This window comes from Pelobates fuscus, chromosome 5, assembly GCF_036172605.1.
Source record: "Pelobates fuscus isolate aPelFus1 chromosome 5, aPelFus1.pri, whole genome shotgun sequence".
Lineage (NCBI taxonomy): Eukaryota > Metazoa > Chordata > Amphibia > Anura > Pelobatidae > Pelobates > Pelobates fuscus.
In genome coordinates this window covers 54,529,520-54,601,608 of record NC_086321.1, presented here as the reverse complement: position 1 = coordinate 54,601,608, position 72,089 = coordinate 54,529,520, and positions in this window count along the sequence as shown.

Genomic DNA, 72,089 nt, shown 5'->3' with positions numbered 1-72,089 from the left:
TCATTCTACTTTAACCCACTGTTACTGCACGCTGTAAGTTTGCATGCCCAATACCTCTAACAAACCACTTCTAAGCAACTACATGAATGTTCCTGCTGCCCCTCTGGGACCAGTCACTTGTTGATACGCGACATGCATGGCCTTGCTGCCTTTCACGGCCCTGGACACAGTCCCTGTCCTATAGGCCTGATTCAAATGCCTGATTTACATGCCACATTTAAAAGCCTGATTTATAAGCCTGTTTTCTCTAAGCCTGATTTCTAAGCCTGTTTTCTAAGCCTGATTTATATGACTGTCTTCTAAGCCTGTTTTATAAGTTTTTCATGCATATTGAATAACAAAAAAAAAGTGCATTGTCTATTTACCCCTACTGTAACTAATGTCTTGAAACCTGCATATGGAATGCCGTTGGGGTACCATATGTATGCCTGTGACTAATATACGCACTACAAAAATAAAGAATTAAAAAAAAAAAAAAAAAATGTACATGTATATGTATGATGTATGTTTGTTAATACATCGGATGGCCTATATTCATTCTTAAAGGGACACTATAGTCACCCAGACCACTTCAGCTCAATGAAGTGGTCTGGGTGCCAGGTCCCCCAGGTTTTAACCCTTCAGATGTAAACATAGCAGTTTCAGAGAAACTGCTATGTTTACATTAGGGGTTAATCCAACCTCTAGTGGCTGTCTTTTTGACAGCCACCAGAGGCGATTCTGCGACACTGGATGTGAAATTCGCATCCAGCGTGCAGCAAGTCCATAGGAAAGCATTGAGAAGTGCTTTCCGATGGACTGTTTGAATGGTCGCGCGGCCGCGCATTCCGCTCCACTCGGGAGCTGACGTCGGCGGGGGAGGAGAGGTCACCAGCACCAAAGGAGCACCAGAGGTGGCATTTGCTCTTCTCAGTTGATCTATAAATATCACAACAGGTATTGCTCATATGTATAATTATTAATGGCTGCTTATTGTATAGTCTGTTTTATGTTGTATATAAATGAATATGATTAATAAAGAATATAAACAAAAAATAAATCAATTTGTTTGTGTGTGCTGCTAAACAAACACAGGGCCTTTTCCCATGTGAGAGATTTTCCAGTAAAGCTATGTGCATGGGCGGTCCTCAAAGGGCATTGAATTGAAATGTCCATGGCACTGGTGATGACATCCCGCCCTCTCGCTGACAACACTACATCCTATTTGGTTGCTCTGCCTTTAAATGCCCAGGTCAAATTTTTGTCACAGTACAGTCTTGACAGTTATGGAATCTGAAAATGCTTTCACATTGATGTTGGTGGTAATAATGTGACTCTTTTACATCAGGCTTTTTTCTACAGAAATAAAAGAATCAGAAAAAAAAACACAAAACAATGACTCTTTCTGATAGGGTAGATGTTAGGCTCTAAGAATTGTACAGGGTCTGTAACCCTTAAGCTGCCATGGATATATGCCGTAACACATCCTTAATCTTTGTGACAATTAATGAGGACCAGACATTATGAAGTTTCAGAAAAGTAATAATGGCTTTTTAATGCGGGTTCAGCGTATATATGAAACAAACACCGTTTTCATAGAAGCGTATCCAACAGAAGACAAAATCAACCAATCATAGACGTTCACTGCAAAAAGTATAATTTCTCATATAACATTACGTATTACAGGAAATCTACTGCGCATGTCTAGCACGTCTTCTCTAAACTATGCGAAGGTTATCTTCCCTGTGTCAGCTTGCGCTGTGAAATAAGGTGATCATCGATTGCAGCCAAGAGAGAAAATTCTTGCTTTTAAGCCCTGCAGACGTGGAAAGACCTAACTAGGGCAAAAAAGGCTTTTTAAACCTTTATTTACCTGCATCTACGACAAGTCCCCTTTTCTCTGGTACTACAGGTGAGAGTTGGGCGAGGTATCTCCAGATGTACTAATTACACCTGTGGGCCTTTTATTAATTCTTCACCTCGATTTCCTCACCATTTCTCACCAAAAGAGCCATCAAGGGAAGCTTGCTAAGATATCTGTTGCCACAGAATAATATATGTTATTAAATCCATGTCTCAGCATGCAATACATCTATACGTTACTGTCTATATTTATAGCTCTGTATGTCTAGGGGAATATTCACTAAGCATTGCATAGCTAAATAATTCAGTCTCCATCAGTAGATGAGCTAAAGGGACAAAGCTGAAGATGATCTAGTAAATTAAAACTGATTGGGCACCTATATGATTGAGTTTGGAATGTACAATGTATGAACTGCCAGATGAGAAATGAACACATGGACTTGTCATCCACAAATGTGTGAACATAAATATACACATTGTGCTAAGAAATTCTCCTGTAAATGGATGGATATTTTTTTCCGAGCCTCTGCTGTGGACTGCGCACCTATTAATGCGCTCACATAATAATGTCCAGCTGTGGCTGCTTCCCTCCAAGAAATGCATGTGCACGTGTTCATCACAGATTGCAAGGAACGTGTCTCGATGTGCGAATCCTGTCTGTAATTGTTCAAGAAAAATGTTGATATTCATCATACATGACATGTAGCTTGTAGATAGACCCGCATCCATTAAGTAATATTGACCTCATTTCGTCTGACCTTTTCAATCACTGTGACCTTCCAGAGAAGTCAATTTCTTACACAAAGTCACCAAATGAGTGGAGTTTCTGCAAAGATAGTCCGAGTGCAATTAATACATTTAAAAAAGTTTATACAAAATCATGGAGATCACAATGTAACTTAACATTTAAAAGAATGCAAGCTAGTAAAATGAAGCCTTTTTCATTTGTAAATCCTATGCGTTTGCAAACCTTGTGTAAGAATCACTGAGTACACCTAAACATCAATTTCTGAGCAATTTATTGTAAAAAAAAAAATAGATCAAACTCTAAATTTTAAAGGATGCATCACGTGTGATAAATTGAAATCTATATTCAATACTTCAACACAACCATCTTTAACTTTAAACATTGCAGCAACGTTTAACTAATGGCAGCTCACACGTGGATACATTTAATATGAACAAGAACACAGCACCCTCCCCAGGGCCGCCACCAGAAATTTTGGGGCCCCTAACTCAGCTCAGGGTCTGGGCCCCCAGGGGCCCGCCTCCAAATACCGCCCACTGGGTCCACCTCCAAATACCGCCCACAGGAATACATACACAGACACAAACACACACACTGATACAAAAGGACACAGATACATACTAACAGACACACATACTGAAACAGACATACACGCATACAGGCATACATACTGACACACACATACTGAGACATACACACAGGCATACATAGTAAAAGACAGACAGATACTAACATACATACAGACACACATGCATGAAGACATAAAGACACATACATACAGACACCGACATACATACATACATACACACATTCATACATACAGACATACAGACACTGACATCCATACACACATACATTCATAATGGCATACAGACATACATTCACACATACAGACTGACATACATGCATACATACAGACCTACTGACAGACATACATACACACAGACATACGTTCATAATGATATGCAGACATACATCCATACTGACATACAGACATACATACACACACAGACATACATACAGACAGACAGACATACATAGACATACATGCAGTCAGAGAGACAGACATAGACATACATACATGCATGCATGCATCCAGACAGACATAAATAGACATACATACATACATACATACATACATACAGACAGCCAGGCATACACATACATACAGACAGACATACATACACAGACATACATGCATGCATACAGACAAACACACATGCATACAGACATAGACATACAGACATACAGACAGACATACAGACATACAAAGACATACATGCATAGACATACATGCATGCAGACATACATACGCAGACATACATACAGACACACAGACATACAGACACAGACAGACATACACATACATGTATACATACAGACAGACATACATACACAGACTTACAGACAGACACATACATAGACATACATACATGCATACAGACAGACATAAATACATACATACACAGACATACATACATATACATACACAGAGATACATACATACATGCATACACATACATGCATACATACATACATACAGACACATACATAGACATACACATACAGACATACATACATAGACATACATACATAGACATACATACATAGACATACAGACAGACAGACAGACACATACATACATACACAGACATACATACATACAGACATTCATACAGACACACATACAGACACAGACAGACAGACACATACATAGACATACATACATACACATACATGTATACAGACATACAGACAGACAGACATACACAGACTTACAGACAGACACATACATAGACATACATACATAGACATACATACACAGACATACATAGACATACACATACATGCATACATACATACATAGACATACACAGACAGACACATACATACACATACATGTATACAGACATACAGACATACATACATACATACACAGACTTACAGACAGACACATACATAGACATACATACAGATATACATACAGACATACATACAGATAGACATACAGACATACACAGAAAGACATACACAGAAAGACATACACAGAAAGACACACATACACAGTGCTCATTTTCTAGCCACCCTCCTGTCTCTTACCTTTGCAGGAGGGTGGCTGGGGATGATGGGAGTCGGCGCGACTCCCTCTTCACTTGCGCGCACGTGCGCTCCTCCAGCGCGGAGTGTGCTGGGAGGAAGTGACCACTTCCTCCCAGCAGCACTTGCGGCTGCATTTTTTTTAATTTTTTTTAAAGGGGCCCGGTCGCGCTATACCACGGCCACAGCGCTGACCGGGCCCCTGAAGGAGGGGGCTCATCGGGTGGCCCTAAGTAAACTTTCCTAAGGATAAAAAGTACCTTAAACATATTTTGGGGAAGATATATTGACCTTGCTTTGTGATGTTCTTTCAAACAGAGCCAGATTGCACATAAGGTGGTATAGTGGCCGCCTAGGGCCCTGGCTCAAACAGATCTCCCTGCTCTGCCCTGTGCCCTAAGCAAGAGTACACATCTGTATTACCCTTTAAACTTGAGAGAGTACTGAGAAAAGACAACAGCTCAAGTAGGCTGCCATTGGGTGATTTCCCCGCACAGACCTTAAGATGGTTTTAGCTCATCTTGTGCCATTACAAAAAGAATCAGGCCATTTGCCTTTTGCATATCAGACTGATACCACCCAAAACAGTGGTTCAAATCCAAAATAAAGGCCGTCTCTCTCTCTCTGCACGAGAGATACAGCACTGCTCGGCCATTGTTTCAACCTTGTTATGCATCATCAGTGATGTATAGCCGATACCCCTCTGGACAACGTGAGCAAGGGGTCCACGTCTGAATTACCCTTTAAACTTGGGGAGAGAAACAAAAACAAGGTGTAAGAGAATACTGAGAATGGGCAACAGCTCAAGTAGCCTACCCTTCAGTGAGCCTACTGTGCAGATCTCAAGCTGGTTTTAGCTCATCTTGTGCCATTCGTTGGAAGCGTTCAGTGTCTGGTTTAAAATGAGTGCTTTATGTATCTGAATCCTACAGAAATTACAACTATTCACAATGTTAGTCCCCCCTTTTATTTTAGAAAGTAGCCCCCTTCTGCTGACCACTAGTATGTCCCCTCTGGCTTGTTTTGTGTAATAGCCCTCATCTGCTGACCACATGGGATGATATGTCCAGTGATAGTTATCTATGACCCTACATTATTTAATTTTAGGCTCAACCCAATGCCCACAAATGATAACATGTCATTCAGTGTCTCCACCCTCTGCATGCAGACACTAGACTTTCCTCATAGAGTTGCATTGACTGCCCCTGATCTGTCTCCTTGACAGTCTAAGACAATCCTATGGGGAAGCATTGTGATTGGCTCAGACCACCACTTCTGATGATGTCAGCAAACAGCAGGCAGGCCAGGAGAGAAGCAGCAGCTGCAGACTTGAATATAAGTAATATTTTACTATATTTAGGGAGGCAAGTGGGAGCCAAGGGGGTCTAGATGATGGTTTTAATACTATAGGGTCAGGAATACATGTTTGTGTTCCTGACCCTATAGTGTTCTTTTAAAGGTTAATTTACCACACCTGTGGCTTTTTTCATTGCAATTAGTGTCTGTGTATAAATAGTCAATGAGTTTGTTATCTCTCATGTGGATGCACCGAGCAAGCTAGATACTGAGCCATGGGAAGCAGAAAAGAACTGTCAAAAGACCTACGTAACAAGGAACTTTATAAAGATGGAAAAGAATATAAAAATATTTCCAAAGCCTTGAAAATGTAATTCAGTACTTTTTAATAATTTATTAAGAAGTGGAAAATTCGGGGATCTCTTGATACAAAGCCAAGGTCAGGTAGGCCAAGAAAGATTTCAGCCACAATTGCCAGAAGGATTGTTCGGAAAAATTCACTGGTAACCTTAGGAGAAATACAGGCTGCTCTGGAAAAAGATGGTGTGGTTGCTTCAAGGAGCACAATACGATCATACTTGAACAAAAATTAGCTGTATGGTCAAGTTGCCAGAAAGAAGCCTTTACTGCACCAATGCCACAAAAAAAGCTCAGATACAATATGTCTGATAACACCTTGACACACCTCACAGTTTCTGGCACACTCTAATTTGGAGTGACAAGTCCAAAATATAGCTTTATGATCACAACCATAAGCACTATGTTTGGAGAGGGGTTAACAAGGCCTATGGTGGAAAGAATACCATCCCTACTGTGAAGCGTGGTGATGGCTCACTGATGTTTTGGGAGGGAAAAGGGGTGAGCTCTAAAGACACAGGGAATCTTGTGATAATTGATGGCAAGACGAATGCAGTGTTTTATCAGAAAATACTGGCAGACAATTTGCATTCCTCTGCACAAACTTGGACTTTCTAGTATGACAATGACCCTAAACACAAGGCCAAGCCGACCCTCCAGTGCTTACAGCAGAAAAAGGTAAAGGTTCTGGAGTGGCCATTACAGTCTACTGACCTTAATATCATCGAGCCACTCTGGGGAGATCTTAAACATGCGGTTCATGAGGCGACCAAAGATTTTACATGACCTGCAGGCATTTTGAAAAGATTAATGGGCAGCTATACCATATGCAAGAATTAGGGGCCTCATAGACAACAATTACATAAGACTGCACGCTGACATTGATGCTAAAGGGGGCAATACACAGTGTTAAGAACTAAGGGTATGCAGACTTTTATACAGGGATCATTTCATTTTTTTCTTTGTTGCCATGTTTTGTTTTATGATTGTGTCATTCTATTATAACTTACAGTTGAATGTGAATCCCATAAGAAATAAAAGAAATGTGTTTTGCCTGCTCACTCATGTTTTCTTTAAAAATGGTACATAAGGGGGCGGGGCCGGACCGCCATGCTAAACGGACGCACAATGGAGTAGCTCCCGAGACAATCAACAATTTTCGGCGATTAAAAGCTACTATCCGACTCACCCGACGTTTGGCAACTTTAGTCCAAAGCATGAAGCCACGCTGGTCCCGAGGTGAGGCTTGCTGACCGGTTTTAGTCCCTCGGAGGGGCGATCCCTGCCAACTGCATGGGGACTGCTCGGACGGGGAGAGGGGCGGACGGCCGCTGCCCAGCTACCCAGCCCACCAGCGGCAAGGCAGAAGCACGAGGCTAGGCGGATCTGGCCCCGTATCCCCCCCCCCTCTGGACTGGCGGGGGTGATCCCAGTCCCCACCCCGAGGCCCATCGGAGTGCCGCAACACCGGCACCCAAAACTCCAGCTAAGCGGCCACTGAGCACAGTGGCCGCATCCAAAATGGCGGAGCCTGTGTGACACGCACCCACGATCGAGGGCTGAACGGAGCACCCATCTCTCCTGACATGGCTCTACAGTTACGGGCTGACAGTAAATGGGCACGCTCAAGCCATAACCCCACGAGTCAAGCAACGCTGGAGCTAACTCGAGCAAACCCAAAGCCGCAAACCACGGCAGGGGAGACAGCCACAGCGCTCTGGCTCATACCACTCAGATCACCACAAGGGGGCAGACACACGAGGCCCCGACATACAGCCGGCATACTGCACCCAACGAAAGGCACGGCTGCTAGGAATGGACTCCCGCCTAAAAACAGACACCCTAGACGACAGATCAGCCAAAAGTACCACCATACTACACTGACACTTGGGGACTAAAAACAACATAACAGCCTCCAGACTCCTTGCCAAATTTAAAGTTCCCTCACGTCCTCAGAAGGGTCTCCGAATATACTACCGCTGAACACCACCTCGCAGACATGGAATCCACTTGGGGTGGAAGAGCTACAGGGCAATCTTAATATGCTAATGTTTTGTTTATTTTGTTTATCTACCTTGGCCTCCTAACTACTAACTAGTGAGATTAAGCTTAGCGCAACATGTAATCATATACTCTATGCCTAGTCAGACAAGAAGTATGTTTCACCATATTGCTAAACAGTTTAACGTGTAATTAATCAGACCGCTCTGGTCATACAATGATAATATCTGCCATGTTGCACCATATTGTCATTCCTTGAATAATCATACCTAACTTGACCATATGCCACACCAGCAGGATTACTCCAATGTTATTCAAATGTTCAAATGTTATCAACAAAAAGTGCTGCTCATCTGACATGTAATGTGGTGCTCTAAGCATAGTTTGGCAACTAGCAAGCTAAGTAAAATATAAAGTTGGATATAGGCACTAATCTGCCATTACCATGGAATTTAACCCAGTGTATAGCACCACATGTCCCAATTCTGCAGCACTTAGTTCATTTGCAGGTGCCTGTGCACGTTGTAAACGCATCGTTAAACCTAAACTTAGCCTGCATTCACACACTAGCTCTGGACACAGCGTAAAATGGTCATGACTAGATAGAAAAGCGTTGTTACAATGCGTTATGAGAACACCTAAGCAACTTAAACGACGAAAACTTATAATGTCTATCATCTAACCTATCTTTACATAAAAAAAATGTGTTAGATATACCATGTACCTCTGTTCAAGTGTTTACATTACGCTGGAGGATTGCCTTTGGGGTACCTCACCTGCGCCTGTTTAAAGCTTACACAATACAAAAATAAAGAATTAAAAAAAAAAAATGGTACATAAATTACCAATTCTCCAAAGGTAAGCAAACTTTTGAGCACATCTGTTTATACATCCACTATTTCATATTTGCTTGATCTTGGAAAAGACCCTCAGACTTCGGAATGTTTAAACACATATTTAACACATATATATTTATTAATTTTATGTTTTGGTGTGAAGTGTTAATAATATGATGATATCCTGTACAGGAGCCAGTAGACATCTTACAACATGTCTTAGACATAACAGTTCTTGCATTTTATAAGCATAGGTCATTTTTGTCTTCCAAAAGTTTAACATTTTTGATTCCCTTAGAAAGATCTCTTACAAGTAGATATTTAAACCATTTAAACCATTAAGTTCGTTTTATCTTAACACAGCCGTTGAACTCGAGCAAGCAGACTGATTGCCCTAAGTTTAAAAAGTCACAGAGGGACCCTATGCATGTATAATTTAAGACCCCTTTAGCACTTTTGGTAATCCGCAAAACTTTTAGTGACCATAAGGCTCTATTTTGGTCTCGTCGTCACTTCAAATTAAAGTGTGCCAGAAACTGTGAGGTGTGTCAAGGTGCTGTTGGCCATATTGTAACCAGGTTTTTTTGTGGCATTGGCGCAGTAAAGGCTTCTTTCTGGCAACTCAACCATGTAGCTCATTTTTGTTCAAGTATGATCGTATTGTGCTCCTTGAAGCAACCACACCATCTTTTCCCAGAGCATTCTGTATTTCTCCTGAGGTTACCTGTGGATTTTTCTTTGTATCCCGAATATTTTGAGGGCACTGGAGTTGAATTGGGGACTAGTTTCATCATGGTCCAGTTGGGAGAGTTGTGATGGAGTGAGATGGAGGCATTGATCTACTAGATATGTGGTGACATGATATGATATACCTTATCCAATACCTTGAAGAAGGCAGTTGTATCATCAAAAAACAGAAACCCAAGTTAATTCTGAAAAGACAGATACCCAAGTAAATTATTTCGGGTAAAATATTGGGGGGGGGGAGGGGGGGGAGGGCGCGGATCTAAAGCATTTAAAATGACATTTAAAACTATGAAAAAAATTCTAGTGCATATCGTAAATATGTATATGATGCAAAAACACAGAAATAAAATGAAATGCCTAAACGAAAGGCACAAATATAAAATTTAGGATAAATAAATTGTAATATTTAAGTAAAAGTAGCTGAAGTAAATCATCTATTTTTGTCATGTAAATTGTCGACAATTTGTCCACAATTTAGTGAGTAAACCTCCTGTTTTTTGTCATCGTACATGTTCTATGTTGGGTAATGCTGAATTCTACTCTGAAATAAGATTACAGTTATATGAGAAAGTGAAAGAAAACTCAGCAACTCACGTCTTTATTTAATTACTTTGAGCAAGCAATTTTTTTGCAAGTGTGTCCTAACAAGCACTATCTTACAAGAATTGGAAAAGCAAAGGAAACAGATTTAGGATGTTGTCCAAAATTATGAGGACAGATCCAAGGTCAAAATCAGTCTAATCGTGATTGTTTACACAATACATTGTCAGTCACAGCCTAAAATACTTTCATTAGGAACTGTACCTAATTGGTGATGGGATTCCCCTGTGCAGTGCTCACACTTACTAAACCATAAATTTTTACATTTTGCCATTTTTGTCTGTTTTAAAAAAAACATTTTTAGACTGAAGGAAATCAACATATTTCAGGGTTACTTTAATAAGTATCATTTCCTACTTTAAAGGAAAGTCCCGTTGTTAATGAGCATATTTTGCTAAGAGTTCTTGTAAGAGAATAAATATGTTTTTGTGGGTATGTGCTGTGCTTATGGAGGGGGTTTCTTAAAATGATAGAAAAAAAGAGATCTTTCTCGTCCACCACAATTAACATGTGAGGAAAAATAGCTGCACCACTTCATCAAGGGGTTTGAGCCCTATAATTGTACAACCAAAATAAAACTAGTGTGGTGAGAGCACAATAAAACTTTTATTAATGAATGTTAAAACATCCCATAGAGGGGTGTAAAGCTATAGTCTATAGTCTAAATATTAAAAAGAAAGATATATACACATATATATATATAAGGTAGAATGAACTTGATAACAAATCTAATTATCTCTCTGAGTAGATGGGATACAGAAGGTGTCAAAGGTTAGTAGTACATATTGAGGAAAGGTAGGTACAGATATTTCTTGGTTAAGATAGTGGATAATAAGTATCAAATATGCCACTATGCGGTGCAGGAATAACTGTTGCAACTATGTATCACATAGCTCTATAAGAAGAACTGATAGTAATATGTCCAGTGAGTTAGATATTTGCCTTAGGGTAATGGTGGTATATGCAAAACGCAGACTGATATCTGTGCATACATAGGTGGGATTACCAGCGAGGGTGCATGCAACGGTTGATCCCTAGTCTTGTTAAATATAGATTTCTAATACCTACATATTTTGCAACCGGAAAGCTTCAGAGGTATGCGCTTGACATAGAGATGATGCATTAGCCCACTGAGCTATCTCACCGGCCTTATAATGCTGAGTATCAATCATTTCAGGCTAATTCTCCATTTTTATGTTCAATATAATATGATGTTTGTGTAATGTTTTAAGTTATTTGTCCTGCACAGGGACGTTTTAGATGCGAGGCAAACAAGGCATTTGCCTTGGGCGGCATTTTCCAGGGGGCGGCAAAAAACGCCACCCCCAAATGCGGCTAACAGACATGCCGGCGGGCTGCTGGGCGGTCGGGCGGCGCTGGCGGGTGGCTGGCGAGGGAGCACTTCCTCTGAGTGGTCTGCTCAGCTCCCTCGCGCGCCGCAGAGTGAGGCTGGGAGCCGGAATATGACGTCATATTCTGGCTCCGCCTCCCAGCCTCACTCTGCGGCGCGCGAGGGAGCTGAGCAGACAGCTCAGAGGAAGTGCTCCCTCGCCAGCCGCCCGCCAGCGCCCAGCAGCCACTGGACCACCAGGGAGAAAGATGACCCCCCCCCCAGCATTCTCAAAGGTAAGGAGGCTGGGGGGGTTAAAGTAAAAAAAAAAAAAGTGTTAATGTGAGTGAGTGTGTGTGTGTCTGTTAGTGTGTGTCTGTTAGTGTGTGTGTGTCTGTTAGTGTGTGTGTGTGTGTCTGTTAGTGTGTGTGTGTGTGTGTGTGTCTGTTAGTGTGAGTGTGTGTGTCTGTTAGTGTGTGTGTCTGTCAGTGTGTGTGTCTGTTAGTGAGTGTGTGTTTGTTAGTGTATGCGTATCTGTCAGTGAATGTGTGTGTGTATTTAGAAGGCGGGGTGGGGGGAAGGGGTGGCGTGGGGGTGTGGAGGGGGGCGCCTGAGTTTTTTCCTGCCTAGGGCAGCACAAAACCAGGATACACCACTGGTCCTGCAGTTGTTTTTATTCATTAGCTCTTTTAAGTATTTTAGCCTCTTTGAAAAAAAACAAAACAATATATGAATATATTATGTTTTAGTTTTTTTTACATGAATACATAATAACAATGAATAATATGTTAGAAGTAATAATAATATGCCATGTCTGGGTAATTCTGATTGATGTTAAAAAAAAAAAAAAAAAAGAATTAACAATTTATTGGGGTAAAAGTTGGATTTCTACATTGAATGAGAGGAACTGGGGCAATAAGCTTAAAGGAACAATTTAGTGTTAGGAATACAAAACTGTATTTCTAATGCTATAGTGTCTCTCTGCCACCTCATCACCATTCATAAGACGGTTAAAAACTGTCTCTTTCCCTTACCTCTTTCGGCATGAATCAATAGTTTAATATGGGAATTTTCAAGATGTTGGATGTTGGAACATTGGAGACTTTAGAGGTGGTACAGAGATTAGTGAAGATGAGGTCAAGAGTAGCGGAATCAGATATGCCTGTATCTGCCAGAGGTGATCCTTGTGGAATAAGCCACTCTTGGACTAAATTTCAAAGGAAAATTTCTGTTCTCTTCCATTACCCAAACTCTGCGTCTTGTATGTTAAATTATTACCTAATTAAATAATTAGTAGGTATATGAAAATGATGATTAATAGAAGAGGTTATTGGAAAATTCTCTCAATATTCCAAATCATGTTTTCAGGAAACTCAGGACTTATAATGGTATGGTGCTAAAAATCAGACTAATGGCTTTTCAGGAGACCACGAGGGACAACATCCAAGTCTAAATGACAGATTTCAGGGAAATAAAGACATGTTTAGGTCTGATGTTACTATCAGCATATTTACGTATTGATTTTATAGTTTATACATGAAATAATATTAGCAGTCTTTTTGCTGTCTTATAAATAATTGTCAAATTCTCAGTATAAATGAAAAGTTTCCAGGAATCTCAAAAGTTCTTATGTCCAAGTACCCAGGGTCTCAATTGCCTTGGACAACCGGTGTGATGCACACAAAATATGATGGTTTAATACTGTATGTAGTCTAAGTACCTGACTATTTAGAAACTTCCTAAATATGTTATGATTACTATTGCAGATCTCACACTAGTATCTATATTTTGAGCATAGAAAAAAACATGTGAACTTATTTTCACAAAATGCTGCTTAAAACATAAACACGCATGCAAATACTAAGAATAGTATGACATTCGTAACATATGTAATTTACCGCCATCTGAGGGAAAGGGGAATAATCAGTTTTTTTTTTTCTAAACAATTAATAGAATAAAAATTGTAAAGCTTCCCTATCCCACTCTCTACACCCCCCTGAACACAGTACACCCTCACACCCAGTAAGACCCCCCACACAGGGCCGGCCTTAGGCAATTAGGCGCCCTGTGCGAAAAGTCTTCACGGCGCCCCCCCAGTTTCCCTCCAACCCCCACCAAGTTGCCTGTATATAGTCACACACACAGGCACAGGCAGACAGTCACACAAATAGTTACAAGCAGACAGTCAGACACGCTCAGTTACAGGCAAACAGTCACACACACACACAGTTACAGGCAGACAGTCACACATGCTCAGTTACAGGCAGACAGTCACAGAGCCAAAAACACAGTTAAAGGCAGACAGTCAAACACAGTTACAGGCACACAATCACGAACAGTGACAGGCACACAGTCACACACACAGTCACAAGCAGACAGTCACACATACTCCATTACAAGCAGACAGTCGTACACACTCAGTTACAGGCATGCACACACACACACTCAGTTAAAGTCAGTCACACACAACGGCACAGCTACAGCGACACACACAATTGGAGTCACACACAGATAGACAGTCACACACACAGGCAGGCAGTCACACACACAGGCAGGCAGGCAGTCACACAGACAGTCACACACATGCAGGCAGACACACACAAACACACACAGGCAAGCAGTCAGACAGACAGTCACACAAACAGGCAGTCAGACAGACAGTCACACAAACAGGCAGTCAGACAGACAGTCACACACACACACACACACACAGACAGGCAGTCACACACACACAAACACACACACATACTTACCTCTTTCCAGTGGATGCAGTTGGTTGTTGGGGAAGCAGGGACTCCTTCCCTCTTCCTGTGCAGCAGTTACCAGGGGCTTTGGGAAGGTATTAGCCCCCCCACCTCGTGATAAGCTCCGCCCCACTGCTTGTTAAGCCCCGCCCCCACTGCCTCAATATTTTTTTTTCTTCTATCGAATGAGTGGGGTTGCGTGATGTATTGGAAGATGTATTGGAAGGGGAGGGAGAGAGGTTAGAGATCTCTTCCCGGATTGTAGAAATCTTCTCAGTGAAGTGAGTTGCAAAGTTTGAGGCGGACAGGGTGGGCGGAGGGGGAGCAACAGGGCAAAGAAGAGCATTAAAAGTGTGAAATAGGCATTTGGGTTGGGGGGACAGTGTGCTTACGAGGGTGTTGAAGTAATTTACTTTTGTAGAGGAAAGAGCCAGAGTGTAGGAGCTCAGCATAAATTTATAGTGGAGGAAGTCAGGTGCAGAGTGAGACTTTCTCCAATGACATTCAGCAGTTCTGGAACATTTTTTTAGATATCGGGTCAGCATGGTGTGCCAGGGTTTTAATTGGGAGCACTTGCAGCGTTTACATGTAGGAAGTGCCATGATGTCTAGTTGACAGGAGAGACGGGAGTTGTAGAGTGAGGCTGCAGAGTTAGGGCAGGTGAGATTTGAGATGGGTAAAAGAAGAGTTTGGAGTTTGGTGGAGAAATGCTGGAGATCAAGGCAGTGGAGGTTTCTGTGAGATTGGAGAGTTGAGGGTGGTGAAATTTGGGTATGGGGTATGCCAATGTCAAAGGTCAGCAGATAATGGTCAGATAGAGGAAATGGAACATTGGAGAGGTGGTACAGAGATTAGTGAAGATGAGGTCAAGAGTGTTTCCTGCTAGCCACGGAGAGACGGCCGCTCTCCGGGCGACGTAACGCAGACTGGGACCCCAGTGACATCATCCCCCCCGCCCCGAGGACCGGCGGGGGTCATCCCGGTCCACAAATAAGCAGCTTCACTCACCTTGCTTTCGGGGGCTGCGGACATAGAGTGAGACCACGAAATAACTCTTACACTCAAAATGGCGGACGCACCCTCTCCACGAGGCAAGCAAAACGGGTGTGCAGTGGTGGACCTCATGACACAGCACCTCAATGAGTTCTTTGCCAAGCTATGGCAGAAATTGGAGGTATGTACACACGCAGCGGAGGGGAGTCAGAGCGGCAATCAGAGGCACAAACGTGATAGGGTTCAAGAGGCCCTGCCGGGCGCAGTCCCTGACCAAGCACTTCAGCCACACACGCTCAGCCCATCCAGGCAGCAAGCTAGCGAGATCCCTCACCCACAGCAGCCCCCACACAGACAGAAGCGCAGACTTAACAAAACCAGTCATGCTGCAGAACAGCCCCCAAGAGGCAGTGACACTTGCCGCAAGCCGCGGAGTCCACCTACCAATCTCCCAGCCCAGTTAGCGGACAGGGCCCCAATATGGCGACGGATCAAGCAGCGCTCCCCACTCAAAGCGACAACGAAGAAACCACCAAGAAGTACCTACACAAAGTCACAAATGAAACCTGTACCAAAGAAAGAGAGCCCAAGGGCTACCACAGAACTGACTAGAGCAGTCAGCAGTGTCCCAGCCAGGCTCAAAGTCCTACCTCAAGGCCCACAGCTTCACCCACAGCAGCAGGGGCGAGGTACTAACACACTACGACGGACCGCACGACGACTCACTCACTTACCAGAAGCCCCTACCATAGGCCGTCTACAACGCCTTCCCAGGCCGAAGACCGCATGGAGTCCGACTCCAAGACACCGACCACACCGCCGGAGGCCCCACATGGCGCCCGACGAAGGGACGTCCCGGCCTCTCCGAGCAACCGAGTCGGTGGACCACAGGTGAAGGCCTTCATAATGACCTGGGGCCGGCCGACGGCCGACGCCAACTCGCACCATACCGTACCCCGGTGGCACGTACTGAACGACGGTGCCAACTTCCCCACCCTGCCCAGCAGAGGTATTGGCTGAACAGGCCCCACTAACTGGCGGCCCCACCACCACCACTTTCAGCTGATGGCTGCAGTGATCTAGCCTGAATGACCCCCATGGACTCTCCTTGCTGGACTCCCACTTGTGCATATGCCTCCCATGTTGCCTACTCGTATTACTTTATGTTATTATTTTACTTTAAGCTCTGATACTACTGAAAAATCTGACGATAAAGCGACAAATGTTAAAGCGACAAATATTAAAGCGACACATATTAAAGCGACACATATTAAAGCGACGCATGTTAAAGCGACGCATGTTAAAGCGACACTTGTTAAAGCGACAAATGTTAAAGCGACAAATGTTAAAGAGACAAATTCAATACATATATTACCCTTCAGCTACTGAAACTAAACGACTGAAATGCTCACTATTACTGACTAGCCAGGACCCAGCCTAATTCTGCTAATATTATTTTCTGTTTTGCTTACCTGTCGAAGTTAAACCATAACATATAAAAAAGAGGTATGAATACTAAGGAAATGTTAGCTACCATTGTTATTGAACCCTATACTGTATTCTAAATGCACATTTCCCTCTCTCTATTCTGTATCCCAATTACCATGCATCAATAAAATACAGATTGACAAAAAAAAAAAAAAAAAGAGTGTTTCCTGCTGCATGAGTTGCTGAAGTAGACCACTGTGTGAGGCCGAAGGAGGAGGTTACAGAGTAGACGGGAGGCATCAGGGCAGGTGAGGTTGTTGATTGGGATGTTAAAGTCCCCAAGTATAAGGAAAGGAGTGCTAGAGGAGAGAAAGTGGGGTAGTCAAGAAGATAAGTGTTCAATGAATAACCTTGGATGACTGGGGGGGGGGGGGCGATAGATGATGGCAATTGTTAAAGGAGTGGGCTTAAATATGCGGACAGTGTGAACTTCATAGGGCAGGGAGAGGCAGGATAGATTGAAAGGTACATTGAGGGGAGAGAAGGATGCCTACACCGCCTCCTTTAAAGTTGAGTCTGGGAGTGCGGGAGAATTGTAGTCCACCGAAACATATAGAAGCTGGAGTAGCGGAGTCAGATATGCCTGTATCTGCCGAATAGGGGCATATAGAGGTAAGGTCATATAGAGGTACAATACCTCCAGTATCATTTGGGTCTTATCAACCCCCATATGATTTTTAATTATTAATTTTTGACTTGTTTAATGTGGCAGATGACTTGCATTGGCCAGACGCCACATAATCAACCCTCGCAGGCATTTTCAAGATTTACCTGTCAGAGCACTCTGACCTTAAGTCAACCAATCAGAGAGCTCTGATTCAAATTGTAAGTTGTTCGAAAGCTTTTTAAGGCTTTGCCTGCCCTGCAAGCTCACTCTGTGCTGAGTCGTCACAAGGTGACTATGGGCTTAGGGACCCCTAGTCACTAGAAGGAATGACTAGGGTCTTTAGGACCCCTAGTCATGGGGGGAGGGAATAATTGTTATTATTGGCTCACACTGCCAATGGGCTGGGGAGGACAATAGGTTCACCCCGATTTTATTATTTAGGGCACCATTGGGTGTGGACTGGGGGAACATGATGTTAAATTTATTTTAGGAGCCCCCACACCAGTTCACCTCCATTTAGTTGAATAGCCCACACTTGTTTAGTATGGCTGGGGACATAAAGGGACACAATTTTGCCACTAGTTAATTATCTTTTTTACTGGGGTTTTATTAAGTCCCTCTTTATTGGATTAGTGACTGGGCAGCAATAGCTACCCAGTGTCTAGTCTTTTTTTTTAACAACAGTGAGTAGCCACTGGCTGCTTGCTATTTACTAGACATGCCCCTACTCATGGCACAGCGAGTAGGGGCAGGAGGGAGAATTTAACCTTCCTTAATTACTAATACGAAGTAATTTTTACTTAGTATTAGAAAATTTGTCTAAAAGACCAAAATTACGAAAATGTTTTTTCCCCCCCGTCATTTTGGTCTTACAGTTTCTTAGTAGGTAGCTCCCTAACCTTTGTGGTATTGCCAAAAGGATACCAAAAAGGAGCTATCTACTAAACTGCTCCATAATTTACCCTTAAATATGGCAATTCCACAAGGGGTCCAAATTAGGGAGTTATCTGCTAAATGGCTGCAAGATGCAGCTGTGGCACAGATCAGAATTGTATTCGTCTGAATGAAATTCCAAAATGAAAATAAAGTCCGAATTGTGTCCGAAAACAAGTGATCAAACGGCTAAAATTCGGTTTGCACTAAAATGCATTTTTTTTCGACCGAATGTATTCAGACAAAATGGAAAGTTTGGTGGTGCCCAAGTCTAATATTGAATACATACGGGGTGTTATGTTAAAGTGAATCTGTCATGACAAATTTACTTTAAGACTCTATAATACCTCAGTCACTCATCCTCATTACAGCCTTCTGATGTAGAGTGCAACTACCATGATTCTAACCAGATCTAGCTAGGCATTATAAGAGTTGTAACAATTGAGCAATTTAAATGATGGTGTTTCCCGCTTTAGGTCATAGTTGGACCCCCATTTCCTTATGGCTGACTGAGGGTGTTAGAAGTTTAGTCCATCACCAGTTGGAAGGAAGCAAACCGCCCATCTCATTATATATGTTATCTGTCTTAGGTATTTAATATTCTGTAACTCAGGGTGTGTTTCAGCATTTCCTTTCCACGGTATGGAATTTGGCTATGGGAGGCAGAGTATGTCTTTTGATACAATATCCGCATTGTTCTTTTCTAGTGTGTAATTAAGTTTCAAAAGACGAATGACTAAGAGCAGTTGTGATAGGCTGTTAAAAACACCTCATGTTCTCTCGTATGATCTGGCTGTTTTCTATTGGAAGATGAGATTTTGATACCTGTGGGTTTACTATAGTTCAATGACACATAGTAACCTCGTGTGAAACATAAACAAAGAAGCAATCTTGGTGAGCTAAATGGTTCCACGCTGACGCTGCCAATAATGGTACGCACACTACACACATTTTGCCTAAAGGAAAAGGTAAATTGTAAAATAGTGTACCACAAAAACTACTCCTAGTGTACTTCTATGCATCTTATAAGTGCCTTAAATGTTAGTAAACAAAATAGGGTTTATTCACTAAACTGCAAACTGCGTTAAAATCTAAATGGCAAAATGTTGGCTAAGATAACCAAGCTGTGATGATAACTTAGTTGAAGATTTTTTTACATTTTATTTTGAATGATATACTTTTTAGAGGTTTATATAATTTGAAGCATTTTTAAAGTTCAGGAAAATTTACTGTTTCCTAATTAGGGAATATGAGACTCGTGGAGGGGCTGGGGGAGTATGAGACGCATGGAGGGTCTGGGGGAGTATGAGACGCATGTGGGGCTAGGGGGTATGAGACACATGGAAGGGTCGGGGTATGAGACACATGGGGGGGGTATGAGATACCTTGGGGCCTGGGGGGGTATAAGATGCATGGAGGGGCTGGGGGGGCCCAGCTCAATTTTCGTACCGGGGCCCAGTGATTTCTAATTACGCCTCTGCCTCCAAGGTGTTACATACACCTGTAAATGCTACAGTGGTATTTCCTGATGTGAAGGAATGAGGAACTGTCACTTGTCTAATTATTACATGTTAGTATTCACACTTCAGACATAACTGTATAAACCATACATCTGCATTAGTGATATTTATTTAGGTTATTGCATTTCTACATTTAAAGTGAAGACCACTCTGAGATTAGTTTTCTTGAATTGTTTTTTTTTTTTGTTATCTGTTATTTATCTATTACATTCAGAATACAGTATTGAAATATGGCAGATACGCCTTTTACTATGTATGACATAATCAATGAAATTCCAATTCATTTCCATGTGTTTTTAAGTTGATATATCCATGGCGGGTCTGTAGACAGAATTCCATTGAGCTGATGTTCAACTACAAAGAGATCATTTCAAAGGAGGTGTCTGTGAATGGAACAGCTGATTCCACTGAGTCACATAGGTTTCTCATTAACCCGTTAGTAGCCTATGGCAAATCCATTGAATAATTAAGGAAAATAACCTAGGCCTATTAACTAGATGCTGTAACAGCATATACCTACCACATCAGATGAGTTAGGCTATTTTTACACCGCACTAAATGTTAGCATTTACTTTTCTTTTAGAACATTAATGAGAGTTTTAGAAGAAAGATGAACTTCCCGATAAGAAGGGAGGATGTCTCCTATTTCAAAACCGGTTTTGTTACGTGTTTTTTTTTTTTTTTAATACTTTATGGTTTTTTTTTTTTTTTTATGCTTTATTTAAAAGACAGGAAGAGTTGCATCAAGTGTCAAGACAAAAAAATTTGTAATGTGAAATGTGTTGCTTTTTCAATGTATTAAAAAAGATATAAAAAAAAACCTAAAAATATCGTCTCCCTACTCTTCTTAAAAATGTATCAAATATCAACTTCCTGTCAATGACCTTAGCGCAGTTGTGTGTTCCATCTGTGTTTTAGAATTCTACCTCAATAAAATTATAAAAAATGATCGTATTTTTTAAAAATAGCCATCCTTTTCAGCTTCTGCTGCCGAAGGTGACAATTTGCCCGGTGTTTGAAAATGTGACATGCATTACATCATCGGATGGCAGAGTTGGGTTTGAGACATGAAAAATCAATGCATGAAATCCAAGAGTGATGAAACGAGTTCAGTTGAAGGACTTGTTACTCGGAAGGTAGATCACCCTGCAGTTCAGTTGGCAAATCACAGGCCACAGAATGTTTCAACCACTATTGCAACAGCTAAACAGTGCTGCTAAGTGTCTGAACTGAGAAATGCAGCTTTTGTATAGAGTTCTTTGTGTTATACTGCTCCATGGTCTGCCAGCTATACTCTTCATAGCACTACATTAGGAGAGGTGGGTGGTTTCATGAGCCTACCAGGATATGCAAACACTGAAACGACTGCTGTGTCTGTAGTCAAAAGAGCAGTCAGGCACATCTGTTTTGACATGCACTGAGAAAAATCTTTATCTGATTTCCAGACAGCACTCAACCTTAGTTAGAAATTGTCTGACAATCTGGAAAGGTTAATAACCACCTAACAGTCCTGGATTTGGTGGGACAGTCACAATTTGTGGCCCATGTTTTGCTTCCCCAAGTGTGTCATTGGCTGTTCCATCAGACCGGCTTTCAGTCAGCCTGCCATACATGCATAGAAGTCTATCACACCTATTTGATGGATAGAACCTACTCTTTAGCAGGCATGGGCACCCATTGTCACTGCCTGTCTTTGTTGGCCCACCTCCCCATCCTGTGTCCATTGTTGGAGGTATGCTGCCATGCCCTTTGTGATCAACCACCCTGTGATCTGCAATAATATTTCCATTTTTTGGGAAGTATGTTATGTTCCATGCAACTTAATATGCCACAACAGAAATGTAAACTCAAATTCTGTAATTAGTCCTACCATATTCTTTCAATCTAGGCGTACGATACACTACGGCACTAATGGAAACTGCCCTGACTCCATTGGTGCAACTTTCTGAACCCATAGGAAAACATGTTGGGCACATGCAATATGTACAAAGCTCTACTCAAAGTCACACACACACACACATACAGGTACACACTAACACACATTCCTGTACAAAGAGAAACAGATTGAAACACTACAATACATACATATATACACAGACATGCACAGAGACAAAATAAATACACAAAGATACATAGATACAGGGCCGGTGCATCCATAAGGCAGTGCAGGCAGCCGCCTTAAGGCGCACCGGCCTGGGGGGGCTAGATTAGAGTGGCCGGCAGGAAGGAAGCGCACATCGTTCCCTCCTGCCAGTCACTAAGTGTAGCAGGGGAGGGCTGGCAGCCTTAGGCCTGGGGGGCAAAACCAGTTAAGTGGCCCATTGCACCACCAAATCAGTTCACCACCCATGCCCACCTTTTCCTGATTTTATAACGGATATTGATGTTATGCTAATCAGTAGCTCTTTGCCATACCCGCTCCTTCACGGCTCTGACTTTCAATGTTGTCAGAGAGCAGGCTGAGAATCTCTGAGCCTGTGCTCTGACTCACTAACTAGTGCCGGACCAGTGGACCACCAGCGAATCGTTTAAATTGAATATGCTGGTGTCCCCAACTTGTGAGCTGTGTTGGCCGCCGGGCGCCTCTGTTGTCATGGCACCCTGCGTGACCGCACAGCTTGCACACCCCAACGGCTGACCCCAACGGCTGGCCCTGCTGACACACACTGACTATTTAGAAATCCCTCAATATTAATACAGACATCAGAGTAAACACCAATAAAATAAACTGTGTTAACAGAGCTGACCCCCCAAATTTATAAAGATTTGCTTACTGGATTTGTTGAAAGATTAAATCATGCCTCCTCCTCTCTCTCTCCCATATGCTGCTCTGTGGGCTGGGAGGAAGTGAAGAGTAATCACATTCTCCCAGCACAGCACCACCTGTGGCTGCATGGGGCACAGCTGGTTAATGTAATGCTTGTTCCCGTGTCTGCAAAGGGCTCCAGGCACTGCTTGCTCGGAGTGTGAGCCACTGTAAATTAGGGGCAGAGGGCACTTGCACTGCAGTAAAGACGGGTCTGGGCAGGAGGAGAGTGCTGTGCAATCAGTGCACTCCCCTCCTGTGGGTCACCAGTAGACTTGTGCACCTGCCCAGGATCAGAGCTGGTGCAAGGATTTTTGCCGCCCTAGGCAAGAGACCTATGGAGAGGTCTAATGCGCGTGCACGCATGCGCATTAGTTCTCCCCCGCCGGTGGGTGTGATTGGTCTCCCCCGCCGGATGACGTGGTGACGGAGAGGAGCGTGGGCGGACCCAGAAGCAGCGCCGAGGGACATCGGCGCTGCCTCGGGTAAGTCACTGAAGGGGTTTTGACCCCTTCAGCAACCGGGGGTGGGAGGTGGGAGGGAGAGGGGACTTGCAGTGCCAGGAAAACGATTTGTCTTCCTGGCACTGGAGAGTCCCTTTAAGCTGAAGTGGTTCTGGAGACTATAGTGTTCCTTTAATGTGAGGTAAATTAGAGATTAGTGCCACGAATAATATACTAGATTGCCTACTTACAACCAGATGAGGATGATGATGGGCTGCAGTTTGGCTCCACTGGTCTGGTGTAGAACAGGATCTCTGGAGGCTGTTTGCAACTGTGGTCACAAAATTCAATGTTCTGGGAGAATGGGAAGCAGCTCCATTTTTTGGAGCCCCTTACACAGCTCAAGGTCTGGGCCCCAGGGCCTGACGGTGAGTATGTCCATAAGGCCCACTCATAAGTCCACTTATATGTTCCACCCACCGATGAGTTCACTCACAGGGAGTGGAGTGTGTAGGGGATGTGTGATGTGTTATTGTAGAGGATCTAATGTGTATGCTTATGGTATGTAGTGTATAGGGAAACCAGTTTGTGTAGGTGATGCAGTGTCTGTGTGTAGTGGAAGCAGTGTGTATTTGTGGATAAGGGATGTATTGTGTGTTTCTGGTTGTGTGTAAGGGATGCATTGTGTGAATCTGTGTTTGTATTCATAAGGGATGCAAGGTGTGTGTCTGTAAGTGTGTGCATTGAGTGTGTGTAAGAGATGCATTGTGTTTCTGTGTGTATGTAAGAAAAGCAGTGTGTGTGTTTGCATGTGTTTGTAAGGGTTTGCATTGTGTGTTTCTGTGTATGTGTGCAAAGGATGCATTGTCTTTGTGTGTAAGGTCTGCATTGTGTGTGTGTAGTGGATGCATTGTGTGTTTCTCTGTGTGTAAGGGAAGCATGTTGTGTTTCTGTGTGTAGGGATTCATTGTGTGTTTCTGTGTATGTATAGATGCATTGTGAGTGTGTGTGCGCGTAGTGTGTAAGAGCTTCCTGTCTTGCCCCCTGTCCTATAGAGCTCTCCCCTGCCCCTTAGTGGTCTCTCCTCTCCCCCACCTTCCCCTAACGGTCTCTTCTCACACCCACCCACCCTCCCTGTGCTCTTCTCATCCCCCCCAACCCTCCGGTGTTCTTCTCACCCCTCCACCCTCCCTGTGTTCTTCTCACTCACCCCCCCCCATGTGTTCTCCTCGCTCCCCCATGTGTTCTCCTCACTCCCCCCTCCCTGTGTTCTCCTCACCCCCCACCAGCCCTGTGTTCGTCTCACCTACCCCCTCCCTGTGTTCTTCTCACCTCCCCTTCTCCTCACCCCCCCATGTTCTTCTTACCCCCCTCCCTGTGTTCTTGTTACTGCCCCACCTCCTCTCTGTGTTCTTCTTACTTCCCCCTCTCCTCCCTGTATTCTTCTTACTTTCCCCCTCCTCCCTGTATTCTTCTTACTCCCCCCTCTTCCCTGTGTTCTTCTTACTCCCCCGTTCTTCTTACTTTCCCCCACCTCCCTATGTTCTCCTTACCCCCTTCCTCCCTGTGTTCTTCTTACTCCCCCCTTGTTCTTCTTACCCCTCCTCCCTGTGTTCGTTCTTCTTACCCCCCTCCCTGTGTTCTTCTTATTCCCCCTCGTTCTTCTTACTCCCCCCCCTGTTCTTCTTACTACCCCCTGTTCTTTTTACTCCCCTCCTCCCTGTGTTCTGCCATTCTCCTCACCTCCCCTTCCCTGTAGCGTGGCCGAGCTCCTCTCCAGTCTGCGGTGCCTGGCAGGACTGATAGGAAAGTGCACACTCAGTGTGCACTTCCTGTCAGTCCGGCCGGGTACAGGAAACAGAAACTCCTGTACCGCGCAGAGTTTCTGTTTCCTGTACCCGGCCGGACTGACAGGAAGTGCACACTTAGTGTGCACTTTCCTATCAGTCCGGCCGGGTACCGCAGACCGGAGAGGAGCTCGGCCATGCTACAGGGAAGCGGAGGTGAGGAGAGAAGCAGTGCTGCAGCCGCCTGGGGCTCTTTACAGAGCGCTCAGGCAGCTGCAGCATTAGGATCGGCCCTGCAGCGGCTGGCTTTAAAATGATTTAGGGCGACCTGGGGGGCAATTGCCTCCCTGCCTCCCGTCCTAGCCCGCCCCTGCAGTGTAGCATGGCCAAACAGAGCGGACCTCAGTACAGGAGCTTCAGTTTCCTGTACCTTCCCGAACAGACAGGAAGTGCTCACTGAGAGAGCACTTCTTGTCAGTCCAGCCGGGTACAGGAAACTGAAGCTACTGTACAGCGGTCCGCTCTGCTCAACCATGCTACAAGATAGGTAGGAGGCACACCAGGGAGAGAGGGGAGCAGATCACTAAGAGGGGAGGGGGGGAGGGAGTGGGCCACTAAGAGGGGAGGGGGGAGGGAAACGGACTACTAAGGGGGGGATAGTAAAGAACACTAAGGAACAGGGAGGGGGAACACTAAGGGACAGGGGAGGGAAGGGAAAAGGAACACTAAGAGGGAGGAGTGCGAGGAACACTAAGAAGGATGCGGGGCACTAAGAGACAGATAAGGTGGGAGTGGAAAAGGAACACTAAGGGGGAAAGGGGACCACTAAAAGTGAGGGAAGGGAGGGAAGAAGAACACTAAGGGGGAGTGGACCACTAAGGTGGAAGAATGAGGAACATTAAGGGATGGGAAGGAGGGGCACTAAGGGACAGGGGAGGGAAGAGAAAATGAACACTAAGGGACAGAGGGAAGGGGGGTGATCATTAAAACAGAGGGAAGGGAGGGGAGAGGACCACTAAGGGGGTGGAGGGGCACTAGGAGACAGGTAAGGGGGTGAAGAGGAACACTAAGGAGGGGGACCATTAAGAGAAATGGAAGCAAGGGGAGATGAACACTAAGAGAGGGGGAGGAGGAGCACTAATGGGTGTGGGGAGGGAGGGGAGAGGAACACTAAGGTACAGGGAGGGCACCACTAAAGGACATGGAGGGGAGAGGAACACTAAGGGACATGGAGGGGAGAGTGGCACACAGGGGGGTCTGTGTGGGGAGGAAGACACACAGAGGGACATGAGGGGGAGAAAGACACACAGAAGGGCCAGGGGGTGGAAATACAAAGGGTATGAGGGTGAAAGAGACACAGAGGGGCTGGAGAAGAGGAACAAGACAGGGGCTGGGGGGAGATAGACAGGCTGGGGGTGAAAGTGAAACATGCAAAGGAAAGCTGGAAAGCGTAAAAGACACAAAAGGGGGTTGTAAGAGATACAATGGGGAAAAATAGGGAACAAGATACACTAAAGGGGCTACGATATTTAAAAAAGGGGATAAGAAACAAAAGGCGGGTTAAGAGGCACACAGATAAAGATGCTTTCTTGGGGTGGAGGGGGCGCCAAAATCATATTTGCCTGTGTACCCAAGATAAACAGATAAATATACAGAGAAAAAATTCCTTTTATTGGTCCACACATAAATAAACACATATAGGCAAAATTAAACTCCCCAAATATCTGTCTAGATATTTATTATCGTCTATGAGAACTTGTGGCAAACAAAATCTAACAATGTGCTATAAATGATCCCGTGCAAATAAATTACATGAACAGTAACATGGAGGTCAGGAAAACAGAGTTAGTTCTTTATAAATAATATTTCTAAGTACACCCATTGTAGGCACATCCCTAAAACCAAACTCGTTGAAGTTTATGTAAATATATGCTGGATAATCCCATTCTTTGTACTCTTTATTTCTCATATAAACAATTCTAGATGTTTCAAGACAGTTCACTTATTAAAGTAAGCTAATAATGATCCCCGTGAACCAACTTCAGGCCAAATTCAAGTACTTTCCTACCAAGATGTTAGAATTATGGGTTTATATGCAACTACAAATCCAAAGGGATAACAAGGCAATCATTTAGGGTAATAATAACATCAATAAAAAAGCTGCAACCTAACATAGCTCCTAGAGATGGAAACAGCATGTATGCGCTTTAAGAAAAAGTGTTTTAAAATAAATATATTACATAATAGTCATACATCGAAAAAACACTGCTGGAAATGAGAGTAGAGGTAAAATAGATAAAATGGTCTCAGTGTCACCAATTACCTCTGCTCCCTCGGCTACCTTGCTGCTCCAACGGAGATTTCCACAGGCTGCAGCCGGCTAAATGGGCACTTGCGCGAAAGCAGTAGGTGGACCGCAACACCTGAACTCTGATCGTGTCACGTCTCCCAGGCAATGATAGACGCCTGGAAGACGTGCATGATCGTTCCATGCCGCAGGACAAAAGCGGCTGGGACATTAGTAATAATTACATGCTCCCATGGCAACCCCAAGTAAGTGATAGCCCCATACACCATCAGTGTGCAATGGAGGATTGTCAAGTAGGTATGCCTTATGTCTGGCACCCTATTTAAACCTAGAACAGCTGAGCTTTCATTGCTCAGCTGTTCCTTGCGACTTACCTGCTATTACCTGTGTCTCCTTTTCCCCTGAATGCCTGTTTTACCTGACCTTGGACTGCCTTACTGTTGCTGCACCTTTGATGCCTGGATATTTGACCATTAGATTGCCTGACCTTGCGTCTGCTTTGCTCCTAGTGGATTTGTTTGCCTCTGATTTTTGTTCATTATTTTCTTTCTGTCAGTACTACATTTTGAGTTTCATACAATCATATGTGACATTCAGCGTCGATGGGGTAGGAATTCCTTGTCTTCAAAGCAATTCTTAGATGACACCAGGAGGTAAATAGACACTGTTTTTTCACAGTCGACCACTGGATTTTTGATGTGAGGCTGAAGTCAGTAGAAGGTAGGACCAAGGTAGACAGTAGAAAATAGGACCAAGAAGGTAGGACTAAGCTGGACCAATCTCTTTTATAATAGATAACAAATTATGCTAAGGGTGTTTATTTTAGATGTCTAAGGACTAGCATGTGGATGTCCACAGGACTCAACCCTCTCTAAAACCCTAACATCTACGTTAGGCCTACAGGACTAATTAATTTTATCCCAGGTGTAAAAGATTTTATAGCTAATCCAAACTAATGCTTGGATGGGAAAAAAACGCTGTACAGGGTAATGCAGTTATAGATTCCAAAGGTGATCACAAGGGACTTTATTGTCCTCCCTGTACCCAATTCAGATACTTTCTTCCACTTTTGAATTGCTGAGTTCACTCAGTGATTTTTTTTTATGTATAAATACAGTGAAGGGAAAAAGTACTTGATCCCCTGCTGATTTTGAAGGTTTGCCCACTGACAAAGAAATGATCAGTCTATAATTTTAATGGTAGGTGTATTTCAACAGTGAGAGACTGCATAACAAAAAAAAATCCAGAAAAACACATGTCAAAAAAAGTTATAAATTGATTTGCATGTCAATGAGTGAAATAAGTATTTGACCCCTTCGACTTGGTACTTGGTGGCAAAACCCTTGTTGGCAATCACAGAGGTCAGATGTTTCTTGTAGTTGACCACCAGGTTTGCACACATCTCAGGAAGGATTTTGGCCCACTCCTCTTTGCAGATCCTCTCCAAGTCATTAAGGTTTCGAGACTGACATTTGACAACTCGAACCTTCAGCTTCCTCCACAGATTAATTTCTGGAGACTGGCTAAACCCAATGCCCTGGCTGAGGGAAGGAGGTTCTCACCCAAGATTTGACGGTACATGGCCCCATCCATCGTCCCTTTGGTGTGGTGCAGTTGTCCTGTCCTCCTAGCAGAAAAACAACCCCAAAGCATAATGCTTCCACCTCCATATTTGACAGTGGGGATGGTGTTCTTGGGGTCATAGGCAGAATTCCTCCTTATCCAAACATGGCGAGTTGAGTTGATGCCAAAGAGCTCAAATTTGGTCTCATCTGACCACAACACTTTCACCTAGTTGTACTCTGAATCATTCAGATGTTCATTGCCAAACTTCAGACAGGCCTGTACATGTGCTTTCTTGAGCAGGGTGACCTTGCGGGCGCTGCAGGATTTCAGTCCTTCAGTGTAGTGTAGTGTGTTACCAATTGTTTTCTTGGTTACTATGGTCACAGCTGCCTTGAGATCATTAACAAGATCCTCCCGTGTAGTTCTGGGCTGATTCCTCACCATGATCAATAAAACTCCACGAGGTGAGATCTTGCATGGAGTACCAGACCGAGGGAGACTGACAATTATTTTGTGTTTCTTCCATTTGCGAATAATCACACCAACTGTTGTCACCTTCTCCCCAAGCTGCTTGGTAATGGTATTGTAGCCCATTCCACCCTTGTGTAGGTCTACAATCTTGTCCCTGACATCCTTGGACAGCTCTTTGGTCTTGGCCATGTTGGAGAGTTTGGAATCTGATTGATTGCTTCTGTGGACAGGTGTCTTTTATACAGGTAACGAGCTGAGATTAGGAGACCTCCCTTTAACCCCTTAAGGACCAAACTTCTGGAATAAAAGGGAATCATGACATGTCACACATGTCATGTGTCCTTAAGGGGTTAAGAGAGTGCTCCTAATCTCAGTCCGTTACCTGTATAAAAGACACCTGGGAGTCAGAAATCTTGCTGATTGATAGGGGATCAAATACGTATTTCACTCATTGACATGCAATTCAATTTATAACTTTTTTCTTTTATTATTATTTATTTTTGTTGTACAAAAATGTTTACAAACAGGCTTGAAAAGACACGACAGCCCAAACAAGCTTCATAATGTAATACAAGAGAATACTTAGGCATGGGATAAAGATTGATTGAACAATTTTTGTAAATAATGAACAAGATATATAGTCAGGCTAATTATTTGTGTTTAAAAGGTAGACAGAATGAAAGCTTGTAGATTGTGTTTTAGGTACGTAGATAAGCACTCAAACATGAGGGAATAATGCTTGGTATAAATGTCTAGGTAGTTGGGCAGCATTGGAACTATCATAGCAGATTACATTCTTTAGACGTGCTTAATGTAGGGTAGGAATCTTATCATGCTGGTGGGATTCAGTGTTAGTGGTGGGCAATCACATATATGCAGGTGTACAATGTGAGGTAAGTACACTGGATGCTAGATCCTCCCTTATACACAAGTATGTCCCGTCTAGGCCCTTACGATCTGTCCGTACTCCCACCTCTGATGCTCGCCTCCAAGATTTCTCGAGGGCTGCACCGTTCCTGTGGAACTCGCTTCCCTCCTCCGTTAGATGCTCACCCAGTCTCCACTCCTTCACAAAAATTGTTAAAAACCCACTTCTTCATGAAAGCGTATCAATTAAACTGTTAATAGCTCCCAACTGATTCCTCTTCTGCAACTGTCACTAGTCTAATACTATCCTTACCTTTTTGTGTCATTTTACCCCACTCCCTCTAGCATGTAAGTTCATTGAGCAGGGCCCTCAACCCCTCTGTTCCTGTGTCTGTTCGTCCACCCATTGTAAAGCGCTGCGGAATTTGACGGCGCTCTATAAATATTATAATAATAATAATAATAATTAAGAACTAAACAGAAATAAAAGTGTGTTGAGAATAACAGTGCTGAAACTAACACAATTATAATGTTGAAACCAACGAAAATGTAATGCCACTGGGACCAGGAACAGAATAGAACACAGCCTGTGAGTCTATAGCCAAAAGTGAATGTACAGTGGTACTGGAATGTATGGCCCCAAAACTGTATGAGCTTTGAGGCGTAGGGCGTGCAGGGGGCCTGGGTCAGTAAGAAGGTATCTCAGCCTATCCCCATGGGCCAGTATTGTGTGTCCAGTGTTTGCAAAAGACTCTGGAACTCCACGGATCCGCCCCACCGGCCCAAGACTCTGGCACAGTTTGTGGGGATCTTTATGGGATGATAATATTAAACAGTCGAGAATTGCCCACTATTTCAATTCTCTTAGATCTTAGAGATTGTTATCATGTAAGTGAAATGTATTCCATACAAATAAAATCACAATTTGTTATAAAAGTAGATACAATTTATTGTGACAAATAAAATCATAATAATATTAGGCAGCATGCATGATAATAATCATTAAATTTCTAGTATAACATAAGTATGCAATACAGTGGAATGGCTATACACGTTCCAATGGCTAACAGCATCAACTGTCAAGACTCTAGATTTATGAGAGTACTTCACAGACAGAAAGTAAAACTTCACACAGTCCAGCGAAAAGCCATAAAACCTTGGCTAATAGTTAACTGAGTAACCATTTCAATGCTGGCTAGATCCTCCTAGGCATATAATATCCTATTCTTATGTAATTTTCAATCAAAATAACATTTAAACCAGCTCATTAATCATTTCCTGGAACCATCCAATAAGAATAATCTACCAGATTCTATAAACCGAATTTTAATTTGCCTAAAAAGATATCTTATCTTATTTAGAGCAAATCAATACACCTGGATAAAAACAGCCGTATGCTAACACGTGATAATATCACACTAATATATAATTATTCTTAATTCCACCTGCAGAATAGAATGTTTATAACTATATATTCTTTAGTTAACTAAGATTTCTAAATATTGAAATCTGACCGTTATTTATCCAGTCATATATCATGCTATTAGATTTTTCGTTAATTTAGATTAATTAAATAAAACCAGCATAATTACCAGTTAAGTAGATATTCTCATCAGATGAGTAGTCCCAGGAACTTGAATGCGTGTATGATTGGTTGTATGGAGGTATGTAAGTAATAGTAAAAAAGTAAGTGTCAAGGAGTGTTTCTTGAGTTGGTCCAAGAGAGTTTGAGTTAGTTCCAGAGTGAATACCTGTCATGGATCTCTCTACATTTCCGAATCTGACAGCCCAATTCCAACTCCAACTTCTCTCTTCCATTTGTCCTAACTTTTAAAGGACCAGACTCTCTGTACGTCATTAGTTGATAAGGCCAATAGGAAACTGAAGGTGTGGTCAACCTGCAGATTGCAATTTAGGTATTTGGTCCATAGAGGGCAGTTTCGCCTCACTAAACCTTCCTATCCAGGAAAGAGTTAACTTTTCCTGATGATGATTTTGACGTCATTTGGCTTATCTAGAATGACTACCATAACTTAAATTTTGCTGTCAGTTCCAAGTGTTTGCCTTAGTCTTTGTGGCAACGACTTTGATCGTAATTTCTAAAACTGACAGTTCTAAACTCAATTTTACCTCTTACTTATAATGGGACCTAGTAAAATTTAGAAAATAAAATTAATTACTTAATCTTCTCTGTCACTAATTTCTGTGTTTAAAATTATTTCTATTCCATTAACATTTAAACAGAGCATTCCATACCCCTGCTTCATTGCTTATCACTTGGCTTGTTTATATAATGCATTCCTTAGCTCAGGCTCAGTGATTAGTTACAGAAAGGATAGAAATTATGTGTCTCTGTTATCCTGAACATAGCAAAATGGAGTCTGCTCTGTTCTGAGTGACTCTGACAATATACACTTTTAATTTCTATTTTAGCACAAAATGTCTGCCGATATAAATATCCTGACAAGTTCGGCAGTTCAATATCACCAGTCCGGTCACCCTTCGTGGTCTGAACAGGGTCTCGGGTATTACTCATGGATTGCTGGCATCTCCACTGGGAGTAGGTCATCCGTGGATGTGCTTTGTGCTGGGGGATTCTCCCCCGTGTGGTCTGAGGCCCAGGTAAGTAGTGGCGCATCTCAATGCAGCATGTCCGGTTCCGAGGCATCTTGTTCGTCCTCCACCACCTACCCGCCTATAGCATTGCGGATTAATGCTGGTCTTTTCATGACCACAGTGTCTGGGAGGGATGCAATGTCGGCTTTCTATGTGGCTCCAAAAGGCTTGGCAGGTAGCGTCAAATTTTTCCATGAAGGTTTCCCACCACTGTAGGCCCTTTGAGTCAGCTTGGTTGTGCAGAGGCACCAGCGTGGGGGGCATCTCACACATTTGCCAGCTCCGTAGGATTGTGGTATAGTTAGATCACAGGCTGCCCCAGCGGGGTCCGGTCTACATTCATAACTAAATATGAGGACAAAGCTTATTGCTGATCTTGAGGCTCCAAAAAATCCAGAATTCAATAACTGGAATGATACATTTCTGCTGTTATGTGAATTTTGTCTTTGAAGATCTGCGTGTGAACTCAGTGCAGGAAAGAATAATTTTAAAATCTGCATATTTTTATATACAACATGAATTCAGCATTTCTGCCAGACAAACCAGTGAGTTCCAATCACGATGTAAGGCTACATGTCCAAAGATACACGTTAACCACTAGAAGAGTTTGGTGCTATAGAGCAACCTTCCTCTACACACTTACGTATTGAAGCTTTAAAGACTCCTCTATACAAAAAAATGAATTGGCTTAACCATTATTAAATTATAAGGAGTGTTTTATGGTTTACAAGGCAGTAATCCCCATTCTACAGGTAGCAGATGTGTCTGTTAGTTTTATATATGGATGGAAATATATTGCACACATTACACCATAAATACAGCCCCATCAGAAGATAGACAATAGAGCTTTGCCAGTGCTAAATGCTAAGTTTCTTTAATAAATGAAATCCCTGTGTCATGCTTTTACGCTTTGAACATTTAAACAAAATAAAAAAGGTTCAAGATCCCTATTTTACAACTTCCTGACACTGATACATTGGAGTGCTGCTAATATCAATAGGATGGGTTTGTGAAATGCAATCAGTTCTGTTCCTCTTGGCTGGGCACACTGTAAAACTAACTTATCTACTGCGCTTCAAATTACTCCATTTCTCAGACACACACAAAAAAGGATATCACCACTTACAGCTTTAATCAGACATATATTTATTAATTTCCAAGAAACAGAAGGTTAAGTGAGCAGAGTGTATACAAAATACATAGTAAGAGAGAGGTGGGGCTTGACTGGCTAGCCGAAAGGTCACATGTTGGCGGATTTTTATGCAGGAACAACATATGGCACTCAGACGCAGCCAGCATCACACTCCTACACAGGGTACAGACCTACCTGCGACCAACGATCTCCTCACAAACTGGGCATTGGAAGAGGGAGTGAGACAACCCGAACTGCCTGATGGCACACTAAATTGCTCAAGTCGACATTGAGGACATCACAGCTCCTGTCTAATTTGGTGGTCTCCTGTTATGATTCTGCTTTTAAGTTCATAAGTTGACCTCAACCTTTAACTCTTTCAAAAGCATTGCCTTACCCATGAATTGCCTCTATTTTATTTAAGATTGGTTTTCAGTAGCTTGTTTTGTCCTAACAGATATCTCCCATCAGCAGCCTCCGTGGATACTCATCAATGGCATAACTGGCAGGTTTTATTGCATATATAACGGTCACAATTACACGGTAATAAACCAGTTTAGCTAATTAAGCCTAATGTATTCACCCAACCTATTTGTACTGAAGACCACTCACTTACTACAATCTCTGTAATTCACATTTTACTTATTCTACCCTTCAAGTCCAGCTGGTCCACATAGTTTAGAGGTTTTTAATATAATTTAGCATCCTGTACACACATATTCAGCCTGTCATAATTCTGTCAATAACAAATAAATCTGCATTCTCATCATGACCATGTAAATGCTATGTATGACTTGCCTTACGCTTGCAAATGCTATTGTGGCTTTGCAAGGCTATCTATACCACTCTGCACACAAAAATAATAATAATTAATAAAAATACATAGTAAGAGGCTACATATAAATCAATATTTCCCTAGGGTAAGAGGTGTAAATAGAAACCACTGGGCCCTAGTGCAAAAATTGCCTTAGGCCTCACATGTGTTTCATTCCCACCCAGCTTCTCCATGTGTCTTATCTCTCCAGCTCCTCCATGTGTCTTATCCCCTAAGCCCCTCCATGTGTCTCATTCCCGCCAGGCCCTCCATGTGTCTCATTCACATCATCTAATTCTCCCCCCAAACCCTTTCATGTGTCTCATTCTCCCTACCACCTCTATGTGTCTCCTTCCCCCACCCCCGTCTCATCATATGTCTCATTTTCTCCCTCCTCTCCTCCGTATGTCTTATTCCCCCATCCCTCCCCTCAGTTCCTCCATGTGTCTTATTATCTCCACAGCCCCTCCATGTTTCTTATTCCTCTATTCTACCCTGCACAAGCCCCTCAATGTGTCTTATTCACCTATTCTACCTGCCTTCCCTCCTGTACCTGGTGACTCCATGTAGCGTGGGCCAAGTGGTACCCGGTCTGAGAGGAAGTGCTTGTTGCTCTCAGTGAGACCACGGTCTGCTTGGCCATGCTACATGCAGTGTCCTGCTGGTCACCCAGCAACCGCGGTACTGCCTAGGACAAGAGGTGAAGAGACTAGGGCAGAGAGGGAAAAAACACCAAGGGGCAGAGAATGAAACAGACAATGGGATAGAGGCAGCAAAGAAACAAGAGAGGGTGAAAACTGGAAAAGAGAGAGGAAGAGACCAGGAGATAAGATAGAACATAGGGAACAATGGGAAAGAGAGAATAGGAGACAGCGAGATAGGTGATTTTAGGGAGGAGATGAAGATATTACGGTGTTGGAGAGAGGAAAGTGATTAGGTAATTATGGAAACTGATTTGAAGATAGGGTAGTAGGAAGCTGGGACAAACTGAAAAGAAAGCAGAATGACAGAGGAAGAAGACAGGGGTTAAAGTAGGAGAGATTGGGTGAAAAGTGTGAACTATATAGGTTACAGACCAGTGGAAAACAGTTGACTTAGATTGAAATAGAGATTGGTAAAGAAGGGGAGATTCATTTCAGTCCAAACAGAAATTCTCTACAAATTTCAGCCAATTGAGTGATCAGTGAAATTAACAAACTCCAAGCCAAAATATACCCAAATCATAAAACAAAGCACGTTTGTTATGATTAGTGATTTGGAGTCCCATCTGTGGGATGATTGATGGATAGGGTATAGTCACTAATTGTACAAACTGACCAACAGAGGGAAAAAAGAGGTGCAGTAAAAATCTATATATTACATATTTAATAAATATATAATTATTCAAAGTTTTTTTGCTGATCCTGCTTTCCCCCCTCTGTTGGTTGCTTTTAATCACTTGATCTTGTGAACCAAATGACAGAAAAAATGCTTCTTGCCAAATATATACATAGTATTATATAGACATAGTATTACTTTACATATGTGCACTGGTTCATGTCTGCACCCGTTTGGTACGTCTGATGCGTTTTCAAATCCGGTTTTTGGTACAAAGTTTTTGCTGAGATGAACCATCAAATGGCTAAAATTTGGGAATTATGAAAATTTTTCACATTTTTGGAAAAATTGGTCTGCTGAACCAAATTTTCTCACCATGCACAAATCTTTGGGTCTGTAGAGAGACAAAGTGTTTAGTTTGTTTTAAACTTAAACTTTTTGAGTGAGAGAAAAGACTGGAAAAGAGAAGGCAAGAGAACCAGACTAGGGAAAGAAAACATAGGAAACGTAAAGTTTATGAAATAAGCGTGGAAAGGAGGATAAACAGAGAGGAATAAAGGGACTCATTTATAGGGAGACACAGATGAAGCAACAACATGGAATGTGATTTTGGAGGATTTTAACAACTGTAAATATATCAGAGCATCCTGTAAATTAATATCAGTGCACCATAGTGAACTAATTGAAATACAATATATCCAAGGAAGGGATTCTTAACATGTTGCATGGCACTAAATGGGTGTCGGGAAATATTTGTGATCACAGTCACCAGACACACCTGTAAAAGATGTAACTCTGAATGTAGGTGTAACACTTTGCATCTGCGTGGGTTAACCAAAATAACCTGCTCTCTGATATCTGACCTATATTCAAACATGCATTTACTGAAATTATTATTATTATTATTATTAGCTAGCTGAATTGCATTCAACTTTGCAGATTTATTTTTACTCCACAAAAAGAATAGTTCCCTTATGCATAAATGCCAGAATTTTAAAATATACAAGAGTGAGGTTCAGGGCGTTTAATGGAATGTTGCAGTAGGACAGACGTTTGGGTTTGTGACTTTTGCTAGCTAATTATATCGTTTGGTAACTTATTTAGAACACAAAACAGTTGTTTTATTTACAAAACTGACCTCAAAACATGTTTGCTGCAAGTTAATCACAGGTAAGTGTATTATTTTAGCTGAGCACTCTGATGAACACACAGCACCGTGATGGAAGTATTATATGATACACTCATACACTACATGTTAATGTGAGTTTTATCGATGTGGAGTTTTCTGATACAATCATACAAGCAGCATATTACTGTGGGTTTTATCATTGTGAATCACTATGGTACATTAATGAACATAGGAGTTTTTTTTGTTTGTTTTTTTTTTAAATTCTTTATTTTTGCAGTGTAGGATTGACAACCGCTTGTCAGCAGTGCCACAACAGCATTTTCCAACATTTTTGAACATACATATTAGTGAACAGTGATGTAGCATTTAGATGGATCGTACACTTTTTTATGTTAATAAGGCAGGTTAGGTATACGTTGGTTAGTCGCCAGGGCCGTCTTTAATATTGATTGGTCCCTGGGCAAGCATTTGCTTGGGCCCCCTGGGCATGCAATCACTCCCTCCACCGCAACCCAGCAGCAAAACGAATGTAGAGAGTGCCCTGGTGCAAAAAAAAATGTAGGCCTCCCCTGTAGCACAAGAGTAAAGAAAAGATAGATCCCCATCTGTCATACAACTCCTGCGATGCTATGCCAGCTGGGGATCTACCATCCTTGCAGGGTTGTATTTGTGAGCTGTGTTTGTGCAATTGAATGTAAGCATGTTTTTTTATACAGTGTATGTGTGCATTTAGGTGTGTATTTGTATGTACTATTACCATTGCAATGCAGTGGTGTACTTGTGTGTAGTGTTTCCGTTTGAATGCAGGGGTGTGTGATTGTCTGTAGTGTTGGCTTTTAAATGCAGGTGTACTTTTGTGTTTAGAGTTGGTTTTTTTAATTTATATTTTTTATTGAGTTATCTTATATGATATACATCATTTCCATTGTATAAGTAAACAATATGCATGTGTCCATTAATGAGTTACTGTCCTGGGGCAGCTTTCCGTGGGATCTCCCAGTGGCTATCGGACAAGGGCATATGTCTCTGTGGACTAAGATGGCTATCTGGGCTCATACTAGCCTAAGTATTTTTATAGTCTCTCTGTCTGTGGCTCGGGTGAGATTGGTTCGCTTTGTGTGCTGTAGTGTCTGGGGTCCAGCTTCCTGAGGCTCTTCCTCCTTCTAGTCTGTTTAGACTCTGCACTTTACTGGGACTGGTCTTTGCTCCGCCCGCTTGGTGGCGCTTGGAGGGTGTCTCTGTTGTGGGCTGGGGCTGCAGTCCCAGGGTTTTGTAGAATGCCTCGGGGTCGTCTGTTGATGTCAGGGTGTGGGATGTGTCCCCCACTGTCACTTCCAGGGACCCCTCCATTCCCCATCGGTACTTTATGGAGTAGTCTCTAAGTTTCCTGCCCACCAGTGCTAGTTTCCGTTTCTCCACCAGTACGGAGAATGGAATGTCTCCATAGATGGCTATGGTGCTGCCATCGAATTCTATGGCCCCCTGCGCTCTGGAGCGGCTCATTATTGCATTTCTGGCACTTATGTCGCGTGTTACCGCTATGACATCCCTGGTGGTCCCTTCCGGTGCTGCTGGGGATCTGCGGACTCTAAATGCCGGGGTTATGAGCGGCTGGGTGGCCCCCCCCCTCAATTCCCAGGTTGTCTATGAGGCTCTGAGCATATAGTAGTAGCCTCTCGTTACCAATCGCCTCTGGGATCCCCCTGAGTCGAATGTTCCTGCGCCTATGCCGAGTTTCCAGCACTGTCACAGTGCGGTTTAGTTTCTGTACCTGCGCGGCTAGGTCCCCCATTTTTGCCACAGTCTCTTGTAGTTGTGCATCTCTGGCACCTTCTCTCTCTTCCAGAGCTCGGACTTTGGTGTGGACTGTCCCCACCTCAGCCTGTACCACTTTCAGGTCCTCTCTCCACACTCTCCTGAGATCTAGCAGGAGTTTCTTTATGTCCCCCTTCGTGGAGGGTGCTGAGTCTTCGTCATACTCTGATGCAGTGGAATCTCCGCCTGACCGTTGCGGTGTGGAGGGATCTTCTTCCTCTGGGGAATCTTCCGACAGTGTGTTTTCCACTCTGGCCTCGGGCGCCATCTTAGTTTGCAGCCGCGGTATGGGCCTTTCGAAGGAGAGCCGAATATCGGGTAATCGGGTCGTCTCTGTGTGCGGAGCTTTCCGGTTTTTGCGCCCCATTGTTCTCTCTGGTGGGGAGTGATGTTTCTGTCCGGTTGCTTTCGTTTTTTACGGCCAAAATTTCGTTTTTTCTGTGGTTCGAGACGGAGCCTCTCACTTAGGCATCAGCACAGTCTCTTGGTCGGCCACGCCCCCCGTTTGTATATAATTTTAACGTTTTAATACAGGGATGTGTTTGTATGTAAGGAGGTGTTTGGATGTAGTGTTGTTTTTTAAATGCATTATTAAATTTGTGTGTAGTATTGGTGTTTCAGCAAACTGGTGTGTCTGTATGTAATGTTTGTGTTTGCAGGGGTCTGTTTGCATGTTGTGTGATTTCTGGGGTGTATGCACATACATATTAACACATATACACGTACACCTTAACACGCAGATACACGCATAAACACAATGACACATGCTCACACCTTGACACGTGCACACACTGGCATGTACACACACACAGACACTCAGATACACACCCTTTGACAAACAGATACAAACACTTTCACACACACACATATACACATTGGCACATCCACACACAGAGATACATATACACACACAGACACACACACACACTGACACAGGTATTTACACACAAGCACACACACACACACACGCAAAGGTATAAATGCAGGGGTGTATATGTGTACAGTGTTAGAAATGGAATGTTGGAGTGTATTTGTGTGCAGTATTGGCATTAAAATGCTGGGATGTATGCATTATCACACACCGACATTTACATACACATACACGCAGATACACTGACACACAGACAAACACAGCCAAATACACACACACACATATATGTGTGTAAATTTACATATATTAATCTCTGCCCTCTAGCAGCTCCTGGACAGCAACTCCCAGCAACCTTGGCCAATATAATGTCTCAACTCTGTTCTTACATACCCTGGTCCAGAATTTGGCAAAAGTGACATTTGGAAATGGTGTACAGCCTTTGATAACACTTTATGCAATAATATTTAAAAATAAATATTTTTTTTATTTATATTTAATAGGGAACTGTCAGGTTCTTCTAGGATTTTTAACATGTAGTTATCCCCAGTGTGTTACATTACAAACACCAACACATGGGTGTTTGTAATGTCTGATGACTACAAGTGAAATCAGAAATTAGCAAAACAAACAAAAACAATATTTAGCCACCCTCCAGTCTCCTTACCTTTTGGGTTGAGAAGGATGGCTTCCCTGGGGTCCATTGGGAGCTTGCTGGCCCAGGCTGATAGGAGTATGCATTCAGCTGCCCCAGTCCCTTTCCCCCACACTGCTTGCATCCTCTGTGTGAAGTGTGCCTCCTCCCCAGCGGCACTGAGAAGGAAGTGATCTGTTCTTACTGGGTCTGACATCACTTCCTCCCAGCATGCCACGGGAAGAAAGAGACTCACAGGGCAGTGTGTAAGGGGGCTAGATGTGAGTATGTAGTCAGCCAGCCACATATTACAGAGCAGTATTAAAGGACTGTGTCTCCTGATTACCTCAGGTGCTGCAGGGGGCCCATGGGGCAGCTGCCTTAGGGCCCCCTGGAGTAACTGGGCCCGGGGCAGCTGCCCCTTTTGCCCCTCCTTAAAGACGGCCCTGTTAGTCGCATTAGGTATAACGAGTTACATCTTCGCTTGGTAGCAGTAGCTTAGGATTGTCGTTTCTATTGCATATCATCACATTAGTGTCAAACAATATTATGGTTATGTTTAGCTTGGTTTAAGCGTGAACTATACATTCTATACAATATCAGTCTGTCTAAACAATACACAGTGCTGAACGCTACTCTCAAGGGTGTCGCTTATAAGTAGTTTGCACACTAAGTTATGCTATTCTGAGCTGTAGTCTAACGTGTCAAGGAAGATCACAAATGTATATGTATATACAGATGGGCTTACTGATATAAGATAAAATAAAATAATAATAGGCAACAAGCTTAACGGAATCTAATGTTTACAGCAATATAATATTAAAAATATACAAGGAGTATTACCAGCAAAGATAATGGGGGTATGGGACTCGATTGTGTAGAATGGACAGGGCATGGCTTATGTGTCTGATAGCGACCCCCCGGGACAGTGTACCAAAGGACATGAAACATGCTCGCATACAAAAAGCCTTATAGTGATCGCTGGGATTATTTGGATGCATTGAGAGGGCAGCAGGCCAGTCCCTAGTGTGTCATTGAGAGACAACTGACTCCAATAGTCGGCACGCCAGTGTGAGCTGCTATTTAACCCTTAACTGGAAGTTTAGACCAAGTAGGTATCATTTGTGTTAGCATGTACTACGGTGTACTAGTGTAAGTAACATACAGTAAGATAATTGAAATATGAGTAGAAAACTATCCCTAACATCTCAGTATGGAGATGACCTTAGCTGAGAGGTTGGATTCCTGTGACAGCCGTATTGAGGCCCTGTACAAAATTAAAAATAAAATAAAATATGAATAATATCCCTGATGATGGGTATGTACTAAAAAGGGGGTGACCTGGAGCTTGGTTAACAGTTGCCATTTCGGGGTAAGTCGTAGTCCCATGGTGCAGTCAGTGTCTAGCTAGTCTGAAGCTCAGATATGATGATGTGCTAAGTGCATGTAAGGTGTGCGCTGGGGTGTGGTGCCGTGTACTGCAGTTGACTATTTTAACTCAGGCTTAAACATTTGGCTTAAAACACAACTTAAAATTATAAGAAAGAACGGTGCTATAGCTATGCTGTGAGCAAACCTGGTAGTGTAACTGCCCAACGTTAGTAGGGGCACGCCATACACATGTACATATCACTTAAGATCTCTAACGATTCACGTTGCTAGATTAACATTGCTTATATATAGGAAACAGAAAATTAATAGCATTGCTAGAGTGGCACACTAACCCTACTAAAGAGGGTACAACGGTTTTCTGTGTGTCGTGCGTGACAGTTGGAAAGTAGTGTCAGCGTGGTTTAGGGTGTAGGTATGCTACTGCGCTTTACTGCCAAGCGCATGCCATGACATCCGGAATTCCTCCACGCCACTGCCAGATAGAGCAGGCCTAAGCAAATGGTGACTGTGTGACTGAGGAGTGTGTGAAGCTGAGTGAGTAGATTAGGTGCCATTGAAATGAGCAAAAACTATGTACATAATGCTATGGGTGGCCCATCTTTGGCAAGATAATTGTAGTTTCAGAGTCTCCTGGGGCAACCAAGGCTCAGGCCTTGTTAGGACATGAGAGAAGGAAAGAGTCCTCAAGGTCCTGGGTGTTGGTCTCGCTAGTCGGTGTATCAAGAGGCATTAGAGGTGATCCGGTGGGGTACTCCATTTCTCGGTATGACAGCGTGGGCATGTGTTGGGATTGTTGAGGGTTGAACTGGGATTCAATCCCATTTACGTGGTGACCGAGGCGTAATTTATCGGTGTGGTGCTCCGCGGTCTGAACGGGGCACTTCTTGCCGGGTCCCAGTTGTGAGTCGGGTTGGCACGGGCCCGGGGTCCCTCTTGGGGGAGTATGTCTGGTGACAGTCCCATGTTTTGGAGTAGAGCCTCTGCCTCTTGTATGCTGTGGATTTGGTGTGTAGTTTCCCCGCATTGCACTAGGAGCATGTGTGAGGATCGCCAGCGATATGGCACATTATTGCGCTGGAGTGTGGAGGTGAGGGGCCGAAGTGACCTGCGCCATGCCAGGGTTCCGCTAGACAGGTCGGCGTAGAAGGTCAGATGTGCATTTTCAAACTGTATGGGGGCTTTACCCCGGATCGCTGAGAGGACCTTTGCTTTGTCTGACCCAGTACCAAAGGTGAGTATGGTGTCTTTTGTGGCCGTGTCAGGGGCCCCAGCGGGTTTCGGAAGATATTTGTGGGCGTGATAGCATTGGCTTGGTCTGGGGGTAGAATTGCGGTTAGCATGCGCTTGATCGTGCGCGGCAATTCTTTCTCCGGTAAACCCTCCGTAAGCCCCCTGACCTTTATGTTGAATCTTCGTCTAGTGTCCTCCTGGGCCGCGAAGCGTCGCTCATACAGCTCATTTTGGCGGCGCAGATCCCGCATGTCATTCTGCAGTTGGTTTATGGCGCGCTGCTGTTCTTGGGAGGATTCCTCCAGCGCTGTGATGTGGCCTGTCAGGCCTTGCAGCTCTCCCCGCATTGCCGTGACATCTGCTAGGATATTTTTCTGTAGTTCAGCCAGCAGGGACTTCAGTACCCCAGTAGTCACCAGTTCGGCATCGGGGCTTTTCTTGGGTTTGCTGGGTTTTGCCTTTGGTTGTGGTTCTGGGTTGAGGAGATATTCTTCATCTTCTTCCTCCGAGTAATCCTCTGAGAAGTCAGTGCAGCCTCCGTGGAGAGCCGCCATATTGGGTCCGCTCGGACCGCGTGCCTGTCGCCACATTTCCCCAATTGTGAGTCCTGGGGCTGGTTTGTCGAGTGCTAGCTTCTTGTTTTTGCGTCCCATGGTGGTTTAAGGTGTTTCGGGCCGTGGTCGGCGGTGTTTTTGGGATTTTAACGTCGTTTTCTGGGTTATTTTCTCCGTTTTTGCTCGGAGCTCTCGGGTCTTGCGTCTGCTTGCCTCGGCAGTTAGGCTCCGCCCCTCCAGGAGTTTTTTTAAAGGGTGTGCCCTAATGTAGGACCAAAGTGTCTTAACTGACCCCTGTTTTGAATTTAAAAAAAAATCATAACTATTTCTATATACGTCTGGTTATTACCAGACCAACAAAAATATGTTTTAATCACATATTTAAACTGCCATTTTTAGAGTACTTGACGTTTAGATGGCTATTTTCTCTGGAAGCACTGCCTCAATCAATGTCCTGTCTTGAACACTAATGAGTGTTTTATGCAGACCTCCTAAATGTCCCAATTCTCTGATACACTCATAGAATGTGTCACTTTCCTATGGTGACATGTAATAGCTTTATACACACTGTAACAATTAGATATTGTATGCAGGGATGTATTTACCACAAGGCAAACAAGGCATTTGCCTAGGGCAGCACTTTCAGGGGGGGCACCAAAAAACGCCACCCCAAGCTCCCAGACAAATGCCTTGTTTGCCTCGTGTTCTGGGGCTGTCCACCTTATTGTGAGTGAGTGAGTGTAGCTGTCAGTGTGTGTCTGTGAGTGAGAATGGGTGTGCCTGTGAGTATGTGTCAGTGTGTGTATGTCATTTTATGTGTATGTGAGAGTGGGTGCCTGTCAGTGAGTGGGTGTGTCAGTGTGTGTTGGTTAAACAGTGAGTGCCAATGACTGTATGTGTGTGCTTATGACTGTATGTGTGTATCTGTCAGTGAGTGTATATCAGTGCATGTATCAATGAGGGCATGTGTCTGTCAGTCAAAAAAAATGGCCTTGACACGAATTGGGGGGGGAAATTTAGATTTTGAGGGTGCCCGAATTTAGTCGTGCCTAGGGCAGCACAAATCTAAAATACACCACTGATTGTATGGCTTTGCCCCTAGAGGATTGTCAAATCTCTGGTAATGGAGTACGTACCTTATTCTGTTCTAGAGGTGTAATTACACTCTGTCACGATTCAGTTTTCTTTCAGTCTGGGGCAGTACATCACAGTGTCGCTACCTGTCTGTGGAGTTATTGCAGGCTGCTGCACCCAGACTGAGATATCTCTCTGTTCCCAGCTGGTCTTATTTTGCAAGTATATTCTCCCTATTTAGTTGAGCCTCACCCCTTCTTGTTTGCCATTTCATTAATGTTAATTTTGTTGGTCTGGTTCTGCCTATCCTGTGCTAGCTGCTTCCCTGTATCCAGAGGCCTTTCCTGCGTTCCCTGTATCCAGAGGCCTAACTTGCATTCCCTGTATCCAGAGGCCTAACCTACATTTCCTGTATCCAGATTCCTTTCCTGCGTTCCCTGTATCCAGAGGCCTAACTTGCATTCCCTGTATCCATAGGCCTAACCTACATTTCCTGTATCCAGATTCCTTTCCTGCGTCCTGTATCCAGAGGCCTTTCCTGCATTCCCGGTATCCAGAGGCCTTTCCTGCATTCCCGGTATCCAGAGGCCTTTCCTGCATTCCCGGTATCCAGAGGCCTTTCCTGCGTTCCCTGTATCTAGAAGCCTTTCCTGCGTTCCCTGTATCCAGAGGTCTTTCCTGCGTTCCCTGTATCCAGAGGTCTTTCCTGCGTTCCCTGTATCCAGAGGTCTTTCCTGCGTTCCCTGTATCCAGAGGTCTTTCCTGTGTTCCCTGTATCCAGAGGCCTAACCTGCGTTCCCTGTATCCAGAGGCCTTTCCTGCGTTCCCTGTATCCAGATTCCTTTCCTGTGTTCCCTGTATCCAGAGGTCTTTCCTGCGTTCCCTGTATCCAGAGGCCTTTCCTGCGTTCCCTGTATCCAGAGGCCTTTCCTGCGTTCCCTGTATCCAGAGGCCTTTCCTGCATCCAGATGTCTTTCCTGCATTCCCTGTATCCAGAGACTTTCGTACATTCCCTGTATCCATGTCAGGGTACCTGGAGTCTCTACCTCGGAGAAGGTTAGACTTTCAGACGGCCGTCCTCTCAAGGGGGCTGACTCACCCGATCCTCGCAGCTCTCCCGGCCGTTTACACGCCGGCCGCGATAGCTCCACCTCCTTTTATGACGTGGCGCTCAGTAGCCGACGTCATGACGGCAATCACGTCCCGACCTGTCAATCAAATCCCGAGCAACGAATCAGGGCTCGTCAGGGGCAGAGTCATCAATTAAAGAGCCAAGGTATAAAATAGGGATGTGTGTAATGGTTCATTGCCCTGTCGAGGTTCTAGCTAGTCTGGTCACTCAGTGCTCTTATTTCTGTTTGTCTTTTTGGTTCTGACTCGGCTTTGTGTTTTCGACCCTGCTTACCTCTCTTATTCTTTGACCTAGGCTTGTCTCTCGCTTACCTGCTCTCTCGTTCCCTCGACCTCGGCTTGTCTCTGACCATTCTTTGCTTACTCCTTACGTTAGTCCGGCCATTCTAAGGTCCGGTATACGTACCTAGCTCCTGTTTGTATTCTGCGTGTTGGATCCCTGTCCCGATCCTGACATTACGACAGGGCCAATGGATCCTGCAGGTACAAACGCTCAGATTGGTTCTCCTGACTCGAGATTTGAAGCCATGGACCATAAAATGGACCAGATGGCTCTAGCGCTGCAAGCATTGCTATCTCATCCTAGTAATCAATCAGAGGAGATGCGTACGCCATCCATCTCTCTTGTAAATACAGGCCTAGAGGTAGCCACAGTGGGAGCTTCTTCCCGTGTTACTTCCCCTTTACGCTATGGCGGCTCTCCGGATACCTGTCGAGGTTTTCTAAACCAGATACGGACCCATTTTGAGTTACAACCCCGCGCCTACCCTACAGACAGGGCGAAGGTTGGATTCATAATCTCGTTACTCATTGACAAGGCTCTTAGATGGGCTAACCCTCTGTGGGAAAATGATAATCCGTTAGTCTATAACTATAATGCATTTGTCGCTGCTTTTAGGAGGACCCCCAAGGAAGAAAGGCCAATGCAGCTAGACTACTGTTACGTTAGACAGCATAACCAAACCCTTGTGGATTATGCGTTAGAGTTAAGATCCTTGGCGGCAGAAGTCAAGTGGAATGAACAGGCCTATATGGACGTATTTCTGAACGGATTATCAGATGAGATCCTAGACGAGGTTGCCACAAGAGATCTTCCTGAAAATTTGGAAGATTTAATTTCATTTATTTCTCGAATAGATGAACGCATGAGACAGAGGCAGAACACTCGAGATAGAACTCGTAGACCTTCCATAAGACTAGCTCCCGCATTTCAGAATTCTGAATCTACAACTTTAGCTCTCCCAGAACCTATGCAAATAGGTAACACTCGTCTCTCAGAAAATGAGAGACAATACAGGAGAAGGGAGGGGCTGTGTATGTATTGTGGAGTAAGAGGTCACCTACGCCTAAATTGCCCTAACCGTCCGGGAAACGCTCGCACCTAAGTTTCTCAAGAGGACAGGCCTTGGGTGTTTCTATCTTGTCCTCTATATATGATTACAAAGATCATAGGCTTCTGTTACCTGTTTCTTTAGCTTGGGAGAAGGGAGTACTTAATGCTATGGCATTGGTAGATTCCGGAGCAGCTGAAAGCTTTATTGACCAAGCCTTTGTCACGAACCACTCTATCCCATCTCAGCTAAGGGATACACCCTTGGCCGTTGAGGCCATAGATGGTAGACCATTATCAGAACCTGTTATTTTTCGTGAGACCATACCAGTTAAGTTAACCATTGGTATTTTAAACGAGGAAGGAATATCCCTCATGCTTATCTCATCTCCTTCAGTTCCAATAGTCTTAGGGTATCCCTGGCTTAAGAAGCATAACCCTATTATTGACTGGGAACAGGGTGAGATAGTCTCCTGGGGTCAGGGTTGCCAGAGAGGATGTTTACAGAAAATCTCACCGGTTTGCGTAGTTGACGCACCGAGTAATTCTACCCAATCCACAGATTTACGGATACCGTCTCAGTACCTGGATTTAAAGGCAGTCTTTGACAAAAAGAAGGCTGATACTTTACCCCCACATAGGCCCTTTGACTGTAAGATTAGACTCCTGCCTGGTACTATGCCTCCGAGGGGTACGGTATATCCTTTATCCACTAAGGAGAACTTAGTCTTAGAGGAGTATATACGGGAGAACCTAGACAAGGGATTTATTAGGAGATCCTCTTCTCCAGCCGGGGCCGGTTTCTTTTTTGTGGATAAGAAAGACGGCACTCTACGGCCTTGCATTGATTATCGGGGCTTGTATTAGATAACGATTAGAAATGCTTATCCTATTCCCTTGATTACTGAGCTCTTTGATCGACTGAAAGGCTCAAAGATTTTTACCAAGTTAGATCTGAGGGGAGCTTATAACTTGGTGAGAATTCAGCAGGGAGACGAATGGAAAACGGCTTTCAATACCCAGTATGGCCACTATGAGTATACGGTAATGCCCTTCGGGCTTTGCAATGCACCTGCAGTATTCCAGGACCTAATTAATGAGGTTCTTAGGGAATTTCAACATGAATGTGTTATTGTATATTTGGATGATATACTAATACACTCTAGAGAGACTGAGACTCACCACAAACAAGTCAGAAGGGTATTGCGCAAACTTCTACAACATGGATTGTACTGCAAATTGGAGAAGTGTAGCTTTGACCAATCTCAGATAAACTTTCTTGGTTACGTTATTTCTGGAGACGGGTTTAGGATGGACCCGGTTAAGCTCCAATCAATTTTAGATTGGCCATTGCCCAAAGGACTCAAGGCCATTCAGAGGTTTATCGGATTCTCCAATTATTATAGGCGCTTCATTAAGGGGTACTCTTCTATTATTGCTCCTATTACCAATATGACTAGACAGGGTGCTGATACCAAGACTTGGTCTACTGAGGCGCTTGTTGCTTTCAGAACACTCAAGGAACAGTTTGCCTCAGCACCGATATTAGTTCATCCTGACACCTCTTTGCCTTTTCTACTCGAGGTAGACGCCTCAGAGACAGGTATATGCGCTATCTTGTCCCAAAGGCTAGGTTTGAATAAACCGTTGCATCCATGTGTTTTTTTTTTCCAAGAAATTATCTGGGCCTGAAAGCAGATATGATATTGGTGACAGGGAACTATTAGCGGTCATTATGGCGTTAAAGGAATGGAGACATTTGTTGGAAGAGACTTTACACCCGGTTACTATTTTGACGGATCACAAGAACTTGTCCTATATAGGGGAAGCCAAGCGCTTATCCGCCAGGCAAGCTCGTTGGTCCTTGTTCCTCACTCATTTCAACTACGTGCTCACTTATAGACCTGGTTCTAAGAACTCTAAGGCTGATGCATTGTCCCGCCAACATGAACCATCTACTATGTCTGATACGTTTTTTTCTTCTATAGTTCCCAAGTGTAATATTGTTGCCAACACGAGTATCAAGATACACTCCCCGTTGCTTGCCGAGATCAAGAAGGTACAACATCTGGCTCCCAGACATGTTCCTGGGGATCGGTACTTCGTTCCTCCTGAACTCCAACTGGAACTGCTGCATTGTTTTCATAACAGTAAAATTGCCGGACACCCTGGCATACGCAAAACGTGTTCCCTGATTTCTAAAGATTTCTGGTGGCCTTCGTTACGTAAGGATGTTAGGGATTTCATCGGGGCATGTGATGTCTGTATGAAGACTAAACAACCTCATACGCTCCCATGTGGGCTGTTGCACCCCCTAGAAATTCCTGAGAAACCACGGTCCTGTTTGGCTATGGACTTCATTGTCGATTTGCCTGTTTCTAAAAAACATACTGTTATCCTCACGGTGATTGACAGGTTTACTAAAATGGCTCATTTTGTGCCCTTGCCTAAATTGCCCTCTTCTCCCGAATTGGCTGAGATTTTCGCGAAAGAGATTTTTAGTTTACATGGTATTCCCTCTGAAATTGTTTCTGATAGAGGTTCCCAATTTGTTTCCCGGTTTTGGAAGTCCTTCTGTTCTCAATTGGGCATCAAATTGAATTTCTCTTCTGCCTATCATCCCCAGTTCAACGGAGCTGCCGAACGCACCAACCAAAAGGTTGAACAATATTTGCGTTGTTTTGTTTCCGAACACCAGGACGATTGGGTCGTTCTAATTCCTTGGGCGGAGTTTGCGCACAACAATCTCGTTTGCGATTCTACTCGTTCTAGCCCCTTTTTCATGAATTATGGCTTTCATCCTTCCATTCTTCCGTCAGTTTCCCCTTCCCAAGGGATACCATCGGTTGATGTTCATGTTGCCAATCTGAGGAAGTTGTGGGATCAGACTCGACGAATTCTTCTTCATAATTCCACGGTGTTCAAACGACACGCTGACAAACGTAGACGGGTGGCTCCAGTTTTTGCCCCGGGTGATAGGGTATGGTTGAGTACCAGAAACATCCGCTTGAAGGTTCCTTCCATGAAATTTGCTCCTCGTTACATAGGTCCTTACAAGGTTCTGTCTCGTATAAACCTGGTTGCGTATCGTCTTGCCCTTCTGCCTGCCCTGCGCATCCCGAACTCCTTTCATGTTTCCTTGTTGAAACCTTTGGTTTGTAACAGATTTTCCTCCGCTGTGTCCTCCCCTCGTTCTGTCCAGGTTGAGGGTCAGGAGGAGTATGAAGTCAAATCCATTCTCGATTCTCGTGTTTCTCGGGGGAGGTTGCAATATCTTGTTGACTGGAAAGGGTATGGTCCTGAAGAAAGGTCTTGGGTGGTCCATGAAGATGTGCATGCCCCTCGTCTCCTCAGGGCATTTCATGCTCATTTTCCGTCTCGCCCCGGTTCCTTCCGACCCGGTGGGCGTTTCTGAGAGGGGGGGTACTGTCAGGGTACCTGGAGTCTCTACCTCGGAGGAGGTTAGACTTTCAGACGGCCGTCCTCTCAGGGGGGCTGACTCACCCGATCCTCGCAGCTCTCCCGGCCGTTTACACGCCGGCCGCGATAGCTCCGCCTCCTTTTATGACGCGGCGCTCAGTAGCCGACGTCATGACGGCAATCACGTCCTGACCTGTCAATCAAATCCCGAGCAACGAATCAGGGCTCGTCAGGGGCGGAGTCATCAATTAAAGAGCCAAGGTATAAAATAGGGATGTGTGTAATGGTTCATTGCCCTGTCGTGGTTCTAGCTAGTCTGGTCACTCAGTGCTCTTATTTCTGTTTGTCTTTTTGGTTCTGAATCGGCTTTGTGTTTTCGACCCTGCTTACCTCTCTTATCCTTTGACCTCGGCTTGTCTCTCGCTTACCTGCTCTCTCGTTCCCTCGACCTCGGCTTGTCTCTGACCATTCTTTGCTTACTCCTTACGTTAGTCCGGCCACTCTAAGGTCCGGTATACGTACCTAGCTCCTGTTTGTATTCTGCGTGTTGGATCCCTGTCCCGCTCCTGACAATCCAGAGGCCTTTCCTGAGTTCCCTGTATCCAGAGGCCTTTCCTGAGTTCCCTGTATCCAGAGGCCTTTCCTACGTTCCCTGTATCCAGAGGCCTTTCCTACGTTCCCTGTATCCAGAGACATTTCCTGCATTCCCTGTATCCATGTTTGCAGAGGCCTTTCCTGCGTTCCCTGAATCCAGAGGCCTTTCCTGCGTTCCCTGAATCCAGAGGCCTTTCCTGCGTTCCCTGTATACAGAGGCCTTTCCTGCATCCAGAGGCCTTTCCTACATTCCTTGTATCCAGAGGCCTTTCCTACATTCCTTGTATCCAGAGGCCTTTCCTACATTCCCTGTATCCAGAGGCCTTTCCTACATTCCCTGTATCCAGAGGCCTTTCCTACATTCCCTGTATCCAGAGGCCTTTCCTGAATTCCCTGTATCCAGAGGCCTTTCCTGAATTCCCTGTATCCAGAGGCCTTTCCTGAATTCCCTGTATCCAGAGGCCTTTCCTGAGTTCCCTCTATCCAGAGGCCTTTCCTGCGTTTCCCGTATCCATGTATCCAGAGGCATTTCCTGAGTTTCCTGTATCCAGAGGCCTTTCCTGCGTTCCCTGTATCCAGAGACCTTTCCTGCATTCCCTGTATCCAGATTCCTTTCCTGCGTTCCCTGTATCCAGATTCCTTTCCTGCGTTCCCTGTATCCAGAGACCTTTCCTGCGTTCCATGTATCCATGTATCCAGAGGCCTGTCCTGAGTTCCCTGTATCCAGAAGCCTTTCCTGCATTCCCTGTATCCAGAGGTCCTTCTCCTACATTCAGTTAGCTGTGCTTTTACTTTATTTAACTGTCTTTCTTGTAAATATCAATACATTTATTATTTTTTGCCTTTATTTATGTGTGTATTGGTTTCTTTGCATTCTGTGTTCCACCCTATAGAGATTGCTGCAGTGGTCACTACCCCTTCCCGACCAGACCCCTGACAGTTCCAGCACTTAACATCCACATTATACTTAAAGACCTAAATGGAACACTACCCTGTATTGTAGGAATGTAGTATCTTCATTTTGCCATATTGTCTTCAAGTAGAGGACTTTCCAGCACCCAAAGCCCACTCCCCCTGTTCGTAATGTAATTATAAAGATTCCATTTCTCATTATATGTAGAAAGCATGTCTATATGGTAAGCAGGGGTGTACACACAATCCATGGGGCCCCAGTGCAAAACTGATCCGTGCCCCCCCCTCCCGTCACCACACCCCCTCTCTACCCTGACCCTCTCCCCCCGGACTATGAGCCCCCCGACAGACACATAAATACACACACACACAGACACATACATACACACATGCAGACACATACATACAGAGACACACACACACATACAGAGACTCAGACACACATACATACAGATACACACACACACACAGACATACAGACATACATACATACACACATACAGAGACATACATACATACATACACACACACACACAAAATGTTTCCTACCTTTTGTGACTTTCCCTGGTGTCCAGTGATGGCTCAGCCTGATGGGAGTCAGAGTTCCCACTCTGACTCCCTCCTCCTTCCTCCCGCGCGGTCTGTGTGTTAGCTGGGAGGAATGACGTGCAGTCACTTCCTCCCAGCTCTGTGTGATGTAATCACAAGGGACCCGGTCATGCTGTTAAAGCGCCCAGCGCAGACCAGGCCCCCTTACAATCCATATCCATCGGGTGGCCCTGACAGCATGGGCCACCTGATGGACCCCTTATCACGTGGCCCTGGCGGTTTGCCGCGCGAGCCGGGGCTACAAAATGTTGCAGCTGGTACCCGGTCCCAGGGGTCCGCAGGGCGGCCAGGCCCCATGGAGTGACGGGCCCGGTCGCAGCTGCGACCCCTGCGACCCCTATATGTACGCCACTGATGGTAAGCATGGTTCATTCATGTGTTCTGAATTGCTAAAAGGGCATGCATCACTTTGAGACAACTTTCTCATTCAAAAACATTAGCTATGAACAAGACAGTTGCCTCACTCTGCAGACTGAAAAAACAGGTAAATGTGGTTTTCTTTTTCATATTTACCTGCTTCTTCTTTCTTATGCTTTCCACATCCACTACAGGAGAGGGGGAAGGGGGACGGGGGACGGGGACATTGATCTAACTAATTAGTGTTCTTTCCCTAGGAATGCTGTAAAAGAACATTGGACAGACAGATTTACACATGTACAGCTGGCAGATCTCTTCATGTTGACAGGAGCAGAGGAGAGGGAGTCTGATCAATGCAATTCATGCAGTCCTGACTGCGATGTTTGGTTTCTCTCTACTGCTGCAGCAAATTGATGCTTTGTTTCTGTCATTAGTAAACTGGTCTGAAACTGAGATGGGTAAGTAGAGGCGTTCCCAACAAGGCAATCTGACAAAGTTTATAGTAAGTTTATAAAGATTACATACTTTTCTTGCTTTATTTTGATTTATTACTAGTAGTAGTTGTACGCTTAGGGGCCCCAGGACACGTCTGGAGTGTCCATTTGGTGTTCTTCTCTACAGGTTGGAGGGAGCAGCACTGTTTCTGACTACCACCACCTGTAGATTTTTTGATTATTTTGATTTTTATATATTTGTTGAAAAGTGTTTGCTTGCTGGTTCAAAATAGCAATTGCCAAGAGTCTCGAGTCTCCCTTTTCACTTTTTCAGAGCAGCTGAATGAACTTAACCTTTTTGGAGCTTTCAACCTGACACAGCCTTCTGTTGAGAAATATTAAAGGTACACTATAGTAACCAGAACAACTACAGCTTATTGAATTTGTTCTTGTGAGTAGAATCATTACCTTCAGGCTTTTTGCTGTAAACATTGTCTTTTCAGAGAATAAGCAGTGTTTACATTACAGCCTAGTGATAACGTCACTGGTCACTCCTCAGATAGCTGTTATAGATCCTTCCAAGGTCATGGCTGCCTAAAATGCATCCAAACATTCAGTATATTCTCCCTCTGCATGCAGACACTGAACTTTCCTCATAGAGATTAATTGATTAAATTCAGTGAGGAGATGCTGATTGGCCAGGGCTGTTTTTGAATCATGCTGGCTCTGCCCCTGATCTGCCTACTTGTCAGCCTCAGCCAATCCTATGGGGAAGCATTGTGATTGGATCAGGCCACCACTTCTGATGATGTCAGCAGACAGCTTGTTTTTCTGAGACAAACAGCATGCAGATCTACAGCTTCAGACTTGAATACAATAAGATCTTGCTATATTTATAGAGGCATGAGGGATCCAGGGGGCTTTAAAGGGAAACTCCAGTGCCAGGAAAACGATCCGTTTTCCTGGCACTGGAGGGTCCCTCTCCCTCCCACCCACCAATCCCCAGTTACTGAAGGGGTGAAAACCCCTTCAGTCACTTACCTGAGGCAGCGGCGATGTCCCTCGTCGCTGTCTCCTCCTCCGCTCCTCCCTGTGCTTCCGTCGGCCGGTGGGCGAGATTGATCCCGCCCACCGGCCGAGGAGACCTAATGCGCATGTGCGGCAATGCCGCGCATGCGCAATACGTCTCCCCATAGGAAAGCATTGAAAATAATTTCAGTGCTTTCCTATGGGGATTTGAGCAACGCTGGAGGTCCTCACACAGCGTGAGGACGTCCAGCGACGCTCTAGCACAGGTTTCCTGTGCTATAGAGCAGGACGTTCCCTCTAGTGGCTGTCTAATAGCCACTAGAGGTGGAGTTAACCCTGCAAGGTAATTATTGCAGTTTAAAAAACTGCAATAATTACACTTGCAGGGTTAGGAGTAGTGGGAGTTGGCACCCAGACCACTCCAATGAGCAGAAGTGGTCTGGGTGCCTGGAGTGTCCCTTTAAGACTATAGGGTCAGGAATACATGTTTGTGTTCCTGACCCTATAGTGATCCTTTAAAGCAAATAATATACATTTGGTTAATGCCATTTTAGAGAGTTGCTATGTGTAAGAACTGTGGTTGCCTGGAGAGGTGGCAGTTCAATCAAAATTGTAACATGGCGAAAAGGTATCGAACTAGGGAACTGCTCTATCTATTGCAGTGATGGCGAACCTATGGCACGCGTGCCACAGGTGGCACGCCGGGCCCTCTCTGTGGGCACGCGGCCACAGGTCCGCCATCACTGCAGAGTAGGCACCTGCCTGCCCGAAACGGCAGGCGCCTACTCTGCTTCCGGTTCGGGAGGCAGGGGGAGGGATCTGTGATGCTGATCCCCTGTCCTCCCGCGCGATGCTGTGTGGAGCGTTGCCGAGCGTGACCATGGCAACGCTCCACACAGCATCGCGCGGGAGGACAGGGGATCAGCATCACAGATCCCTCCCCTGCCTCCCGAACCGGAAGCACTGCCTGCCACCACCGGACCACCAGGGATGACGGTACCGCCACCGGACCACCAGGGATGGCTGTCCCCCCCCCCCACTTCATTACAGGTAAGAAGGAAGGAAGGAGGGAGGGAGGGGGGGGATACTGACACACAGCACCCCTACCCCCCCAGAAGTACCCTTACACCCCCAGCACCACCCCTAGCCCCCACAGCACCCCCCCAGAAGTACCCTTACCCCCCACAGCACCACCCCACCCCCCCCAGAAGTACCCTTACCCCCCCCAGCACCACCCCTATCTCCCCAGCACCACCCCTAGCCCCCACAGCACCCCCCAGAAGTACCCTTAGCCCCCACAGCACCACCCCGCCGCCCCAGAAGTACCCTTACCCCCCAGCACCACCCTATCTCCCCAGCACCACCCCTACCCCCCCAGCAGTACCCCTACCCCCCCCAGCAGTACCCCTACCCCCCCAGCAGTACCCCTACCCCCCCAGCAGTACCGCTACCATCCCAGCAGTACCCCTACCATCCCAGCAGTACCCCCCTACCCCCCCTCAGCAGTACCCCTACCCCCCCTCAGCAGTACCCCTGCCCCCCCTCAGCAGTACCCCTACCACCATCAGCAGTACCCCTACCACCATCAGCAGCACCCTACCCCCCCCAGAAGTACCCTTACCCCCACAGCACCACCCCTATCTCCCCAGCACTACCCCTACCCCCACAGCACCCCCCCCAGCAGCACCCTACCCCCCAGAAGTACCCTTACCCCCCACAGCACCACCCCTATCTCCCCAGCACCACCCCTACCCCCCACAGCACCACCCCACCCCCCCCAGCAGCACCCTACCCCCCCAGAAGTACCCTTACCCCCACAGCACCACCCCTATCTCCCCAGCACTACCCCTACCCCCACAGCACCCCCCCCAGCAGCACCCTACCCCCCAGAAGTACCCTTACCCCCCAGAAGTACCCTTACCCCCCACAGCACCACCCCTATCTCCCCAGCACCACCCCTACCCCCCACAGCACCACCCCACCCCCCCCCCAGCAGCACCCTACCCCCCCAGAAGTACCCTTACCCCCACAGCACCACCCCTATCTCCCCAGCACTACCCCTACCCCCACAGCACCCCCCCAGCAGCACCCTACCCCCCAGAAGTACCCTTACCCCCCACAGCACCACCCCTATCTCCCCAGCACCACCCCTACCCCCCACAGCACCACCCCACCCCCCCCAGCAGCACCCTACCCCCCCAGAAGTACCCTTACCCCCCACAGCACCACCCCTATCTCCGCAGCACCCTACCCCCCCAGAAGTACCCCTACCACCCCAGCAGCACCCCTACCCCCACACACAGTACCCCTACCCACACACACAGTACCCCTACCCACACACACAGTACCCCTATACCCCCCACGCAGTACCCCTATCCCCCACGCAGTACCCCTACCCCTCAGCAGTACCCCTATCCCCCCACGCAGTACCCCTATCCCCCCACGCAGTACCCCTATCCCCCACGCAGTACCCCTATCCCCCACGCAGTACCCCTATCCCCCACGCAGTACCCCTATCCCCCACGCAGTACCCCTATCCCCCACGCAGTACCCCTACCCCCCCACGCAGTACCCCTACCCCCCCACGCAGTACCCCTACCCCCCCACACAGTACCCCTACCCCTCAGCAGTACCCCTACTTCCCAGCAGTACCCCAACCCCCCCCACAGCACCCCTACCCCCCACACACAGTATCCCTACCCCCCACAGCAGTACCCATACCCCGCCAGCAGTATCCCTACCCCCACACAGTACCCCTACCCCCCAGCAGTACCCCTACCCCCCACACAGCACAGCACCCCTCTTATACACACATACAGCACCCCTACCCCACGCACAGCACCCCTCTCACACACACACACAGCACCCCCCTCACACACAGCTCCCCCCTCACACACACACACAGCACCCCCTCACACACACACACACACACAGCACCCCCCCAAACACACACACACAGCACCCCCCCAAACACACACACAGCACCCCCCCAAACACACACACAGCACCCCCCCAAACACACACACAGCACCCCCCCAAACACACACACAGCACCCCCCCAAACACACACACAGCACCCCCCCAAACACACACACAGCAACCCCCCCACACACACAGCAACCCCCACACACTTACACAGCACCCCCCACACACTTACACAGCACCCCCCACACACTTACACAGCACCCCCCACACACTTACACAGCACCCCCCACACACTTACACAGCACCCCCCACACACTTACACAGCACCCCCCACACACTTACACAGCACCCCCCACACACTTACACAGCACCCCCCACACACTTACACAGCACCCCCCACACACTTACACAGCACCCCCCACACACTTACACAGCACCCCCCACACACTTACACAGCACCCCCCACACACTTACACAGCACCCCCCACACACTTACACAGCACCCCCCACACACTTACACAGCACCCCTCATACACTTACACAGCACCCCTCATACACTTACACAGCACCCCTCATACACTTACACAGCACCCCTCATACACTTACACAGCACCCCTCATACACTTACACAGCACCCCTCATACACACACACAGCACCCCTCACACACACACACAGCACCCCTCACATACAACACCCCCCCCCCCCCCCCCCCCCCCCACACACACGCACCCCCCCTCCACACACACGCAATTGCCGTGTTGGCACTTTAAGGAAAAAAAAGTTGGCATGTATTGCGGTTTGGGCACTCGGGCTCAAAAAGGTTCGCCATCACTGATCTATTGTAACTGTACTTTATTTATAGGCCATTGGAGCGTTTCTAGCTGAGAACTATATTAAAATCATGAACCAACCAACTTTTCTTTTGCGGTGTAGAAAGTATAGTCACTTTGGATGAATGAGTTTCTTTTTAATAACTACAATCTCTAGTGATCCCTGCTTCTGTCTCCCACGGTCTGGATGGAATTTTCTGAAGCTTTTAAGCCTTTATTAAAATAAGTCTGTATTTCTTTTCTCTTTGTCTGCTACTAGGTAACATGTACACAAGATTTCTGGATGTCTGCCAGAATACAACTAACTGTGACATACTGCAATTACCAGGACAAACTGCTATTCAAACTTCTCATTTGATACTCTGCACAATCTCTAAACATTTCAATAAAACAATGCACCAGCTATGAAGAAAACATGCCCACCACACTGAGTTTAATATTATTTAATATTGATTTCTATTGTTACCATTTTTATCTCATGTATCAGTGATGGAACGTTCTTAAAAAAACAACAACAATAAAATCTTACCAAAAGGTAAAACCTATTTCTCAATTTAGAATAAAGCCTTTGTGAGAAAAGGCTTTAGAATGAAGCAAGAAATTATCAACACTTTTTTTTTGTCAAAATGCATCAAATTCTGTAAAGAGTTCCATCATAATATTCAGCTCAAGACCATAAAAGTCTTCATTCAGCTCTGCTACTGGGATATGATATCATAACTGGAAGCACACAATAATAACCTTTAAAGCAGCTCTATTATCTTCAAGGATTGTTGATTATTTTTTGCAAAGACTCCTGATGGTAACTTTGCTGTTTGCAGTGCAATGGCTCAGTGGTAAAGGTTTTTTTTTTTTTTTTTTACATAGTAAAAGAGACTTGCGTTCATCAAGTTCAGCCTTTCAACTTTGCAACAAACTGGTACATTCATTCTTGGCCCCAGAATGGCAGTCAGAGTCAAGAAGCTGTTACTCCACCTATTAAAACATACACCGTGTCCATGAATATTGTGTTTTGCAAGTATTCACCTAGTTGCTGTTTAAACATCTACACAGACTCTGATGAAACAACCTCTTCAGGATGAAACCACATCCTTATTTTTCTTACAGTTAAAAAAAAACCTTTCCTTTGCCTTAGACTAAATCTCCTTTCTTCTAGTCTAGATAGGTGACCTTGTGTCCTATGGATAGACCTGTTTATGAATAGATTTTCAGATTTGGTTTGTATTGGCCCAGAATATATTTGTATAATGCTATCATATCCCCTCTGAGGTGCCATTTTTCTAAACTAAAAATATTTAATTTTGTTAACCTCTCTTTAGAACTAAAATGTTCCTTACTTTGGTCAATTTTATTGTCCACCTCTGCAGTTTTTCTAGTGCCATGATATCCTTCTTTAGAACAGGTGCCCAAAATAGCAAGGCATATTTAAGGTGTGGTCTTACCATTGATTTATAAATAGGCAAAATTATATTTTCATCCTGAGAATTAATGCCCCTATTTATACATGACAAAACCTTAGTGGGCTTAGCAACTGCTGATTACCATGGCACATTGTTGCCTAATTTGTTGTCCATAACATCTCCAAAATCCTTCTCTTTGCAATCCCTAATTCACAACATGTGTATTGTACTGACATTTATTTATTTTTTTTAAAAATGATTTGCATAGTGTCATGATTTATTTTATTACAGTTCTTTTTTTATTTACTTTCACACTTTCTAACAATGTATTGTGTTTCTTTTGTCAAGTTTTGTCAGACATAGGATAAATGCATAAGACAAAGTATTCCCCGAACAGCAGTGAAATTCCAACACAGTAAATGTGAGTATGTTATAAAGATTACCAGGGTTATAACCAGACCAAAACTAAAATCTTAGTTAAAGGGACACTGGTCTCCAGAACAAGCTTATTGTATTTGTTCTGATGAGTATAATCATTCCCTTCAGGCTTTTTGCAGTAAACCCTTTCTTTTCAGAGAAAATGCAGTGTTTACATTACAGCCTAGGGATACCTCCAATGACCACTCCTCAGATGGCTGCTGGGGGTGCTTTCTGGGACAGTGCTGCACACTGTGCAGTCCTGCCATTCGGTGTCTCCATGCAGACATTGAACTTTCCTCATAGAGATGCATTGATGAATCTATGAGGAAAAGCTGATTAGCCAGGGCTGTGCCCCAGATCTGCCTCTTTCCTTTGGGAAAACATTGTGATTGGCTATGATAAACTGATGATGTCAGCCAAGCAGGCAGATCAGAGTCAGCAGCAGCAGACTTGAATACAAGTAGGATTTTACTATTCTTAGAGGGGCAATGTGGATCCGGGGAAGTTAGATGGTGGTTTTAACACTATATGGTTTTAACATGTTTGTGTTCCTGACCCTATAGTGTTCCTTTAAGTAGAATATTTAATTCAGATAAATTGTTTGTAAATAATGTGTAAGATTTTAAATCAGTTTTCAGCACATCACAACTCACTGTTTAGCGAATAGATTCTTTTGTTTGGGATATGCAAAATATTAATGGATATTGTGGGTTTATCACATTCCAATTCTAACGTTTTTCTAGACAGTATAGATTCCTAAGGTTATGGCTAAATGCTGCTGACTCATATGTCAGACTTGCAGCATCTGGCTGAGTAATACAAACTTTCTCATGTTACAGTCTAAAGGCTGCGTAACAATGAATATTATCAGTATATGGAATGTTGATGTGTATTGGAAACTTTCTCACTATAAGAATCATAGTATACAGGGATATTGTAATCAATGGGACATTTAATCAATTACCCAAAAATAACCACAAAATATTAGTTTTGTATATTTTTAGCACATTTCTCACATTTAATATTTTTAAGAGGGAAAGTTCCTGTATTTGAGACATTTCCTATTGCGTCGTGATAAAAGGAGATGACTTTTATTATTTTATCTTTTCCAAAATATTACAAGTAGAATTAAAGTAAATATACAAACACCATAAACACTACTGCTCACTGACACAGAGATCATGAGGGCTAACAAATGTTCCTGCTCAGGAACTTCCAGCTCCCCGGTGTTGGTATTGGAGATGGAGAGAGGCACATGGCACAGTGGATGTCAGGTAAAAACTCAAACTGTAAAGCCTCCTAGTATACCCGATTTTGGTGGAACAGTCCAAATTTTCACATAATGTCCCACTGTCCAGATTTTGTTCCCTTTACATTAGACATGGTCGCACTACGAGGACCATGCAGGGAGCATTCGAAACAGAGTGCCCTGCATGGTCTGGCTTCGATGATTTATTTACCAATCCCTTGAGCAGACCCAACCCCTGTTGGTTGGTTGATAACAATTATACAACTGCATCATTGGCCTGCTCCATTTCCCCCCAACTCACTGGGCAAATATGTCGGGAGCATTGTACTGTTCAAAAACTGTTTGATGTCTTACAAACAGGGGGAGCCAGGGCACTCCTGGTACCATAAGCACTATACTGAGCTGTAGTGTTAATGGTGCTTAGAATGTCCCTTTAAATACACGGCTCTGTACAATGTCATATATTTTGGGAAAATGTATAAATAAAAAGGTGGCCTCCTGCAGGTAACTATTATAACTTTACCTGTATGCTAGACTAGGGAAATCACTATTAGATACATAGACAACAAGGTCAACAAGTTATGATATGAAAAACGACAAATTGCAATATGTGAGTTAAGAGATAAAAAAAAAAAAAATCTAGTTTGCCTGAGATCAAGAGATTTTTCTATTGACCTACTTTTGCCAACTCCTAACTTAATCAATATCTGTATGCACCACTCTCTGAACGCAACATGCTAACCAGGACAGTCTTTAGATTCCATGTGCTGGGGATGTTGTGGATGGTGAGGGTTGCAAAGGCTCAAATAATGACAGGGAACCTTAAGGGCAGTGCTGTATCTTCAACGAGGCTAACAAGGCATGTGCCTTGGGCAGCACTTTTAGGGACGTGGCAAAAAACAGGTGTCAGGGTTATGGGCACCCAAGGCTCATTAATGCACGTGGGGAGCAAATGCTAGCCCATCTGATTTGATCACACAGAAGAGCTACTGTAGTTCAAATTGCTGAACAACTCAATGCTGGCCATGATAGAAATATGCCATAACACATAGTACATCACAGTTGCTCAATGGAGATGTGAGCATCAAAACTGGACTTTGGGACAACGCAAGAAGGTTTCATTGTCTGATGAATCAAGTTTTCATTTAGATCAGATGGATGGCTGTGTGTGTCATTTACCTGGGAAAGGGGCGGGAGCAGGATGCACTATGGGAAGAAGGCAGGCTGGGGGAGGCAGTGCTATGCTCTGAGCAATGTTTTTTTAGGGAACTTTGTCATGGCTTTCATGTGGATGTTACTTTGACATGTACCACCTACCTACAGATTGTTTCAGACCACGTACACCCCTTCATGGCAATGGTGTTTCCTGATAGCAGTGACCTCTTTCAGCAGGATAATGCAACCCTACTGCAAAAATTGTTCAGGAATGGTTTGAAAAGCATGACACAGAGCTCATGGTGTTATTATTATGTTATTATTTATATAGCGCCAACAAATTCTGCAGCGCTTTACAGTGGGTGGACGAATAAACATGTAGTTGTAAATAGACAAGTAGGACTCACAGGAACAGAGGGGTTGAGGGCCCTGCTCAAAGAGCTTACATCCTAGAGGGAGTGGGGTAAAGTGACACAAAAAGGTAAGGATAGTATTAGACTAATGACAGTTACAAGAGAGGAATCAGTCGGGAGCTATTAACAGATTAATTCATACACTTTTATGAAGATGTGGGTTTTTAATGATTTTTGAAGGAGTGGAGACTGGGTGAGCATCTAACGGAGGAGGGAAGTGAGCTCCACAGGAACGGTGCAGCCCTCAAGAAGTCTTGAAGGCGAGCATCAGAGGTGGGAGTACGGATAGAAGATAGATGTAAGTCTTCAGCAGATCGTAAGGGCCTAGACGGGACCTACTTGTGTATTAGGGAGGATAGATAGGTGGGAGCAGCATTATGTAGAGATTTGAAAGCAAGAACCAGAATTTTAAATTGAGCCCTATATCTTACAGGAAGCCAATGCAGGGACTGACAGAAGGGTGAGGCGTGGGATGTGCAGGCAGACAGGAAGATGAGCCTCACCGCCGCATTCATTATGGACTGTAATGGCGCAAGTTGGGAGCACTTAAGACCATTGAGAAGCAGATTACAGTAGTCAAGGCGAGAAAAGACAGTGGAATGGACCAGCACCGTAGTTGCATATGGCATTAAGTAGGGCCGGATGTGCGCAATGTTTTTGAGATGGAAGCAGCAGTATTTGGCAATAGACTGAACATGACGCATGAAGGAGAGGTCTGAGTCAAAGAGAACACCTAGGCAGCGAGCCTGCATGGTGGAGCTGATTGTAGCACTGTTGAAGACAGACAGTCACAGGAGTAGCAACACTTGAGGGAGGAAAGTCCAGAATTTCAGTTTTGGTCAAGTTGAGTTTAAGGAAGTGGGCAGCCATCCAGTTAGAAATAGAAGAGAGGCAGTCAGAGACACTAGTCAAGAGGGACGGGGAAAGATTGGGAGAGGACAGATAGATTTGCGTGTCATCCACAGAAATGATATTGGAAGCCAAATGAGCTAATTAGTTTGCCAAGGGAGGCAGTATAGATGGAGAACAGTAGGTGACTAAGGACTGAACCTTGGCGGACACTAACAGAGAGGAGTTGGGGAGAAGAAGCAGAGCCAGAGAAAGAAACACTGAAAGAGCGCTGGAAGAGGTAGGAGGAGCACCAGGAGAGAGCAATATCTTGGAGACTGATATTGAGGAGGAAGAGAAGAAGCTGTTGATGATCAACAGTGTCAAAAGCCTCAGAAAGGTCAAGGAGAATTAGGATAGAGTAGTGACCACAAGATTTTTCAGCGAGTAGATCATTGGATACTTTGGTCAGTGCTGTTTCCACAGATTGCTTAGCACGGAAACCAGATTGGGCTCCAAATTCCCAGACCTCAATCTGATTGAGTGTGTGTGGGATGTGCTGGAGCAGCAAATCCGTTATATGGGGGACCCACCTCCCAACTTGCAGGACTTAAAGGATATGTTGCTAATGTCTTGGTGACAGATACAACATGACATGTTCATTGATCCTGTGGAGTCCTTGTATCAGCGCCAGGGCCACCATCAGAAATTTCCAAGGCCCGCCTCCAAGTACACACAGTGTGTGTGAAGTAGATACAGGATGTGGTTTTGTTTTGGATGCAGTGTGTATAAAGTTGACACGGTGTGTGTTAGTGCATGTGTAGTGGATGTAGTGCATGTGTGTGTGTGTGTATATATATATATATATATATATATATATATATATATATATATATATATATATAATAAACAATACACAAGATCCAGCGCACTCTCCTATCTACTAAACAGCAACTTCAATGTTGACAGATTTTATTAGTTTTTAAAAGTTTTTTTTAAAAACACCTAATAATCATCAAGGCTGTGGCAGGCTTATGCAATGTATGATCATATAATGTAACTAAATCCACATTATTTTTTTTGCCTAGATTAGGTGTTTAAAAATCTTTTAAAAACTAATAAAATCTGTCAACATTGAAGTTGCTGTTTAGTAGATAGGAGAGTGCTCTGGATCTTGTGTATTGTATAATATGTCCCCCAGCAGCACCCCATTTAAGCATGTTCAGGTGAGTGCAACCATCCCCCATGTTATATATAAATAAACATACACATAATTTGTGTTTGAATGTAAGCATGTTTTTGTATGGAGTATGTGTGTGAATGTTGGTGTTTGAATGTAGGCGTGCATTCAAACACCAACATTCACAGAGACACAAAGATACACAGACACACATGCAAATACACAGATACACACTGACACACCAATACACATGCAGACACACACAATGACACATAGTTACACACAGATATATCTACACTGACACACATACACACACACACACACATTGACACAGAATACACACAGACACAAACACATAACCCATGGGGCCCCCCGTGCGAAACTGATCCATGGGGCCATCACTTCATTCCAGCAGAGGTTGCGGCTGCTATTTTTAAAGGGGCCCGGTCGCGATATTAAATCACTGCAGCGCTGACAGAGCCCCTGAACACATATTCCCATCAGCATGCGGCCCCCAGTGCTACAGATGGAGAATGTGGAGCCCGGTTGGCAGGGTCCCCCAGGACCGCCAGGCCCACGGCAATCGTCATGGTAGTCACCCCCTGCTCAGCGCATCGAAGCTGGTTTGGCAGCACAAGGCAAACCCACACATTATTAGGCAGCTAATTTTAATGTTGTGTCTGATCAGTGGATAGTATCGACTCCCATACAACAACGAGCATGAACAGGATTATGTCTTAATTATTCCCATTCACGAAACAAAGAATAGCAGAAACAAAATACTTGTAATAAAACATTAGATAATAACTCATTTGGGAGTTTTATGATGTGATAACATTAGGATGGGTTAAGATAAGATATGGATACAATTAATGTCTTTCTGGAGGTTTGGCCCAAGCGCCCAATGACAACATGGGCTGCTCACCATCTGCAGATATCCAAACATTCCATTGTGGTGTGATACAGAATACAATGGACACTATTGTGAATCAAGAATGTTATCCACATTGTGTTTCTAACAATCTTGCTGCCTGCCCTATAGATGCCTCACCAATGAAAGCAATGTGAATGGAAACATGCTTCACTGGCCAAAAGCTGATCGGGTCAGTAGCCACCCAGAGTGTTAACCAGTTTCTCGTCAGTTCTGCACTTTTTACACAACTTTACAAAAATCCTGACATGAGACAAATGTAAATATAAGAACAGTTCTCCTTTGTCAGGGATCTTACCTCGAGTGGGAGTCCGGCACGCAGAGTTAAGGCACCCTTTGCAATTCGGCACAGACCAAGGGGACTCAGGACAGAAATCCCCAAGGCTGTGACACAGTGTACTGGGGCTGAAATAACCAGTGCTCCCTGGAACGCAGTACAGACAAGGGATATCCAGAAGAGTAGTCAGTAACAGAATCAGAAGTCAGGGCTGGCGGCAATCAGGCGAAAACAGAAGACGAGCAGGGGATCAAAACCAGGAGTCAGATGAACAGCAGTGAAACCAAACAGGAACAGGAAACACGATCTGACAACGAGAACCAGACTTGCGGGGTTTAAATAGGGAGTCTCAGCCAATCATCAAAGAACCAGGAACAGGTGTGCAAATCCCAGGCAAACAGGCTCAGACTACAGGATACCAAGAACAATCAGAAACAGTCAAAGATGCGTGGAGCCCAATGTAAGGATACTGACTGGGATGCAGGAAACTTAGGTTCGATCACAGCCAGACCCAAATACACAATATTGTGTAAAGCACAATGGTGATCCTGACATTACCCCCCCTTCAAAGACACCATAGGCGAGAAGAGGAACGCAACTTACGACCCAGGAGGTTACTTTTTGGATTTCTTGGTTTTGGTAGTACTTGTAGGAGTGGAGGTCATAGCTATTAGGGCCTTTTCAAATACTTGCAAGTCCTCCTTCCGGACTAGAGTCCCATTAGAGGCATAGGTACAGCCAGAAGGAGGGACTTCCTTGACAGGACTTGTAGTGGTTGTGGTGCTTGCCTTCTTAGAAGCAGACTTTAGTATAAATAGAGATCTCAGGTTCTTTAGTAACAGATTCCTGCACAACCTCAGGAGCAACGACTGTAGAAGGCTGAGGATTGGTCAAAGTGGACAAGCAAGGACAGGCAGCATGTTGGCAGACAGGTCTCATAGGATATGCCAGAGTAGTACCCAGACGGAGAACCCGAGGCCTAGAAGGACGAATGGGACAAAAAGATATTAAATGCCCCCTCTCCCCACAATAATAACACAGTCCATGCGCCATCCTTCTTGCCCTTTCTTGAGATGACTGACGGAACCTAACCAGTCCAATCTCCATGGGTTCCTCCGCCTCCCTGCCAGATGTATACAATGTTTCAGGCGTTTCAGGAGACTTGGGAGTGGTAGGGTTAGCTGTAACATCAGTCCGAGTAAAAGGAGTAGTGTAGTCCATTTCCAGTCCGGGTTGCAATATATGTGAAGCAACAGTAGGTGATCTATGTACATAGGACTTTTGTGTCTTGTTGCATTGTAAACCCAGGGACCGAATAAAGGACTCCCAGGAATCCAGGACTGGGCTTTTGGTGAGTAACAATTGGTGGGCCCAAATCTTAAGGTGTCCCGACAATAAGGTAATCGCTGTCCTCACTTTAATGACGTCTGTGGCATAGGTAAGTGGTCTCAGGGAGAACAGGACCTCGCAATCAACTTTGAAGGTATCATACTTAGACCGGATCCCAGACAATTTCTCAGGTAGAGCAACCAGCGGTTCAGATAGTCCAGAGTCATAGGTTACTCTCCCTTTAAGGGAAGCCAGCTCCTGCTGTAAGCCCTGCAAAGCCTGGGTGAGCTGGGAAACTTGCTGGGTCAAGGCTGCAACGGTAATCTTCAACTCTGCAGACTCCATTTGGTCAGATCGTACTGTCAGGGATCTTACCTGGAGTGGGAGTCCGGGACGCAGAGTTAAGGCATCCTTTGCAATTCGGCACAGACCGAGGGGACTCAGGACAGAAATCCCCAAGGCTGTGACACAGTGCACTGGGGCTGAAATAACCAGTGCTTCCTGGAACGCAGTACAGACAAGGGATATCCAGAAGAGTAGTCAGTAACAGAATCAGAAGTCAGGGCTGGCGGCAATCAGGCGAAAACAGTAGACGAGCAGGGGATCAAAACCAGGAGTCAGATGAACAGCAGTGAAACCAAACAGGAACAGGAAACACGATCTGACAACGAGAACCAGACTTGCGGGGTTTAAATAGGGAGTCTCAGCCAATCATCAAAGAACCAGGAACAGGTGTGCAAATCCCAGGCAAACAGGCTCAGACTACAGGATACCAAGAACAACCAGAAACAGTCAAAGATGCGTGGAGCCCAATGTAAGGATACTGACTGGGATGTAGGAAACTTAGGTTCGATCCCAGCCAGACACAATATTGTGTAAAGCACAATGGTGATCCTGACATCCTTTAGTACAAGTTAGGTTGATATTACAATGTTTATTTCTGAAACCTTGACACCTACATCATAAAGCAATAATATGTCACATTCAGCTCTATGGAAAAATGCTGGCAGCATTGTCCTTCGAAACATTGTATCAACCTTAGGTGTCTACAGATTAAATGGACACTCCACCTGAATAACACTCAGAATTTTGATAAAATGTAATTTGACCCAGAGATATGGATGTGGGATACGTCACATAACCATGACTGCAGTGCCTCAGGCAATCCATATCCCACCTACCACTTCATAGAGGAGATAACTGTCTAAAAGGCAAATTGTAGTGAATTGAACACCATCAGAGTTATATGTTAAACTCTGGATGTCCCTTTACCAAATAGGATAAAGCTATCCAGTGCTGTACAGGACCATTCACAATGCAAACTAAAGGCAAACTTCACACTGTTTAACAATATCCAGATTATGCAGAGAAGACTCCAATTGAGCGTAGTGTCCAGCTAGCCCCTACCTATAGGCAACAGGTGAGGGCTGCTAATTTTATAACGAGGAGCAGGTGGGGGCTTCTAATAAATTACACAAGGGGGGTGGACCGATGTAGGTATAAAATTAGTAGCCCCCACCTGCCACCCGTGGGTGAGAGATGGGGACACACTGTAATTTTACCACATGACAGGAGGCTTCATATTTTGCATTAACTCTCTTTACTAACTCACATAGCAGTAAAGAAAAAAAGGTGAAAACATTAACCAATCAAAAGAAAGTAGGAGGTATAGTATTCACAGTAATGAGGCTCCTCCCCCTCTTTCTTTACTGCTCCATCAGCAGACAGGTCAGAGTTTTGGCTCTTCCCTTTTCACTATTGTATATGTAATTTTTTATATAATACTGTATTTTAACTTATATATGTAGTTTTTATATTTGCTCTATTGTTTTTTCTACCTTTATTTCATCTGCCCCCTTGGGGTTTCGCTCTTGGGGGAGTTTTTTCCCCCTCCCTGTTTTCTTCACAGGGTCTCTCTCCTTTTCTTCACCCTCTCGGTCCGCCGGCTTCTCCGCCGTCGGACCGACTGTCTCACACTTCCCTGAGGGTAACGCTCACCCTCCACCCCCCCTTTTTTCCTCCACACGGCTTCACAGCCGCTTTCACTGTAGCCGCACGGCGGGAAACCGTTTTTTGCCACTCCTCCGGCGGCCATCTTGGATCTCGCGTCTTGCGAGATCCACGGCCGCCATCTTGGGAGCATTGCGGTCTCCTCATTCCGGCGCCCGTACACACAGTAACCGGACACAACCAGGCAGGGGTCCCCAGGTCAGTCAAAAATGATTTACCTGTGCTTGGGGTGTGGCCCCATAATCAAAAAACTATTTTACTGCCTACTGGTGCTTTTGCACACTTACAGGGTGAAGCCCTATATTTAGTACCGCTGCTATCAGGTGGATTTCGTGCCACCTATATATATTTGAGCATTTATACCTGGGTGTGGCCCAGAAGAAAAATCCCAATATTCCCTGCTGGGGAAACTGGTGCTTTTTTACTACCAGATTTGTCATATTCACCCTGCTGGGGTTTGCCTTTTTTACACTTCACGGTGTTTTATATATATACCTATACCTACCCTGCTGGGGTTAACTGGGTACTGCAGGTACCCCCCCCTTTTTTCTCACTAACTGGGACAGACCCCTAGCCATACCTTTTCTGTGCTTCAAGCTATTACAGCGGCCCAACTCCTATTATCATGGATACACCTCAAAACCCTGCAGACTTCCAAACCATGATTGCGGAAGCCATCTCCGCCTCTATGGAGAAAGCATTATCCAGGGTTATGACGGCAACTGCCGATCAGACTAAAAAAGTCACAACAGCCCAAGCCCATGACTATGACTCTGAGGCTTCAGAATCCCATGCCCAGGCCGACTCTCGGCCCAGCAAGCGCCAATGGAAGGGCAAGGAAAGGAATGACAACCCGGGCAAAGGCAAGGCACCTGCCAAACGCCACAGGCCAGCACCACCCACCCCCGCCCATTACTCCTTGGACGAGGGGAAAGAACAAACACGCTCCATGGCTGTGTTAGATGAGTGGCAGGCCGCAGATTCCGATCCAGACAATGACTGGGGTTCGGACACGGGATCCCATACGGGTCTCCTAAAAGGCACCTTCTTGGACGACATCCAACTGCCGGATGACCCCACACCGGTCCAAGAAGAAGGGGAAGCCATTCTGGACCCCACGGGGCAACGTCTATTCGACCCCCGCAACATACGGCACCCGCGTTTGGGGGACTGGACCCCCCCCCGACCATCTCTCCAAATTTATGCACCGTTGGCTCCGCAAACCCCTGGACAAAACGGTGCGCAACCGACTACGTTCGGAATGCCCTCGCCCTTCCCTTCCCGACAACGTGGCCCAAACCCCCGAATTCGACCAGGTCATGAACACATTCATGTCTAGGGGTGGCCGCGACCCCAGGAGAGGAGTGGAGAAGGGCTTCCACGGAGTTCAAGACAAACTCCTAGACTCTATTGGCCCACTTTCCCGCATCATGTTTTTGGCGGACGATGCTTTTACAAGGGCTGACGAATTTGATACCAGTATGGTTAAAGAGTGGGCACACGATATAAGAGAATGGGCACAGAGGTGCTTTTGTTTTGTTGGTAACACCAACGTAGCCCTCTCCTCTGAGAGGCGTAAAGCAGCGCTGCTCCGTATTGACGGAAAGCTGGTGGAATTGGGCACCAAGGAGTTGGGACCGCTTGCACAGGGCAAATTGTTTGGGGAAGCCTTCCTCAAAGAGCTTAATAAGCACGTAAACATTTTCACCTCGCTCAATAAGGCTCAAACTTCAATGAAGTGAGTATTCAGGGGCTACCCCAGTCGGGGTGTTTTTGGACGGGCTGGCCGCTACAGGGGCCGAGCAGCCAGCCGTTTTTGGCCCTCTGGCCCCCGCTCACACAGACCCCAACCCTTCTACCCGGAAGTGGGTTTCAGGCAGCCCTTCTCCTACACCCGTGGAGCAGACAGAGGCAGAGGACCTCGTAGCCGTGGCAGAGCACGCTTCCCCACAGGTAAGCATCATAATGCCTCAATGTCCACTAACCCCGTATACTGCAGGTCGTATCGCTTTGTCAGAACTGGACAGCCATCTCCACGGACGCATGGATCCTCCAGACGGTCCAAGGCTACATCATAGATTTTGTGGAAACCCCGTCCCAGACCGCCCCTCCGTACCCCATTCAGTGCTCCAAGGAAGATCGCCTTCTAATCGATGGCGAACTACGGGAACTCAGGGCCAAAGGAGCGATAGAACCCGCTCACGACCAAAACGGCTTCTTCAGCAACATTTTTCTAGTGAAAAAGAAATCTGGAGACTTACGGCCGGTTATAAACCTAAGGAAGCTCAATGCTTTTGTAACATACAGACATTTCAAGATGGAAGGCATCCATCTCCTAAGAGATCTGCTCCAAGAAGGGGACT